At 42.7% G+C, this 60,948-nt stretch overlaps 3 protein-coding genes across 13 annotated transcripts; 2 read left to right on the forward strand and 1 right to left on the reverse strand.

Moving 5' to 3' along the window:
- The first annotated feature begins 3,961 nt into the window (after positions 1-3,961).
- CDCA4 (cell division cycle associated 4) lies at positions 3,962-12,310 on the forward strand. The gene is given in 5 exon segments (XM_074583794.1): positions 3,962-4,113; positions 7,935-8,015; positions 9,884-10,043; positions 10,046-10,161; positions 10,313-12,310. Coding segments are annotated over 4 exon segments (1,071 nt in total). The 5' UTR covers positions 3,962-4,113; positions 7,935-7,976; the 3' UTR covers positions 11,069-12,310.
- Positions 12,311-19,837: 7,527 nt separating this feature from the next.
- LOC141742178 (SERTA domain-containing protein 2-like) lies at positions 19,838-34,814 on the forward strand. Of its 11 annotated transcripts, none has more exons than XR_012586618.1 (4): positions 19,838-20,080; positions 23,130-25,246; positions 25,479-25,583; positions 26,677-34,814. XR_012586618.1 is itself a non-coding variant. In XM_074583798.1 (4 exons), exon 4 carries the CDS (start codon positions 31,143-31,145, stop codon positions 31,992-31,994), a length of 852 nt encoding a protein of 283 aa, XP_074439899.1. In that variant the 5' UTR covers positions 19,838-20,080; positions 23,130-25,246; positions 25,479-25,583; positions 26,926-31,142; the 3' UTR covers positions 31,995-34,814. The 11 variants fall into 11 exon arrangements, 10 of the variants coding, with proteins under 10 accessions (XP_074439899.1, XP_074439902.1, XP_074439900.1 ...); XM_074583798.1 differs by having other exon boundaries at positions 26,926-34,814; XM_074583801.1 differs by having other exon boundaries at positions 31,139-34,814.
- A 5,369-nt stretch (positions 34,815-40,183) lies between these two features.
- On the reverse strand, positions 40,184-51,158 carry CLBA1 (clathrin binding box of aftiphilin containing 1). The gene is made up of 6 exons (XM_074586938.1): positions 50,890-51,158; positions 48,958-49,635; positions 45,398-45,546; positions 43,776-43,905; positions 42,401-42,514; positions 40,184-40,936 (listed from the first exon to the last, which is right to left on the reverse strand). The coding sequence occupies exons 2-6, from the start codon at positions 49,414-49,416 to the stop codon at positions 40,769-40,771; spliced, it is 1,020 nt and encodes a 339-aa protein (XP_074443039.1). The 5' UTR covers positions 49,417-49,635; positions 50,890-51,158; the 3' UTR covers positions 40,184-40,768.
- Positions 51,159-60,948: the final 9,790 nt, after the last annotated feature.

Raw genomic sequence — 60,948 nt, forward strand, 5'->3', positions numbered from 1 at the left:
CCTCATGGCTTCCAGTTCAGGGCTGAGTCATGTCTGGTTGGCTCCAAGCACTGGCAGCACAAGCACACGTTTTCCTGCCTCAGACTGCACAACCCTACTCTGAACTATTCGCCCAGCTACATAAACCCTGGGGCCCTCGGCCCAGAGACAGAAAACACTGCAGCCACACACGAGCGCAGAGTGGAAAACTCGGTATTGATATTGAGACAGGGCTCCATCCTATCTCGCTGAAACTATTTGTTTCAAAGCTTAAGCAACCTCCTGACTTAATTTTCCTGCCTTCTTTATCTGAGGGCTTGCAAGCCACTGGTTGTGAAACACTGCGCTAAGCCTCGTACAAACACCGAGTAAGAGGCAGTGCCTGTCAGAGCCCAAGAAACACTCCCTTGGAGAGACCTCTCCACAGGCCAGAAATAATACCAGTGCAGTGATCCCATGGAAAGTGAAGAACTTAATTCTGCATGGATTTCTGTTTCTTATTCACCTACATAAAGATTATCTGCATTAGCCCTTTAAAACTATTTAAAGTCACTATTATTACAATAATTTGTAACATGGAAATGTCATCGACTGAGATCCTTTGTGCAGCTAGAAATTGCACAAATAAACTGGAAATTCTGACGCTTTTTTTTTTTTTTTTTTGTCTTTTAGAAGCGCAGTTTCAGCCCTGCTCCCAACCATTGAGTTCCTATTAATTTCTGCGGTTTTATAAACACCGTCCAACTCTAAACCAGCCTTCCCGTCACCACTGATGTGTGAAAGTCTGGCCAGCTCAGCAGGGGCTGAGCAGCTCTGAGAAAGGAGCAGCAAAGCTCCTGAGGCATCAAGCACAGCCCAGCACGGGCTTGCTCCAGAAGGGAAGGAAGGGGGCTGGGAGGGAGGGAGTAGTAGCTGATTTCCAACAAGCATGGCACGCAGGTCACACCACCCGGTACCAGCCACCACCGGAGGAAGAGGCAGCCTAGGGCTCCTGGGAGAGCAGGCAGGCTGCGGGATCAGGAGAGCTGGAGCTGGCTGCCAGCACAGTTCCTGCTGCCGCTCAGTCATGGGGGAGGTGGCACGCACGTGCACATGCAGCTCTTGCAGATTGCAGCTGGGCTCGTCCTTCATCCGTGCCGAGCACAAGCTAACCACTGCCCAGCCAAAGGAAGGGGCTCAGGGCAGCAGCTCCACTTGAGCTGGCGCTCCTGCTCCCGGGCAGGGGCTCCAGCTCAAATGAGACCCAACATCTGCACCTTGGACCCGCTCGGAGAGGTCAAGGCAACGCCTGCTCCTGTTAAACCAACACTGTACCTCCAGTTTTCAGACAAAAAGGGCATCCCATTCACCCCTCTTTGGCGATCACACTTGTATAAATGTCGCCAGTGCTTTTAAATCCCCTCAGGACTGCCACTCACTCTGAAGATTTTGCTGGGTGCCAGTGATGACCCGTCTTCCTAGGGGAGATCTGCTGCACTGGTTTGCATCATTTTCTTCCCTGTCATCCGCGTTAGTCATTTCATCAGCACGCAGGTTGCTCTGCAGTGTCTCACAAAGTGCAATGCCCCTCAATTTTCTAGAAGCTTTGAGTACATATTCTGAATCACCTTTCGATTTAAAAGTCTCCTGCCATTTCTGACTTGTAATTCCCCCCCCCCTTTTTTTTATGCAGTTATTGTCTTCATTTCAGTTTCCCCTACCAGGTTGCTTTGCAGACATCTCTTTCCAGTTCTGCTCCATGCTTTGTCTCTAGAACTTCAACTTTGGCATCAGTTTGCTTTTGCTTGCAGATTATTTTAGCTGTGAAAGTTTCATGGGCTGAGATAGCTTTCTCAATATATAAATACATGTTTAGGAAATTACCAGGGTTTTACCTTTTCTTTTTAACGCTGATGTTAAAATTTCGTTTACTGAAACCAGTAGTAGGATGAAAAACTTCACCGTGTAGCTAAGTTTTGATCATTCTCTTTATCACATCATGGTTACAATTAAATTAAATTCTTTATAACGCTATGTTAGTCCTAGCAGAGAATGTTTGCTTTCTAGTAAGTAATTTGGTCTGAATTGTTTTGCATAGGTCTGTCCAGATTTTTCCATTTTGACTTTTCAAGTTTTGTTTCTCACATATGTGAGATATGAGAGTTGTTTTCTCCTGAGAATAATCAAATCTTGTCATACCTCGATGAGACATAGTTTCTCAGCTTTTCAGAGAAGATGGAGTGCTGAGACCCTTTCACAATTTTTCTTTCAGTGGCTTAATCGGAAATATAAATGGTGTCATCTTTAAGCCATCAGACATCCTCTTGTTTCACTGGAAAATTTATTGCAGAAAAAAACCCCACACAAATAAAAATGTCAAGAGCTTCTCATCGTATCTAAAAGGGGAAAAAAAAAAAAAGGATAAGGAGAGCAGACTTACGTACCTTACTATATAGATGATGCTACCACTAGAAAGAGCGATACCAATTAACTCCTCTAGCACTGATCCCCCAGGGACCAACACCCACACTGCCTCGAAAGGAAAGTCCAGAAAGGCTCAGAGGTTCTTGGGGGATTTGTTGTAGGATTGCCTATTTGAATTCTTTGCAGCGAAACTAGAATAAGCCAATGTCAAGCTGAATAGAGCATAAGAACATCTATCTTTGTGGTATTTTCTTTCAAAGTTTTCACTCGTATTTCTGCACCATGATGTCATAAGCACAGTGCAAGAAACTGTAAAAAAAAAAAAAAACAAGGGGAAATGCTGCACTTTGTAACCTGTCTTGTCCCCCAAGCTGATCTGCTTTGCTATGGAAATGCTATTTCCTCCTGCTTTCTCGTATCAAGCTACAGCTCGCTGTTGTTTACGGCCCTTCCCATCGAACCTCACCCCAAGCCCAGCTGATGTCCCCTCCTCCCCCACCGCCTAGCCTACCCTTTCTCCATTTTCTTTCTCTCCTCGCTCCCCGCCCCACCGGGGGCAGCAGATCCTCCCCCTGCCCGAGCCGCGGGCTGGCGGCAGCAGCTGCTGTGCCTCTGCGGCTCTCTACCGCCAGCCGCAGCCAGGACAAGGCCGGCTCCCCCCCGCCTCCTCCCTTTCTGGCGGCTTTGCAGACAGCCGGCACGTAGCTGCAAGACCGGCAAAGCGACCGAGAAACGCTCGGTCGGCCTAAGTACTTGCAGATGTGCAGCAGCATCGAGCTGGAAGTCACGGCAGCGCTCCAAGCTTTCGGGTTTTGTTTTGTTTTTTTCCCCGCTTGGGGGGCGGTTGAAGCTTTTGGGACGGTGGCTTCCCGAGAGGTGCGAAGCTTCACCCCTTCCCTCCCCATCGCCCCAACGGAGCAGCTTCCCCCGTCGTCGGGCTGCGAGACGCGGAGCCGGGAGGCCGGGCCCAAACAGGAAATGCCACAAGCCTTGCTAATGGAGTCATGAGGCCTGGCACCCGCGCCGGGCGGCAGCACCGGGGGGGAGGGGGGAAGTGGCTGCGAGGGCGGGCCGGCCGGCAGCGGTTGGCGCCGGGGACTCCCCGGCCCTGAGGGAAGCGGCGCCCGACGGCAGCGAGCGGCCTGGCCCAGTGGGGGAGGCGGCGCGGCCTATCCCCCTTGCGGCTCCCTGGGCGCCCCGCGGGCTGCAGCGAGGCCAGGTCTGAACCTGTTCCCGCCGGAGCCCGTGGCCGGGAGCCCAGACACGCCGCCGGCCCTTGGCTGCCGTTTGAAATCGGGGCGGCCCCGCCTCGCCCCCCGCCTCCGCCTCCCGCCAGCCTCTCACGGCCGAGGGGAAGGGCTCGGCCGCCATGGCAACCCCGCAGCCTCCCGCAGGCGGTGCCGGGGGTCGGGCGAGGCCGAGCGCCATGGCAACCGCCCACCAATCGCGGCGGCGAGCGGCGCCTGTATGGTTTGGCGACAGCCAATAGGAGACCGCCGTTCCCTTGTAGGCGTGGCTGCCGGGAAGGCCCGCCCCCCAGCGGGAAGACGGGGGCGGGGAGGAGGAAGCGGGTTCCTTTGTGGGCTTTGACAATAAGATGGCGGGCGGGGGAAGGCGGGGCCAACCGTAAGGATGGGCCCCGCCCCCTCCCTCAGGCGCGGAGCGGTCGGTGAGGCGGGAGCGGAGCCTCCTGCGCTGGCAGGCGGCGGCCGGAGCGTCGGCATCGAGGTGGTGAGTAGGGTAGGCTGGGCTAGGCTGGGCTGGGTCGGGTCGGGCGCGGCGGGTGGGTCCCGGGCCGGGCCGCCTGTCCCCCGGGGTTCCGCGCGGGGAGGGCGCGGGCGGGCAGCCGGTGCCGGCAGACCCCGCGGGAGGAGGGAGCTGATTCAAAATGGCGGCGGGTCGTTTGCCGGGAGCGCGGGACGGTGAGTAACCGCCGCCCGCGGCCGTTGGCGGGGGCGCGCGCGGCCCTGCGGCGGTGAGGGGGGCCGGGGCGGGCGGGCGGGCGCCCGGTTTCCCGTCGCCGCTGGTCGCTCCGCTCGGTCCCTTCCCCCGCCGCGCTGCCTCATCGCCCGCGCCTCCACCCCCGGGCGGCCGCCGCGTGCCGTGGCGCCGCTCCCCTCCCACTGCCGGCGTGCTGTGGCTGGGGACCTCCCCCGGCTCCCCGAGCGCACGCATCGCGGCTCAACCCCGCCTCGGCCCCCGCCGCGCTCCCTCCCCAGGCTGCCTGCGCAGGGGCTCGCTCCCCGCCCCGGCCGCGCCCGCCGGTCACGCCTCTCCCCGACGGCTCCCCCCGCCACCTAGCCCCCCCGGCCTCCGGGCTCAGTTGTCGGCGTTTCCTCAAGCCTTCTGCTCCTCGCACCGCTTGCCGTCGCCCGTGCCCTGGGCGTGCGGCTGCCCCTGCTTCCTAGCCTGCTCGTCCTCGGGAGGTAGTGCCCCATTCCGGAGCCCTAGTGTCCTGGAGAGGAGGTGACTGCCAGCCCCCTGCGCCCGGGGGGTGGACCAAACCCCGGTGCTTTATAGGTCCCTTTGTCCCGGTCCCAATAGGGATGGTTCTGGCCCTGCCAGCCCTTTGCTGTCTCCACAGCCCACCTTATAACTCAACACAACCATACGCGTGCCTGAAGAGAAGTACCTGGCTTCCCATCTTCTTTTTAGCATTACACATAGCTTTGATTTCTTCCCACAGCTATTGTAAAGGACAATTTTTGAGGAGGGGAGAGAGTTAGAGTGGTAGAGGGGAGATACAGTACCTTCTTACCTTTTCATGTTAACTGTCATCACTATACTTGTGGCTGTACAAAAAGAAAAAGCACCCTGCTTAAGTGAACCTCCAGAACTGGCCTAGGTAGTTCTTGTCTGCTTTCTTCTGAAGATGAACAGTGCTAAAATCTCCTGTCTTCTCTGTTAGCTTGGCTCTTAGCAAACAGCTTTTTCCCTTAAGTGCTTAAGTATATTTTTGGCAGCATATTAATACATGAATCAGAAATTACTGTAAATCTGGAATGCGTAAGTTGATGCTCTAGTAAGAATTGGATCAAATTTCAAGCACCTTATTTGTAAAGCAGACTGGGAATTTGTCGATCCCCAAAGCAAAACTTATTAATGAATTGCATAATACTGCGCTCTGTGTGCTATTATTAAAAAAGAAAAAAAAAAAACAACAAACCACAAAACCTCCTTTTTCATACTGTATTATACTACAGATAGCCATTGTCTCCTTGACAGCTTTTTTTTGTACAGCTATTTCAAACAGTGGTTAAGTATAACATACTAAGTTTGGACTGCTGACACTCAGCAGTGGAAGAAGGGAGATGATACAGCTAGTCTAGATATTGCCTCTTGAACAGAGGCAGTGGCTGCTTTAAATTATCAGGGAATTTTGAACATCTTGCTTCTAAAGTAGGAGCAATCTTACTGTCATGTACCAAGAGGTTTTACACAATGGCTAATGCCTTTTTGAGTATGTTAATATGTAAATCAATAGAGAAACATACTTACATATTAATTAATTAGGCTTTAGTATTCTCTTGAGATGAATGCTTGTTGAAGATAGTGCAGGGAAGTCTGGGGAAGGTTGTTTATTTGCAAGGTTTTAATTGCATCTGATAATGGCTATGAAGTTAATATTTTTTTTATTGGGAACTTAGGTTCTGAGGCACGCTTGTATGCCAGTTAATAGAATCTGAAGAAATAACTCCTATGATGGGCATTTTATGTAAATTTATTTTAACTGAGGTACGCATGGTTTATTTATTGCTCTAGGGAAGAACCTGGAATCACATGCAGCACATCTCATGCATTGTTATATTGCATGGGAAAACTGTTTCCTTCTTTAGTATGTTAATAGATTACAAACTGGACTGGTCTGCCAACATCCCCTATGTCTTTTAGTTTAGTAGATGAGATAGTGGTTCTTTTACCAAGAACTCGTGCATTCCCATCAACGCTGTATCAGTCTGCTGTTTTGGGAGGCAGACAGACAAAGCCTCTAAAATTGTCAGATACCCAAAATAGCACCAGAAAATATTTTCATTTATTGTTCTTGTGACTGCATCATCTTTATCTGTAGTTGTTGTGAGGTTTTCTGTGGGTTTTTGTTTGACTGGGGTTTTTTAAACAAAGTTTGTGCCTTTGTCACCTACGCTAAACTAATAGCGTTATCTAGTAGGAATTTGGGGATTCAAATAGTTACCATATACAGGCTCTCAAAGAGATTACCCTTCATTTATAGAATGTTTTGAAAGTATACCCAGGGAGCAAAAACTTCTGAACTTTTATAGTGTAGTAAGGTGTTTGACAGAAATAAAAAATACTTTATTGACTTGATATTATGGTGTCTCACTGGAGTTGTAGTTCATAGGCCTCATGACCCTGTCTCGTATGTTGCTGTGAGCGCAGTCCGTAAAGAGAAAGAGAATGGGACTATGAGTTGGTTAAAATACAGTTTCTATGACATAACAGCATTTTAGTCTGAATATTTTGGGATCGTGTCAAAAGATTTTTGGCTTGAGAGTGTTTAAGGTGGGGTTTTTTGTTGTGATATTTTAACAAGTATGCATTTTCTTGAGAAAAACATGTTTTCTGCGCCCCCTGGCCTCCCGAAGTCCTTTGTCAGCCATCTCCTTCACCCCCAATTTTGAGATCAAGCACTCTTCAAAAATTTTTTTATTACCAGCCACAATAGAAAACAAAAATAGATGTCCACATGCATCCTCTTTACTTGTTTCTTTTTTAGGTATGTACTTCAGTTGCAGACACTGAGCTGTCTTGTACTGCACAGACATGTCTAGAAAAGTATCTGAATTGTTCTCATATTTTATCATATAAGTTTTTGTAGCCTGTTGAAAGGGACCATTCTTTTAAGTTTCAGTAATCAAAGGAATTGTTGCATGTGTTTGGTAGTTGTATTTGGTATATCAAATCTTATTTTGTCTTAAATGTGTTTTACAAACTCAGCTTTTATAATTAAAACAATTTAATTACAGTCATTACTTTCATTATTGTCATCTTGCAAAGCAAATCTTAGTCATAAAGTTTCTGTGCTGGTAAAGGAAAATTCTCCCTGGTTTTGCTATGTTTCAGTTTTGTATACGCTTGCACTTTTTCTCTAGATGCTAGAGATACATGGTTTTGTACAACAAAGGTGAAAACTATAGTTTTGTGATAAAAGCAATGAAGACTTGCTTTCTATATGTTTTTGTGCATGTTTAAATTTTTCAGATGATCACTAAAGATCTTGTTTGCTCTTTAAATGGCAAAGGCGTAGGGATAAGGGAGAGGCTGGTCCAAAGGTCAGGGTAATAGCCTAGGACTTGGACTTAAACTGGCAGTTTCCTTCTCCTGCCAGATTTTGTGTGTATTGTCAGGCAAATCACCTTTGTGCTCTAGCTGTAAATTTGGTTTTATAGTGCCATTCAACTTTGTAGGAGTGTTGTGAGAATAGAGATACTGAAGCAACTGAAAAGAGAGGTGTATAAGTTTCTGAAATGGGAAACTATTTTGTTCTGCATCTCCTGTACTTGGCTGACATCTTGCTTCCCGATACTTGGTAGGTGGTGCTCTAACTCTTACTGTATGGACTCTTGCTCAGTAGCATGGGAGAAGAGGAAGGACTACATCAAACACAATTACTGGTATGTAATTTTTTGTTTCTTAAATGAAACTGTAACCTAGTATTTTGTGCAGTGTCAGGAACAGGAGGACAAAGAATGGGTTTTATGATGTAAGATACTAATTGGAAGTAAGTGTTATAGAAAAAAATCCAGTGAAAGCTGTTGAAGGTTTACCTTTAAGAATCTATAAACCTTTTTTTCTTCTGCACACCCAGAAGTGTGTGATGTATTGAGGTTTTCAAGTTTGCTGCTGTGTTCTGTTCTTTTGTTGGTGTGCCTTAGAATAATAGATGTATGAAACCAGGGTAATATTCAATTGAAGTTTTAATTATTCTTCACAAGAATATAAGCTGAAGTAAAAGAAGCTTCAAACTCTGCACAGAGTGTTTAACATTTGATGACATAATCATACCTGGTTGATTAGTAGTCCCAAAAGATCCTCTAGAGGTCAAGTTTCACATGGGGGGGGCGTGTGTTTAGAAATTACTGTACATACAACTTTGCAGGAAAAATTAAATCATATACCCTCCAATAGGAAGTTGCAGGAATATCTAAGAATCTAGAAAAGGCACTATAAAGCAAAAACTCGGGTTGCATTTAATGGGAATAATGCAAATATTTTAGGTTATAGGAGAAAATTTTTAAAGAAACTTCCAAAGCATTTAATATATTGGTAATCCATAGGTAGCTTTTAAGAAGTCTATGAAAAATGACCATAAAAACAAGTTCATATATTCTATATTGTAGTCTCTGCATATTATCATTTCTAGAGAGTTTTGTACCTTCAGTGGAAAGAATTCTTCATGAGTCGGCATATCAAAAAAAAAAGTTATTTCATGGATATATACAGCAGTGTAAGAAGTGTTCTACAGAGTCAGAGCAAATGTTTATCTAGATATTGTGCTGTCCCCGGGTTTTCAGAGTAGATAAGTACGTAGTGTATTTTGAGAACAATGTTGTTTCACTTTGGTGGATTTTTAGTAACTCTGAAAAAGCTGAGAGAGCGCTCTCTGAAAATATGTGGAACATACCATAGCAACCAGAAAAGCAAGGCAGAGGTTACGGCTTACCAAGGGAAATGGAAAACAATACAGGAAGACACTGCAATAGTATTTTGCTTTTATCAGCTTTTATTTGAATTATTTTTTTTGTTTGGGTTACTACACTAAAAAAAAATCCCCAGATATTGGGCAAATGTGAATTCTAAGGACAGAAGACTTAGAAGGGACAAAATGAAGGTGTATAAATGTAAAGATCAGGTACTAGCTTTCATCAGCAGCCTGAATTTTATAAGACTAAAAGAAGTGACCTCTACTGCCTTAGGAAAAAAAAAAAACTTACTTTGTATTTCAAGAGATCAGCTGCGATATTTGCATAGGGCACTGTTGTCAAAATTAGTGCAATTCAGAAGATGATCTGGAAGCTAGTGCTTGAAAGTCATACCTTGGAAAATTCAGCAAATGATTTCTAGATGTGAAAAATGAGAAGACTGGATGCACCCCACTTATTTTTAGCTGGTGAACCTAAGCTAGGAATGTGGGAATTTTGCTTTCTTACAGTCAACTGGGAAAGAAGTACAGAAGCCCATACAGAGGATGACTGTGCCAATCCTTATTGGACTTGCACAATTCACATTGGAATTACACAGTACATTGACTCACCTGAGTAAGGGAACCGGAAGGACTGCTTTAGGCACCTCAATTGAATGTCTCAAGTTATATGGAACAAATCTAGATCTTACTCTCTCTGTAGCCAAAATAAGCTAACTTTTTCAAGTATGCTGCCCATGGTATTTTTTTCATGTTACTCTGTTAGGAATGTTGATGTTTTGGAGGGGTCAAATCTTTTAAAGATGGTGTGCCAGGTTGTATTTTTATTTCCAAAATCAGAGGTTAAGCATGCCAGTAGAAACTCGGGAGGAGCGAGGAGAAACTGCCTCTCCAGTAGGTGAAATACAGCCGTTGAGATGTTTGCTTCTGTGCGAAGCAGCAGCTCCTGACTTCCATCAAGTGTGGAACTTAATGGGAGCCAGGAGCTGGGAGCTCCTGCCTCTCTCCGATGCCATGACTTGTGGACCTGCTCACCCCTGGTTCCCGAGTGCCGTCTTTGGGACCCAGTCCATATGTTCCTGTCCCCTGTTGTACCACACTGGCCATTCTCTAACCTGGTATGACAATTCTGATGTTTCTATCTTAAAAAAATTTGCTGTTTAAATTTGAGATTAAAGTTATTCTGTTTTGTTTTTTAGTCTTTTTTTCACCTCCCTCTTGAGCGGTTCATGTTGTACAAGAATTTTTTGTTTTATTTTTTTTTAACAGGACACAATGTTTGTGCGAGGATTAAAGAGAAAATGTTTTGATGGCGAAGAAGATATTGAAGGAACTCTGGCTGGTATTAAGGCTATTCCTTCATATAATCTTCAGCGGCAGTCACTTTTAGATATGTCCTTGGTTAAACTTCAGCTGTGTCATATGCTGGTTGAACCTAACCTTTGTCGTTCGGTACTTATAGCCAATACGGTACGGCAGATCCAAGAGGAAATGACTCAGGATGGGACTTGGCAGATGATAAATACACAGAGTACAGGGCAGGCATCCCTGGATCGTCTTGTTTCAACAGACATCCTCTGTCGTTCATCTAGGGAACAAGCTGAGGGAAAGCATGTCCCAGGCTATAGTACTTTCAATAAAGACTTTGAGGGTGACCAGGCACAAGATAGTTCAGAGACTATGTCAACAGCCTCTTCAGTGCAAGCTCCCAGAAACCTGCAGAGCAATGTGTGGGAAATGGAAAATCCACAAGAAAATAAAGGAAACTTTCAAAAATCATTAGATCAAATATTTGAGACACTGGAGAACAAAAGTCCTAATTCTGTTGAAGATCTGTTTTCAGAAGTTGACAATTCTTACTATGATCTTGATACTATGCTAACAGGAATGATGAGCAACACAAAAATGGGACACTGTGATGGACTTGAAACATTTTCTTCTCCAACAACTGCAACTTCTAACTCTAATTGTAAATCTGATCTTAATGAGCTTGATCATATTGTGGAAATCCTTGTTGAATCCTGAAACTCCTTGTGTAGGAGATAAAGATCTGTTAATTGGGAAAAAAGACTCAAGAAAGCTGTTTCCACAGTTCGTTCTATCTGATCTGCACGTGTATTTTACAAATATCTATATATTATATAGATATATATCTTAAAAAAGCACTTCATATTGCAAAATAGTGTTAACTCTTAAAGTTAACCTGCAACTTGTAGTGTAATAATCCAATTTATTGTCCATTGAACTGTTAAGTATATACGGTAAATGTCTTTAAGTTTGGGATCCGAGGCTCTTGGGTTCCTTTTACCAATTTGTTTTAGCCTTTGATGGAGGATATCGTTAGTGAGAGGGAGTCTCTCATCTTTTTCTTTTACTTCTCCCAGTAAAAATGGTAATAAACAGAGAGAAGCTGGATAACTAGTTTTCTATTTTCCTCCGGTTTCCACATTGTTACACCACATAACTCCTACCATATCTGCTGCTTCTGTTCTAAGTCGCTACGTGGCTCTTAAAGAGCAGTATGCAAGTTCCTATTATTCCTAGCTAGCTTATTCTGGTTTTTTGCTACAATTTTTACTTCAAAAATAGTTTTAAAGTGTTTATTGATGTTTAGATTTTTCCAGGTATTTTCCTAAAATATATTTTTACTACAGATGTTATGTCAGCTGCTAACTTAGTACCTTTTGATCATATCTGCAGTTGATGTATTTTTTGAAAGATTTTCAAAAAGGGATGTTTTTTTACCGTGAGCTACCCAATGTAGTTCAGTAAAGTGTATGTAAATGTAAATATATGATTTTATACTTTACATTAAAATGTAAGAGCTGTTTTCATGATTCTGTTTTATAGAGTAGTACTTTACTAAATTGAGAATTGTACAATTACTCTTTTCATACCCCATGTACTTGAGTATCATTAGAGGAAGAGCTTTGATCCAACTAGATACAATTACATTTAATTCATTTCAGACCATATTTTTTGTTAACTACAAACCTAAATTACGTAGGTTTTTATTTATGTGTATTTATATGTAAATGTCATCAAGTGAATTGTTTATCACTGAAGTCTACCATCAAATATTTGTTTATACGGGAAAACTATCTTGCACTAATTGCTACAAAAAGTGTTATTAGCGGCCTTAAATCTCAACTGGTATGTCATGATGTCTTGTCATAATTAATATGCTCCACTCTTACCAAGGGTTTCCTCTTGGCTTTTTGTAATAACAAAAGATAATACAACATGGGATGGTGTTCTTTTCTTCAAGTACTCACATTCGTTTTAGAGTGTATATAATTAGGCTTATTCCTATGAGACAACTTCTGGGGAAAGGGATAGATCAAGCGCAGTGTATGATGTTGCTATAAAATGACAAATGTTTACTTTCACAAGCTGGTACTGGGGAAGACACCTGAACTAGCATGGAGGTAGAAAAGGGGGGAAAGATTGATTGGTTTCTTGTTAGTGTTGGTTGTGTCAGGGGAAGACACTCACCAGTAACTCATTAGTTTTCTGTAGACCCGAACCAACCAAGTTGCTGAACATGAAGAGAGTACATTTCTGTGTGTGACAGACTCTGCCCTCCCACAAGTGACCTTACCTACTGCGTGCTACCCTTTTCAGATTCTCAAACCCCTAAAAAGGGGGAGGGTGGGGGCAGGGGGGTGTTAAGGACATTCCAGTGTCACCTCCACAAAAGGAGACCACTGAGTTAGGATTTCAACAAGTGCTTTAGAAGCAGCTGGTCTGGGGGAAAATGACATCACTTTGCTAAATTTTTCAAACCTGATAGTTGAAGGCATTGACTCAGTCATATGAAACCATGCAGTTGGTGTGAGTATTCAGTGTATTAAACTTGGACATGAGATAAACCATAGTTACTGTAGTAATTAAACATTGCTTCCTCAATTAAAGTTTGATTAATAACTTTGTATTAAATTATGAGATAGCATATAGGTACTTGCAAGTTCAGTCCATATAATACGGCTGGACCAAAGAAACAAGGCAATACTACAGGTCTTCATAGGTCACTCACAACTGAGAGGTGTTGCAGTAGTACATTCTGCTTCAGGAGGATATAAGTATTGATGTGAGCTGTCATATCTCACAGTGACATGTCTATTTTATTTTGCCGTGTCTGTTGGGAGTATCAGAGATGCCTTCCAAATTACAAATCTGCAGAAAACTTTTCTTGATGCTTTTCTGTGTGTGAATAGATCCACTGAATTGGACACCAGATGCCTTAGGGTAAAGCAGAAAGGCAGGCAGTTACCAAGTTTTATAAAGGGAACATTAGCGTTGAGTTGAGTAACTGAATATCTTCTGTCCCTCTGGGAGAGTTCCCCAAAACCGCTATGAACTCTGGTTCAAAACCCACAGGTTTGAACGCCTATGGGTATTCCCCTCTGGTTCCCTCCCCATCCTCCATTTTCATTAAATGAGCGGTTGCATGTTAAGATATTTAAAAAGATGCTCTTCCCTGCCTCCTTAGTGCGCATAAGTCTCCACGTTACAGGTAGGAATTAGTATAATTTGTTCATAACTCATAAACTGTATATGTGAAATGCATGCGTGTGTGTGTGTATATATATATCTGTACCTTACATTACGAAGCATCTAGCTGGGTGCATTCCTTTACTGAGGAACCTATGCCTAGTTATAGCAATTTGTAGAGGCTACTTGGCTTAACGGGAAAGGTATTAGGTACGTATGCATTTATGTAGTGAAGCATTTAAACAGAAATATATATCCTGTTTTATTATGTTCTTAAAATTACGCTGATGTGCTTTTACATGCCTAGTATCTTGGCTCAAGTCTTCAGCAGGTAGAAGAATTTGTATTGCTGAAACTTGCAGAGTCACCGTGCAGAACTGATGTGTGCCTAGAACTGGTCTGACTTTGCAAGGACCAGCCAGCGTAAAAGCAGCTTGTCTCCCTACTGCTTTATTGGTGTGTCTCAGGCTAATTCAGCTGCTCATTCTGAGTGGCTTCACTTCTCCTGCTTTTAAAAAAAAGAAAAGCTGGAAAAAAAGGCAGCTTTGTTTTCTAACTTGTATCATTGTTTCTTTGCTACTCCGAAGAGGTCTTAGTTAAATTTGCATCACTTAAAGGTTAACACAGTATGTTTCCCCTCTATGTATTCCTCTACGATACTGAGAGACATCAGAAATTATAGGGTGCCTGCAATACAGTCAATTTTAAATTACTTATTTTGTGAACAGTTACTACAAATGGCAAGAGATGATACTTGCTGGTGGTGATTTTCTTAATCACTACATATAAATGGGAAATAATTTAACCTGTGTTAAATTAGAAAAGGCTTCTGTAAGATTTTGTTACCACTTCTTTTATGCGCTCTTAGGGAAAAGAGGCACGAAACTTGCACGGCAGTCAATGCCGTGTCTGAAACAAGGCTGACATAACTTAGCTGTAGACTTGCACAAAACAAAGTACTTTCAAGCAAACCAGCTAACATCAAATCTGCTTCCTTCTCAGGTAACCTTGACTATCTGTCCTCTTCTGCATCTGTGTCTGTGGTTTTATTTCTCCTTCTCCCTTGCAAGAAAATCCAGAGCACACGGAGCTTCTGGAGCTCAGCGTTCAGCAAAGGCAGCAGTGTGAGGAGCCACGCTGAGTTAACCGTGGCTTGTGTGCATGAAAGTTTATCGCTTTCCTGCTTGTTTGGTGTTTGTTGGGTTTTTTAATCCCCGCTTCTTCCACAGCTCTGCGTTTTGTGTTAGCTGGCTCTGTGAATGTAGCCATGTTTGCCTAAAGGACAAATCTGGTAAACGAAGAGGGAATTGGTTTTTTTGGATGAAAAGCACCTTTCCAGACTGCCTCAGAGGCGCGGCAGTGAGAGGTTTCAGCCTCCAGCAGGTTAGGGATTCACATGCGAGTCTTCACACTCACCAGGAATTACCTGTTTTCAAAGCTGTTCTTAGACTGTTTTTGAAGTCTCAGGTGTGTCTGGACTGCTTTAGTAGGCATTTTAGAAAGCATTATTGTAAATTGACTGATAGTATAGCTTTATGTTGTAATTATCAGACCATTATGGATGTCTTGTGCCTCAGAATATTGATTTCAGTCTGACTTCTTCACAGTTCTGCAACTTATTCCATATTCCCATATAACTAAACAAACTGTCAAAAGCTAGGATGAAAAGAATACCCATTTATTTGCTGACATCTAGGATAAGACAAATAAAAATGCTTTCAAAACTGACTTCTGTTCAAAGTGAAAAGTGTGTTTATGTCTCAGGCCTAGGCTGTATCGTCCCTTATGCAAAAAAACCCATGACTGATGATGACAAATTTTGATTGCTCATCAGCTCTTAAATGAGTGTGATTTCACACTGTGTGACTAATACTAAAAGTACAAAATCACCAAGTTGCAAAGAAATGAAATATGCATCTTAGGAAAATACGTATTTTTGTCAGTTTGGCTTGTTCAACTATAAGCTTTCACAAGGTTTGTCTAAACCCCTTTTGGTGTCTTGCAAAGTTGACAGTTGAGATAAATTTTCCTATTTTTTCAAGGAAGTTCCACAAAGAGATGAAATCCTGCTGAATAATTCAAGTTGTCAGGAAAGAGGTTTACTTCAGATGTCTGTAGTGACTTCTTTTTTTTTTTTAAAGCCAGTGAAAATTACTAAAATTTCATTAAGTGACGTGATTTTCACAAGTTTGTATGGTAGCTTTTTTAAAAAAGTAATTACTTCTTTGCTTAACCAAGATTCCCCCAAAATGAGTGTTTTATGACCTAAAGAATTATTGTGGTAAATGTTGATGCACAACCAACATGTCAACAGGAAAATATAAAGCTAGAGGCAACTTTCCATTGCAGGGTAAACATTCAGTAATTTCAACTGTCATCTTTTTAGGGAAGAATAATTGAAGTTACAGGTGATTACATGACTTCTTGCAAAAACAGAATTAAAAGAAATTGTATCCACATGTCTGCTGTATTTGGAAGTCCCCTCGGAGCATGTGGGAAGTGGCAAGTAAGTATTGCAGTAGTAAAATGTTACAACAAAGGAGCAGTGTATCATATTTTTCATGTGCCAGTTCCAGACAAGATCTGGAGATCAAGATCAAGAAAATGTAATGTAACTTCAGCCTCGCGTTATGCAAGCTTCCAAAACAAGACTTCTTAAGGAAGAGCAGGTTATGTTGTTAAAAAAAAAAAACAAAACCAAAACCAAAACAAAAAAACAACCCCAAAACCAAAAAACACCACCAAAAGAGTTTAATACACAAAAGAGCTTAGGAGAAAAACAGTACTTATAACAAATTCACTTTCCTGTGTTTGAGATCATTGCTGAGAGAAATGCTAGATATGGAAAGTACTGGGTGTTAGGATTTTTTTTTTGGTCCAGTGAGCTCAACAAAGTGTAAGATAAAATTGTTGAGTGGCTATTTGTTTTAATTGACACCCACTAATGTGGTTTGCCTTTGTGTCTGGTTGGTTTGAAAGGTATGAGGAGAAAGCACTTTTTCTTGTAAATTGTGATTCTTTTGGCAAATTAGAATGGCTTATTTAGTACTCTGCCAAGTATTCAATACTGTTGGGGTTTTTTAAAAAATTACCATCTTGAGTCATGGCTTTTTTTTAAAAAAAAACTTGAGTAATTGTAGGATTAGTTAGTAGTTCACAGAGGCTTTACCGCCAAAAAGAGGTGGTAAAAGTAACCAAGGCTTGATGCAGTGGGCACTACCCCTTCTCCCTTTCCTGTGGAAATACAGCATACATGATCATTCTGTCTTCCAGCTTCAGAATAGCTAATTAATTTCAAACAAATCTGGCCGATCTCACAGTCACTACATTTTTAGATTTTTTTTTTCTCTAAAGTGTGCAGGTGAAAGAGAAGAGAACGCAGAAGAAAACGGCATTCTGTACCGATATCCACTAATCCTGATAAGGGAGAGACATATATACATTTCCAGCCGTAAGACCAGCTTCAATTAGAGCTTGTACCTTAGACACAGAGGCAATTAATCACAGGCACAAATCCATAGGAAAGCAGTCTTCATTAGTTCCTGTGTTCCTGGAACTGCTTTTTTGAATAGATGCCTAGTATGAAGGTAAGTAGAAGCAGCAGACCTCCAGTAATCCTTTCAGATGAGTCATATAGAGACCCTGGTTGGGGCTGGGTTTTTTTCTGGTTCATGTGAAATTTGCTGCAAAAGCAAAAGTGCTGTTCATGAGAATGGTATCCTGGCCTGCTGCAGTGAGTGCAGTCATACTGAAAGACCATGTTTAAATCATAAAAAAAAATCACATTAAGTCCTCTGTTTGCCTCGAGGTTAGTTTAAGGCAAAATGGGAGAGCACTAAAGACTCCTAGAACATGACCTCATTTGAGAAAGTAAGGGCCTTTTAAAGAAAGTTTTGTCAAGAAAGACCTTATATGTGAGCTCAGACCTCTGAGTTCTTAAGCCTGTGAGACAAGCACGGCTCCTCTAGCTTCAGATGCGAGTGGCACGGGACGTAAACATCACTAAGCTGAACTAGGTTCCAGTTCTCTTATTATGAATCCCACTGTTGCCACTCGACACAAGCACAAATATGACAAAAACCTCTGCAAATAATTGCTGTATTTTGTGTAATTTCGATTACTTCTCCAGGTGTTAGGCTGGAAATCTAATATGTGTATTTAAACAACTCCATGTTATTTTTTTTTCATAGATCTTGTCAGAGCATGTATGAAGCAGGACTGACCTTTCTAGAAACAAAACAAAAATTGGTTACAAAACAGCTGACCGCATTCGGTTAGGAACTTGTGAAAGCAGGGTGACGGGTGTTGGTGTCTTTGGGTGATCTGCGGAATGGGAGGAGAACAGCTGGGTGGCTCGGGTATGGCATTAACTCGCTGTAGCTCTAGAGGGGCATGAATTGTCCACTGTACCAGTGCGATGGGGTTGCCTGGAAAACATGTAGTTTTGGCCAGCTGTGGTCAAATTTAGAAAACCTAATTTTTGCTCAAGTTATTAAAACACTGTGGTGGAGCTCCTCATTAAATTACCCCTTTATATGCCGCATTTAGACACGATCCTTCCAGATCCGTCCCTTCTACGCCAGCTACCTTTGTACACCCATCCTTGGAGATAATCCCCAGCATATGGCAGGGGTCGGTCCTGGTGCGATACTCCTGGTTGTCCCTGGTTGACTTGAGCAGATGGAAGAATCCTCAACATCTTAAGAGTTACTTTTCCACTTAAGCCACAGCGCATGGTGGTCAGGGAAAGGGTATGGGGGGGATACTTGGTCCACTCCTCCCCCTTAATGCAGCCACCAGTCCCCGGCTTACACGTGGTGCAGCAGATGGACCGTGGGGGTAGGGGTGTCACCCCTCAGCCATTCGGGGAGGTCTCCTCCTCCCCAAGACAGCCCCAGCAGCCTGTCAAAAAGGATTCATTAATGCTTCTTGTGGCTGCACCAGCTCCCCTTCTGTGCTCCCTGACCCCCAGCAGCCAGGTCAGAGCACAGCTGTGGCCCAGAAATGGGTGGCAACAGGCCACAGAAGAGTGGTGGCCCGGAGACACGGTCCCCTCACCTCCAGCGGTGGGTCCTGCTGGGGTCCCCAAGGGCTTTCTGTGCCGCTCTGCCCTTCGCCCCTTCCTTTGGGTCGCTCCTACCCCTGCACAGCCGCCACCAGGAGACACAGGGGTTAAAATCTGCTGCGCCTGGGGGGTTTCGTAAAACCATCAGTTTTCTTTAGCTGAGTAATTGCAAAAAGCAGCTGATCTTCCATCAAAGTTGTGGTTTATCTCTGCCAGACAACTGCAAATGTTTCTGTAGTATTTATTAGACCAACATACCACCTGTGTGTGAGTTTGGTCTGCGCTGGCGTTCAATCTAGGAAGAACCTGCCCGTGCAAACGTGCTGGATTTTTGTTTGGTTTTACTGTCCTAGGGATTAATTAATCTAAGCCCACCTCCGAGAGCCGAGCAGGTTTTTGGGGTTCGTCAGGTAACCCACTGTAGGCCTCAACAAAGGCTCAAAAATCAATCTTTACAAACACTTGACTCTCAGATTTTGAAACCTGGTTTGCACAAACGCTTGTGCCAATATAACTGCATTACGCAAATGCCTGTGGAAAGCAAATATAAGAGGTTTGAGCGTGGCGAAAACCACCTCATCTTTAAAGTAAAAAAAAAAAAAAAAATTAAAAAAATCCAGTGAACATTTATGGAAGAGTTGTGCAATGTTTGATGTAGCTTTACCGCCGGCTGAGAGACGTGAGCGCCGTGTTTCCCAACGGCCCTGCAGGCCGGAGTTGCAGGAACGCTGCTGCACGGAGACCCCCGCGAAACCCTCGTACTTAAAATCCGTTAAATTCGGTCAAAGACTGCGACTTTAAACCCCCCCAAAAAAGGGGTGGGGGTGCAGCGCTTGGCTCGGGGCCGGCCGCTGTGTGTCCCCCCTCCGCCGGTGGTTTCACAGGCCCCCTGCCCGCCCGCAGAGGCCGCAACGGCCACCGCGGGCCGGGCCTGCCCTGCCCTGCCCCCCCCGGCGGCAGCGCGTGCGGCCGCCCCGTGCTGCCCACCCGCTCCGCCCCCGCTTTCCGCCGCCGCCGCCTCCCGAAGCGCCGCGCTGGGAGACTGGGGACTCGGCGGCGCCCGTCTTCCGATTGGGCCAAACCGTCGGGGTGGCCCCGCCCACTTCAGCCCTCACGGCTTTCTCATTGGACGGTGCCGCGGGGAAAGTCGGAGCCCAACCGCCTACCCCTCCGCCTCGCCGGCCAGTGGGAAAATGGTTGCTGGGCAGGTTGAAAGGGTCGTTGGCCAATGGGAAGGCGGCCAGCTGGCGGGCGCTGTGCACGCAGCTCCCCCCCACCCCGTCCCCGTCCGCCGCTGTGGGTGCCGCGGGCGGAGGGAAGGGCGGAGCGGAGGCTGCCGGGGCCCGGCGGGGGTGGTGCTCGCCTCCGCCTCCTCCTCCTCCCGGTCGGAGTCCCAGCCCCGCTGAAGGGAGCCTGGCCGGCTGGCTAGGGAGGGCACAGCGGGCTGCGAAGGAACGGGGGGGTTCCTCCGCTCACAGGTGAGGCGCCGGGCAGGGTCGGGCGGCGGCTCCTAAAGGAGGTGCCGTGAGGGGGGCAGGGGGCGGGAGGGCAACCCCCACCCTTGGCGGACGTGGTGCTGGCGAGCCTGAGGGTTCAGGGAGACGGCCCGGCGCCGGGGGAGGGCAGTGGCGGCCGCGGAGGGAGGGTTGGGCAGGGCGGGCGGCCGAGGCGGCAGCAGCCGGAGCCCCCCCTGAGGGCGCAGGGGGTTCTGCCCGGGCGGGAGGGACGGACCCGGAGGGCGGGGGCTCGGCGGGGCCGGGGCGGCGGAGACAGGTGGGGAGGGATGGCGGGAGCGGGGAGTGTGGGCACGCCGGGCCGGGAGGAGTTACGGCTGGGCGCCGGGGCGGGGGGGGGGAAGCGCGGCCGGTGCTGGGAAGGCCGGCAATCAGGGCGCCGGGAGCGGGGACTGCGGTGGAAGTTGTTAGCGCAGTTATAATTAGCTCGGCCGGGGTCTCTGGTAAGCTGGGGAGGAGGAAGGGGGAGGAGTGTAACTTTTCGCAGCTCGGGAAGCCCAAGGTTGTCTCTGGTTACTGCTGCGGGGGGGGGAGGGGAGGGGGGGGGAGCGGGCGGGCGGGCGGCCGCCTGCAGGAAGCACCGACCAGTCCCCTTCCACAAAGGCCAAATGGTGGCAGGATCCCTCGGGCTCTGCCGGGACCTGTGTGCCGGCGGGAGCGGCCGCGGGGAGGGTGGCAGGGAGGCGGCTCTCCCCGAATCCCAGCTTTTTCATTCTTGGCACCCGTGATCGCTGCCGCTCGGCAGCTGCGTCTCGTGTATGTGTGCCGCCGTTACGTTTTTATTTTTATTTTTTTCTAATAGTAGGTTTTGTTTGTCTCAATAAACGTTCATCTGAACTACAAGTAGGTGGATAAGGAGCATAAGCTTGGTCTCTGTTACGCATATCGTAAATTCATCTCACTAATAGATGCAGTTAATAATTTCTGCCCTAGATAGGCCTGGAATTTTTCAAACTATGTTGGAACAGTTCATTTCCAAAAACATAGGTAGGAGCCCTGGGCAGTAATTTTCTGTTTTGTTTTTGATTCAGCTAAGATTCTTTAGTTGAGGCAGTTAACTGCAATATGGAAAATACCGTTAACATTTAAATTATTGCTGTAATCTCAATTTTCTAAACTGACCTGTAAACAGGTACTAGGAAACTGCGAGGGAAGACAGTGAAAGAAAATGAAAGAAAAAAATAATCTGCTGCACATATAATTCGTAGTGATTTACAGCTACCGTGTGTCTTCTATTTTTTTATTTTAACAGATTGTAAAAACTAAATCTAGTAACCTTACCTCTGTACTTCTTCGTGACACTCCTCCCAGTGTGAAGTTATATAGGGAAGAAATCATAACCTCAACAGTTAATTTTATAGGAGTCCTTTGAAGTATATAATAAAGGGATTAAATTTGATAACTCCTTGGACTTCAGCTCCTTCTAGCAAAAGGTTGGACTTCTAAAATATAATTAAGAGTATTAATTTTTTATCAAATGCTTTTAGATATTTTTTTTTTTACCGAAGGTCTGAAGTCTAAAACTTTTCAACATTTTAGTGCACTTGTTAGCTTTTTTAGCATTCTTTAATGCTGAAAAGACTTAACATCCTAAAACATTTGTTCTTTTATATTCATTGTGTAGAAAACGCAATGAATGTACACCTCCCCCTGTGACCTAACAAGTGCACTTTAATAAACTTCAATAGTGACCTTCTGAAGTCCTGCTGTTTCAAAGCAAATAGGTTATGAATCTTCATTTGTCTATTTTTTTTTTGTATTTACAAATAGTATGGATCTCCTTATTATAGGAAAGAAGTCAGCTTCTAGAAGGAGGAGGGAGATATTAATGTGGTTATTGCTGTGGGTTAGATTTGGCATTCTTAGGTCACAGGCATTTTATTGCTGTTTTACTGCATCTTTACAGTTCCAAGATTCTGTAAACGCAGGAGCCCTTTGCTAGCATCAGGCTATGAGTTGCTATGTTGAGGTGAACTGTATTCGTTTACTTGTCCATCTGTCTAAATGTAAGACTGCCTTTCACTATTATTTTAAGATTTGTAAAATAACCTATGAACTCATGATCATGAGGGACTGAATTTGTCTGGATAAGTACTGATCCTTGCTCTTGTGGTAAATCTGTGAAGTAATTGGTATGCTGTAGTTGGGGGGCAGGTGTCTGTGTGTGTACGTATGTATATTGTACACACGCAAACAAGTTAAATACAGTCCAGAGACTAGGCTGTTAGCCTGTATAAGGGCTTTAATGCTTGGAATTATAGAACTTTGATTCTTCAGGTGGAGTTGAGACCTCAAGAGTATGGATCATGCATTCCCTCCGCATCTTCTAGCCTAGTCCATAGTTTACTGTCACTTCAGCCTTTTCACGTTTCCCAGAGTTTCCAGTGCCTTGATCTAATCTCATGATTTAATGCACGTGGTCTCTAGCAAAACTGCAGATGTTACTTTATCAGGGTTTTCATGAAAATGATGCCACACTGAATATGATATGCAATCATAGGACATCTGGCCAGCTGTCTCCTCATATCAGTTTTGTCTATGCTGAAAACAAGGAAAGTTAGGGAATTTAATAAAAATGTAACTCCCTTTACAGCCTGTAAATGTTAGGGGATAATTCTGAAATGTAATTCTTCACAGTTCATGGTATTGTCTCTCCTGATACGTGAGTTCTGGGATGATTACAACTGTAAATTGGTGTTCAGTAACCTGAAGAAGTATCAATGCAAGTTCTTATCCTAAAACCTAACACTTAGAGGATCAGTGTTCTATTCTATAGTATTCATTTACGAAAGATTACTTCCATGTTTTCTGTGTTCCCTGGTGAAACTGTTAGGTTCTCTTATTTCAGTGTATTAATGAACTTTAGTTTTTCTTATTCAGTTTAACTATTTTAGTAGGATTTAGCACAGATCGTTTAAAAAATTGTATTGAATTGTGTGCTTAATACTTCTGGTTTAAAAAAAAAATCATATAGTAATGAAATACTCTGTTTTGTTTTGTTATTCCCCTTAAGTCACATCATCCTACGTCGGTGGATGGCTTGGCCTCTTGAATAGTTCAAGACTCTTGGATGACCACACTTTATGCAAAATCTGGAATCTTCCTGCCTGGACTCCTTTCTGTTTTCTGAGGGTAACTACTTGTATGTTTTTATGAAATCAACATGTCTTACTTGCATAGCGCATGTTCTGATAGATGTAGATGTTGTTTTTCTGGGTTAGAATGGTAAACTGAAAAATAATTTTTAGAAACAGGGTATATAATACTGAGTCCTTTAAGCTCATTGAATAGTATAAGCTTTTTGGTTTGAATATTCTGAATTTGCATTACTCTTTTTTTTTTTTTTTTTTTCCCCTTATAGCAAGGGAGTACTATAATGTAACAAAGAATTTAATATTGCCATAAGATCACATTTCTTGGAAATTTGTTAACTAAGGCCTCACTCTTATAGTGAGGTCCGCTGTTAAGTGGCTGAAAAAGAATGTTACAGTCTTGTCTTGTGAGGAGAAGGCGATTTGGATAGCGATGAAAAGTTGTGTGCTAGTGCGTTAAAGAAAATTTAAACTAACTCATGATTTGGTTATTGAAAATCATTTACCTAAATATCCTGTACAGAGAGCTAGAGTAAATGCATGGTCCTCTATCAAGAAAAGAGAGCTTTTTTTTTTCTTGGTTGCTTTTACTGTTAATGGTTTTTCTGTTAAAGTATGGACATGACAATTTGATATAGTTAAGAAGCTATAACTTTTATTATTAATAGATCTTTATTTAGATCACTGTAACTCTAAAATAGATGTCAGTGTTATGTAGTTGAATAGATCCAGTATCTCTGTATTTGAAGTAAATATATACTGTGAGGAAAACAGATTGAGCTGTTCAGTTGATTAGAACAAGCTGTGAAGAGGTATGTCATCATATTTGCAGTTCTAATGATCGTTTGTCTCTTCAGTGAGATACTTTGGTGGAAACCCAGTGGTTTTTTGGATTCCTTTATGTTCTCGTTTAATTACTGTTTAGTTTTACTATGGGAGTTTCTAGATTTAGTAACTCTTGATCATGTGTTAGCTTTTGCTAACTACTATTGGTCCTTAGTTTAAATGATTCTGGGCCCTTCTTCTGTTAAAAAAAAAAAAAAAAATCCACCCCAAATTCCTGACAAATAATCTGCTAAACGCTACACCTCTGAGCTTTATTTGTAAATGTGGAACTAAATACACAAGTGTAGAGGGCTAGAGGAAGGAGAAGAGTGACAGTGGTTTAGTTTGTTTTCTTTTAAGGATGGAAGTTTTTCTCTACCTAACACTGGTACTCCCTCAGCAGCTTTCTGTATTAGCCTCTAGTGACAGATATCAGCTGCTGAGAATACGGTTCATTTACTGTTGTAAACAGCCCAGATCCACTTGTTTCAGCTTGTGGAAGGTACTACGCATCCTAACAGAGGAGTTTCTTCTCTAGAGTGAAATGTTGTGCTCTGAAACTTAGCTGTGGTAGTTTGTAAAGCAAAGATCTTAGTAGTGCTTTATGAAATAAAATGGGAGTAAGGAACTTCGAAAGATGTCCTTTAAGTACAGGACTTTTCCAGATCCCGTTAGGCATAAAATAAACAGGTTGGGGGGGGTCAAACTAACTTCTAAATCAAGGTAAAATTTACTCCTGGGTGCTTTGTAAACATCCTTGCAGCTCCTAAAATATTAGTGTGTGATACATATTTATTCTCTGCTTCCACAAATAGTGATATGACAGTGGGAAGGTTATGAATTTCAGGCTAATTCTGTGCTAGACTCAGTCGTCCTCTCATTCCTTTCCTCTACTTAATGAGTACTGTTCAGCCTACTCTTATTTTCAAAATGCAGGAAAAGGTGTTAGGTACATCCATAGGTGTGGGGTTTTTTCCCGTGTGGTTTGGTTTGGAGGTGTGTGTGTCTGGTTTAGGGTATGGGTTTTTTTCTTTAAGCCCGAACAGTAGCGTATCTTGATTCTGTGTTCCAGTTGCTTTAGTAGTAACAGACTTAGGTGTATAAAAGGTCAGAATTTGATGACTAAAAAGTTGACATTAATTCTCTCTTCTTTGCGCAGCGATCTTCTGGTTATTCCCAACTCCCGTAAAGAAGTTGTTACATAGGAGTTTAGGTATGGGTGTAAGCTGGTAGGACTGCACTCCTCCCTGTATGCACACTTTTAGCCACTTGTGCCTTCTCCAGCAGTTACTCATCTTGGCTAAACTGGGGCAGGGCTGGGGGGGGTGGGGAGGCAATGGACTCAAGTACTTTTTTGTGTATATTAAAGTGTCTTCAGGTCCAAATTACTGTTTACTTTGGTGTTTTTTAAGGTGTTTAATCCTGCTTCCCTCACTTCCTCTTAGTTTTTGCTAACAGCCGAGATGTGATGTTAATGGAGTCTCCAACACTTGCTGAGGACACCAGATCAGAGACACTGTTCTGTGTAGTCTGACAGCTTACTGTGTTACGTAAGTCATGTTTAAGTGATCAGTGTTAAGTCCAGATGGGAGGAAAGGATTTATACTGCGTCTGTTAACTGTACCTTCAGCCTTACCTTTTTCTTGTGCAGTTTCTCATACATGGAATACTGGTCGAGAGCCAGTCCACTACTTAATTAAAACTATTAATGAAATTGTGTTGCCTAAGCTAAAATGTATGTTGGGTGGTGGAAAGGTTATCATTAAAAATAGTGTGCAGCATACATCGAGTAATTCTGGGAAATAACTATAGGGATGTTTGTCTTCCTTCGCGCTTCCTGCAGATAGATGTGTGCTTGTGAAACGTATGTCCATGGAAGAGAGGGGAGAGCTGAAAATCAGGTTATCAGTCAGCTTCAGTCAGTTACTAACGCAGGTTTACAATCCAAAGAGACTTCTGGTTTTGCTGCTACATGCTTTCTACAGTTAACGAGCCAAAGGAAACTTTGAAAGGGAATTACCCAAATTACAATAGCAAGGAGTCTCTAATTTTGATTGTAATACTTAAGTTACATTACTGAAAGCTAGATGGGCAGCTTTCACTCATGCGGTGCTTACACCAATTCAAATCTGATATTTCTGTCCTATAAGAAAAAATAATTTATCACTTTGAGACGGTCTTAGGCTGAAAAATGCAACACTGTGGCTGTAAGAAAAGGATCAGGCAAGTCTGAATTTAATAATATCCTAAAAAGAAAAGCCAGAAGGGACCACTATCAATGAGCTGATTTTAACCTGCATAGTGCAGCCCCAGTACTTTATTGATGATCTTGCTATTTAAACATATTCTTTAATGATAAATGAATAACTCTTGTGCAGTTGACCATAGTGCTCATTTTGTGCATGAAAAGTTTCTGTTCAGACAATACTGACTGTGGCAGATGTGTTTTATATACTCATGTTTTTTGATTCTGTTCCCTACTGAAAATTAAAGCTCTCTATGTTTCTGAGTTCTAAACATCGTTTAACTTGCTCTTAAAACCTTTTTTGGAAGGTGAGGAAGAGGAAATTAAGACATAGTTTGCCCAGATAGAAGTAATTGAGGGTTTTCACGTGCTGCATTCTTCTTTGTGACTGTTTCCAGCTGTACTTCCTAACCATGTGTCAGTGGCAGCTGCACTGCACTATCAGACCCTGTGACAGATGGAGCTGTGTTTTTCCTCTGAAATGGTGGCACGAGTGCTGTATTGTCCACAACATACCGCAGTGTGAATTTTTCTTGGTAGCCTGGAATGTTTCTTCTGAGTAGCTGCAGGCTCTGACCAGGCCTGTTTGGTATTCTGCATGGATTTGCCAGCCAGGGACGTGCCACTTCGCTCTGGTTTTTTTTCAGACTCCGGTACGGTGTAGGATTACAGTGCATGGATGCTTCTTCCCATCTTAGAAGGGAGGAGTTTCTATGAAATGTCCTCCATGGAACTGGAAGGAACTGAGGAACATGCTGTCGGCGCCAGAATTTCTACGTACAGACTCCTTTGTAGTTCAGTGCCCTGGATGAAGAGTTTGGCACTCCTAAACATTGAGTTCGCTTTGTTTCCTTTTCTCTATATCTGCAAAATACTTTTAATTAAAAAAGCATTCTGCCATAAATGGCCTGTGTCTCAGTTTGCATTACTATAATGAGAGAAGATGAGAAAATGCCAGAAAAAAATTATTGAGTTCTGGTGTTCCACATTGTTCTTGTTTGTTTGGTGACAAAAGATTTTAAAATAGAGCATCTGAACTCAAAAAAAGTTGGTTGTTGAACTTTTTCATAAAGTTCAACAACCAACTTTTTCATAAAGTTCAAGAGAAGGATGACTTGCAGCTTGCCTCTTTTATTATTGAACAGCTATGCATAGGCCTCGCATTTGAAGTTGGCATAAACTTTAATTTTTGTTCAGTTTATTTACTTACAAATTGCAGAGTTATCAGATTGGCATGTTCCAAAATCCTGTTACTTGGTCCAATTTTTTGAGAACTGAGTAGATTCCTGGAATTAGGCTGGAGTAGGGAAAGTGCTGTTTCTTGACGTTCTTTGTGTTAGTACGCCTGACCTGTGCTTCTTTGAACTGACAACTGTGCAGCAGTCACTCAGTAACACAGGATTGTCTGGGCATGGTAGCGTGGATTTTTTGTAGACTTCTGTTTGTTTTCCTTAGTACCGAAAACTTAAGTGTGGGGAGCACTGCATGATTAAACAATGTGATCAATATCTTACATTGCAAAGAAATGTTATCAAAAGAGAGTGTTTGACTGGTTTCTGAATTTTGGGTTTGGGATGTATGTGTTAATACGCAATGCTACAAAAGGACAAATTACTTAAGAAGTAGTTTGTGAGAGATACGACCCTGTCAGAAATTCTTATGCTAGAAAGTAAAGCAAAAGGCCTGATAAAATGTAGATTAGCTGTAACAAAGGGGCTTTGTATCTTTTGTAGGTCAGCAGCTGAGTGTGTTTGACAAGAACTGAAATTTAATGTCTCCTGTAGCAACCATGACACTAGTCATTTTTAAATCCACTGTACCAATGGTACTTGGGTTTTCATTAGTCTTTTCCAAATTTTTTGTGTAACCTCTGAAGTCTTACGGATCCTTGCAATTAAGCAAAAAACATACTAAACAGGCAGAACTTCTAAAACCTAAGATAGGAGTGTGTTTGTATACTTCAAAAAAAATATCTTTGACATCTAGAAAACGGGGAGTCTGTTAAGTGGAAACATTTGAAGTTGGAGCAAATAATCTTTCTTGCTCTTCATTTTTATAGTTCAGAGTGCTGTCATGCCCAAGCTTTGTTACATATTTCTAGAATGCTCTGGGACAAATTTTATGAAGGAAATTGGAGGAATCAAAAGGAGAGTGTGTGCATATACAAACATGAAATATTTAGTCTAGTCAGACTACTGTGTGAATTTAAAAGTTAAATATTTCATTTTAGGCTGTTCCTGTGGTAGTACCTATATCCTTACATATGATAGTTTGGTTTCTCTTTAAGCTTGCTTAAAGAATTTAAATACTGCCCCATTTTTGATATGCTAGAAATTCATATTATTTATATAATACAAATAGATAAGTCTAATATTTCCTGTGTGTCTAACAAATGTAAATATATATTTTAAAAGCATTAAATGTCAAAACTAAGCATTCTGAATGTATAAAGTATGAGAATTACTGTTCCCTGTATGGTCTTAATTTTCTTCCCCTGTGAGTGTGAATTTTGGTCTGCTTTAATTAGTTAGCGGAGGGAAAGAAAAACAAACTGGTGTGCAGTGTATGGGAGGGATGGTGCTTAGCAGACAAATAGCCATTTTGATGTATGCTTTTATTCTTTATAGTAATAGTATGGGGTAATGCCTTAAGCAGTACACAACATTTAAACCCTACTTAAAATGGACAGTTAATTTGATTGTGAGTTTTCTATGATTTGCAGACACTAATTGTCTTCATGATCTGTTAGGAGATGGTATATTTATACTTATGCCTGACATACACACACTCACTGCCCTCAAAAATACGTATTATATTTGATGCCTGAACTTTGTATCCAGACTTCTGCTGATTTTGTTTGCAGTGGAGTGCTCAGTAGTGTCTGGTTCTGTTTGCTCTAAATGGGGTGCTGGAATGGGGGAGTGATACGTGCTAAGTGTGGGAAGATCAACTAGGTAAACAGGCACCCAACATCCAGACACCTTATGTTTTTTAGAGATTCGCTGGTGCTGTGGCAGTTTAGGAGAAAACTTTGGAGTAAAACAGACTTCCAAAGTTTAAAAATTGCAATTGCAGCACTGGTAAAATTACAAGTAGTTAAAGGGGTTTTTTATTGTGGTTTTTTTTTAATAGTGAACACGTTAGTAAACTGAGCTATAGGCCAAACTGCTACCTGTTATGTAAAAATGCATTCTTATGACAAATTTTATTTCATCCAGGTATATCCCTAAAAGAAAAAGTGGGTATGATCGTAAACTTAAACTCCTTTACCAACTGTCTGTGTTTTCCTGTGTGTCTTGCTGAGAAGTATGCACTGCTGACTTACTTTCTGTTCCTCCAGAGGAGCTGAGTTCTCCAACAGCCTTGTCTAGGCAGATGGATGTAGCCATGGAGCCCTGCAGTGCTTCCTGCAAATCTGGAGAAATCCCAAAAGTAAAAGAGGCTTTATCATGCTGCCATCTCCTTGTCCCCAAAAGTCTAGCAACAGGCCAGCAGCTGGCAGCTGCTGCAATCAGCTGAGCTGTTGCTGGCAGTATCCCGTGCTCACATGAAAAGGAAGTTGGGAGGCCCTCTGCAGCATGCAGGGTCTGGATCACTGTGTATGAAGGATCTGCCCTTAATCTGCCACTGGGTGTCTAATTTATGACTGCTTAATTTTTTTTTAATTGTTTGGGGGTGAGGTGTCTGTATTCCATGGACACATCAAGATGTGTGTAATCAAGATTTTACCAGTGCTTCCTGTGCATGGTATACTCCTTTTCTGTGTTTATACAAGTGATTGCATAGTGCTTGTTGTCCCTAATAAAACACTTTGTATTTTGAGTGGTAATTGCAAAGTATCCAAGCATGTATTTGTTTGGATCACATGTATTTTAGGTGTGCATGCATATGGGGTTTTTTTGTACCACAGTGTTCTAGACCTAGCATAATTCAATGCAACAGCAAATAAAACGGACTGAAAGCGACTAAATTCTATTTCTTTTAGTTATTTACCAAAATTGTTCACTTTTAAAACACCACTTAATAGCTTCTTGCTGGAATGTCCTTAGTGTTAAGTCAGTAACAGGTTGTGAGCCAGCAGCCGTGAGCACCGATCATCATTCTGTGAGCTCGCTGGCCCAGACAAATTTGGTCCCACCTTTTAGCTAAAGTACTAAGCCATGGAATGGATATAAGGATTGCATGGGAGGCCCTGTTGTTGGTCTAGCTGGGTGGTTCAGCTGTTGCAAAACAACTTTCAGTCAGCAAAGACAAGGGAGAGAAATATTCTATAGAGAGCTCTCGGAGACACTGAGCAAGACATGAAGAATACCTTAAATGAGATAAAGAGTCTTGAATCTAGCTTTAAAATCTTACCTGCTGTACCTAGTAATGAAAGTTAAAATGATAATGTTGAAATATTCTGTATAGCTATTATAATCCTTAGTATAAGCATCTATTTTATTTGATGTGGGCATTCAGATATGTCTTTTTAATGAATTTTTGTTATGTTACATAATTTAAATGGGTAAGAGGCTAAAAAGCTCGCCTGTTAAAGTTTTTTTTAAATTATATTCTCAGAGTTGAAAGTAAACCTTAAAACAAAACTCATAGCTTTTTTAAAAAAATAGTTACTATATTTTTTTGTGCTTTTGGTTTAAAAAAGGTGAATCGTTGTAAAACAATAGAGCTGGAAAGTGCATCTTATCAGTGAAAGCAGTATCGTGAGTAGGATTTTATTCTGTCTTTCAGTGTTCTATGGCATTAGAGTCTAAGTTACCCAATGCATTGTATGCTACAGACTTCTCAAAAGTGTCTGTTGAGATCTTGCAGGAGAAGTGATACCTTGCCCAAGGTTAATTCATAATTTCTGTCTTTCAGGTTCATGTTGGGGAGAGGTCTAAAACGCAAGCTGAGTGACTATGAGGAGAACATGGCTGGTCTCTCGAGTGCCTTTGATTCCAGTCGAAGTCTGCCGTATCCGCTTAAGAGGCAGTTAGTGCTTAATATGTGCCTCACCAAGTTACAGACGTACAAAATGCTGGTGGAACCGAACTTGCACCGCTCTGTCCTCATAGCCAACACAGTACGGCAAATTCAAGAGGAAATGAGACAAGAGAGTAATCAGCAGCCAATTAATGTCTGCCCTGGCATTACTCCTAGTTCTCACAGCTACACAGGGATGGAGTCATCTGGGATTTCTCCTCAGTTGCCTTCAGGTATTAGTCAGCAAGAGTCTAACTGTTGCGACTTGCGGTCTGTAGAAGACCCAATTGAAAATAGCCTGCTGATAGTTTCAGATGATGATATGTCATCTGCCATTTCATCTATTCTGAAGGATTTAGACTTTGTAGAAGATATAAGCCCGCCTGCTTGTCTGGTTCCTACTGGAGATGACCAGCCAAAGTTTCCAGAAAATACTGGTCTAAAACTAGAAGATGATAGACAGGATTTGAAGGGAGCTGAATGTGTGTTTGGTTCCTTTGAGATTTCAAATTCAACTAGTTACTTGAAGGATTTGGCAATAGATGACATTTTTGAAGATATTGACACTTCAATGTATGATTCAGACTTTTGCTGCCCTCCACTAATGCCGCCTAGATCACCATCTCTTGTTAACGAAGAACCATTGAAAACCTTTCCATCTTGTAATTCTTCTTCAGCAAGCAACATTCAGATATGTAGAACAGATCTGAGTGAGTTGGACCACATCATGGAAATTCTCGTTGGATCCTGATACTCGTTTTACCCAAAGATACTTTTTACTGCCACTTTCATTTGGTTTCAGGATAAAAGCCACTGGAAAAGTTGTAAAGAATTCTTCAAAACACAAACTAAAAATAATCTGTCCATAGTGGGATTTTCTAAATAATTCCAAAACTTATAAACCAAAAAAGTGGCAGATTTTTTTTTAAAAAAAGAAATATTTATTTATCAGAACTGTGCAATCATCTTTTTCCTTCCAGGGTGTATGTGGAACAATAGGCACATACCCTTATCTCACCCCTCATGCCTCTTTCAATAAACTTTTTTATGTGCAATTTTTAATTTGTCAGAAAAATTTACATGCAAAACAAATTTCATATGAGATGATCTTTTACAAAGCCTCCACTTTATTTTTAATATCAAGAGTCTATGCCAAGTTGGCATACGTCAAGTTGCGTAGTTGGATTGCATGGATTGCAGACGCATTACTAGAGATGGGTATATTTTAAAAATGAGACACGCTTTGCTTGCTTTTGGTCAGAAGAGCAGATCAAGACGCTTGTCAACAAAGTCTCTTGCATTTTCTAAAGCATTCAGAACTATTTATTTTTGTAAATTTTATAGTCTTTCTACATTTTACTACGTTATTTCATCATAGTTCAAATATAATGGACTTCTAGTTGGATGTGTTTAGCACTACCTCTGAGCTGAAATGCTTTAACTCTTTCCAGTGCTTCGTCTAAGACTGCAGGTCTTTTTGTTTCTATTTTTTTCTGGGGGAAAGTAACGTCTAACTCATTAAGCTGATCCTTTGACAGTGACCTAGCTGATTTGTGAAATCAAGGGTATTCAATGTTTAAAAACTTTTAAGTATTTACAAATGTAATTTATATGTAGATTGTGCAATTTAACATTTTTCTGTCAGTATTACGTGCTTAGATTTTGAATAATCTTGGCGTTCTTTAAATTAAAACTTACTATGTACAGGTAGCTTTTTAATCTGTTTTGGAAAACACTGTCCTTCAACCCTGCTTTCACTACAAAGTTTAAGATGATTTTTATGTGCAATATTATTTAAAAAGATACACATTTGTATACCTGGCATTGTGGAAAGAAACGCTTCAAACTTAAAAAACTTTTAGCACCTTTGGAGGATACTCAAGAGCATCAACATTTCTGTATCCTTTAAGAGACAAAGTTGAGAACACTTCTTACGACACCAGTGCTTACTGCTTTGAATACTCCTGGAACACTCACTGGTGTGCGGTGAGTCAGTGCTGATGATCAAGTACCATCCTGCAGCTGGGTGGGAGCTCAGGGGTCTGAGGGCTCCGGGGCTGGATCTGCGTGGGCTTTGGAAGCATCGTGATGGTGGCGGTGGCTGCTGCTGCAGGTTGTACTGGGGAAGGAGGAGTGCGTGTGTACGGCGGGGGTGTATATAAGTATATATAAGTGCACTCATTAACGGAAGATGAGATTTGCCGTGAGAATTATTTTTCCGTAAGACAGTTGGGATACGGTGTTTCAGCTTGAACTGAGGTCTGTATTGATGCTTGCTGTCGTCTTCTGAACTACACACTTGCACATTAGTTTTTGGTTGGTGGCTTTTTTTTTTTTAATTTTTTAATTATAAAACTTTTACTTTGTTCTTGAAAGCTGCAGCACCTGTCTTGTAAGAAAATTTGCAGTTGTAAAAGCTTTGCTTTGGTTTGTTGTTTTCTGGGAGGTTTATTTTTTGTTGTTGTTGTTCTGCTGAGACTTTTCGTGAATGGGACATCGTCAGAGGAAAAAAAAATTGCGTGTGCATTGCATCTCACAGAAATTGAAATTCTGGCCCTATTGAAGGGTCCAGGGTGTCATCTACTATTTCTAGTCTTAAGCAATGCTATGGCACACCTACCTTGTGCAAAGATCTCCAGTTTTTACTGTGACTGTTGTGGTTAACAGTTAGCTGCCGATACAATTTGGTATCCCAAACCCATGGAGAACCCGTTCAGGTCACATCCTCACAGCCATCTGGGTTGTTTAGCAACCGAAGGGTATAAATGTATTTATATGCATATAATGTATTTGATTCTAATATAAAACTTCTGATCTAAAGTATTTTGAATTGCTGGATAAAGGGATTTGTTTGAAGAGTGTATAAATAGTTCTTGAAGAGGTACAGCTTCAGAATGTACACAGATTGTGCATTGTGTATAGACTACTCTGGCTTTTCCTCAGCCTCTACTTTTGTATTAGAGATATGACTGAATAAATCCTTCAACTATTAAGGGCCTTCTGCACTGTGATGAAGCAGAGTTGTGGTTAAAAACGTCTTGAAATTCAGTGATGAGGAATAAAATAAAAAGACTGCATCTAATTTCTTTTTGCATTTGATAATATGGAATGTTACTATGCAGTAAAGATATTTTGGTATGAAAATTGTATCATGTAGCAAATAGTGAACACTTAATAAATCCACTTCCTTACCTTGCAGCCCCTACAGAAACATAAGAGAAGACAACTTGCTTTTTGGCATTTACATGCTAAAGCTTTTTGTATACTTCAGAAATAGATCAAATTGTTGGTAGATGTTTTATCAACAGTTCAAAATGCAATTTTCGTTCAGGTGCTTGCTACAAAGCTCTGTTTCTAGTTGGTTGCTTGCATCACAGTGCCAAGACCATAAGCTGGTATGTAATGCAGTTCAGTTATGTATGGAACTATGTGCAAAGGGAAGTTTAATTTTTAAATATGCACAAACTAATTTTAAAATCCTTCCATGTAAAATGAAGTTAGAGGCTAGTTGTGGTGGACCTATTTATTGTATGTTTGGAAATAAAAGCCACAGTTTTGCAGTTTAACCATTTATATTTTGAAGCCTTCAGTATGCGACCGTTTCTAAAACAAAAAAAAACAACGTGGTACCTTGCCATCCTTCACTTCATCTCTTACTCACCAAGACGTAATGTTCTCCCTAGATGATTGCTTTTTTTCCTTCTTTTCTCCCCGGAAATACTAAATACCTTACACAGCTTTGCATCCCCTTTGTGTGTCCTGTCCTCAGGAACGAGGGATGGCCGGCAGAGCGTTGCTTCTTGCCGGTGGGGTGGGGGCATTCCTGTTGGGAGTCGGTGACATATGTTTGTTAGCGCTGAGCTGTCCTCTGTTTTTTGTCTCCGCTGCCCCATGCAGTCTTCCTGGCCCCTGCAGTTCTCAGTGTTGCTTCAGGGGTTGCCATGCTTGAAAGCAAGCATCAGATACAAGTGTCCTTGATGCACATAATGTTGATGCTTCAGACTTGTATAGTTGTCAGTCTGGGACAAAAATACTGCTGCTCTGTGCTGGTGGATGGTGGTTTGCTTGTCTGTGCTAATACAAATCACACCAGCGACTTGAAGTTTAAAGGTTTCCATCCTCTCCTTATGTGGACCTCTAAAATGAGATCCCGACTCTCCTGCAATGAACCGCGTGTTATTGATAACTGTGTTGGCTGCTGCCTACAGACCAGGAATTCTTCCTGCCTGTTGTCCTGGAGCCTACTGACCGTAGTGTGAAAAGGATAGGTCTGGAAGTAACTTCTTCACAAAAAAATCTATTTTTGGCTGCGAGGTGGTTGCCATTGTGCCATTAGCCCTGTGACTCCGCGTTACCGGAGCAGGACACTGCTGGAACTGCAGTACAGACCTGCTCTTCTACTGATGGGTCTTGATGTTCCGCAATAGCGAATGCTGCCTTATGAAGGTTTAACTGCAGCTTAGTCTTTAAAGAAAATATTTTTAAAGTATTGCTTTCGGCTCATCTTGAGGCTCTTTAAAGGTGATGTAGTGTTTCATACACTTTATTTTAGCCACATTGAAAGATCTGAACTTAAAAGTACGCTGAGCAGCACAGCTCAGTGCAATGCTGGTTTAAAGCACGGCGAGCTGGGGAGGTGCAGGTACTGCCCCGCGTGCTCTCTCGAGCTCAGTATTCTGTATACTGGAAATGAGGCTTAAAAAGACTAACTTTTCAGTTTCAAGCAAGAGTAAAACACACAAAATAACCTATCCATTAATTCAGTGAGGAAGATGAGTTACAATTAGTTGCAAAACTAATTTTAAGCTATGAAAACCCCGTATTAGAAGTGAAGAGTTACGCTATGAAGATGCAGAGGTGTGTCTATAAAAGTATGTACTGTTAAAGCAGATGTTCAGGGAAGCTGGAGGATTTTTGGCGTTTAAAAGTATTTGCCCAGGGTTCACAGGCGTCTTGTCTTGATTGAAAAAGAAAAAAAAAAAAATGTTGCAACTTCATTCCTTACATTTTTCCCTCATTAGGCTGGCTGCGCGCTGGCACCCGGGCTCTGCTGTGGGATGACGGTTCCCGAGGTTCTTGTCCCTATTTCAGCAGGAGGAGCGGAGAACTTCTGCTAAATGTGACAGAGCGAGCCTGTCGCCTCCGCTGGCAGGCTGGGGTGGGTTTGTTTTCTTTGAATCTTCCAGAGTGGATCTGGCAAGTAAAACTCCGACCTGCGGTGAAGTTTGGGGTTTAACAATTAATCTGAATGCAGCTCATTTTTAGCCAAATTCCCTCTGCCATCTTAACTAGAGTAGGAGTACTCCAGGAAGTCCTCCCATTAAAAAAAGGGGGGGGGACTACTAAAACTGATCTTTGCGATTAAAAAGATCAGAGTGCTTTTAAATTCTGTAATCACCCTGGCACTTTGAAAAGAACTTTCAAGCTTTCAGAAGATTTTGTTTTGGTTTTTACTCCAAGTCTTCTGCATATGTCTAACCATGGTGGGCTTATGGTATACTTAGAAACCAGCCCAGGGCCTGGAATGCTTTTTTTCATTGTTGTTTAGTTGTTCAGAGTGGTTTTTTGTTAATCAGATTCTACATGTTATCTGGACTTTTTAAAGTAAGTCTACAAATCCTAGGAATATGCTGTTTCTAAATCAAAACTTCACAAAACTTCGCCTTCCTGCTCTGTTCAATTTTAAGGATTGTTGAAATAAGTTCCCTAAAATTTTACTCATGTTGTAGCTCTGAGCAGAATGTGCATTGAAGTGTTTTCAGTCTTTCACAGTGTAGTTGTTCTTTTTTTGCAGCGTTCACTATTTGCAGTGTTCCTTCTACAGAGGAAACGTTGCAGTAATTACATTTCTGGATTGAACTTTTAAAAAGTCTGTTCTGTGGGTCTGTTTTCTCCTCTAATCTGGGTGGAAGAAAAAGGCATTTTTGCCTAGCTCTGCTGTCTAAAACTCTTCTTACCTTGCTTTAGTTTTCACTTTTTCAAAATCCTAAGCAAATGTCAGAAGTCTGTTTGCTTTCCACAAACACAGAGCACAGTAACGTGTTTAGTTCATCAAAACTCAGCGTTTCACAGCCGAGAGCTCACAACTAAGGTTAGAAATGGTGAAATCCGTAGCTTAAAACATACCCCGTTATAGAAAGTTTTATTTCTTCCGTGCCCTGTTTTCGCAGAACAACCACCTGCTCCATCCCCCTGCTGCCGTGGGGAGGGGGGCCTGCGTGGTGGTTGTTGGCAGGCTTGGCTGGGGGCCGGGGAAGGCAGAAACCAGGAAATGACTAAAGGAAATGAATAGCCAGTATTTGTGCAAAACACACCAGAGGGGTTTCCGGCACCCCTCGTTTCCCAAGACGACAACAGAGGATGAGGCTACTTTTCTAAAATGCAATATGCCTGAAAACGCTCTGATAAAATTTAGTTTGTCTCCCTGAGTGTGCTCTCTTCTCAGTTAAATTAAACGGAGTGCAATTTTCTCTTTGCGAATACCCCCAAATATGCAGATTGTGTTCAGATTCTGATGAGGGCTGGTGGGCTGCCAGGACTCCACAACCTTGAAGGTGAATTGAATTACTTACTTTGTAATTTCAGATCTGCTATGTCTTGTCCTTTGACGAGACGAACTAGTTCGTCTCAGACTGATGACGGGAGTCAAAGGTCTCTCCGCTGTCCTGTGCAGCCCGTGTTTACAGGCAGTAAGGGCTCAGGTGGCCCATAGCCTCTGTCCAAAAAAAGAAAGACCTGAAATGTGGAGCCCATCACCTTTGGAACCCCAGTAGTCTTTTCTTCCCCACTGAACCACAGAGGGCTGAAACCCTTTTTCCGCCCCCCCAAGATGTGCCTTGGACAGGGCTGTAAAACCTGCTACTGTGAGGGAAAGATGATTTATTCGCCCTTCTCCTGGGGTAACAGGATAAAATATTCTTTGATACGTTCATCTGATGTTAGCGAAAGCAAAGGCAAACTTGAAAGCCCAGAAGAAAAGAGGGCAGCCGGGGTCTGGTACATCAGCTGCTGCTATACACGCTACATCTTGCCCCCCCAAGCACCTCTGCAGGGCCCTGCTTGTCTGAAAGCATAAAACCAGGATTCTAATCTTTTAATTTATTTCAATAATGTTTATTACCAACCTCAACTACCCCTTCATCATTTATTGGCAATTTACTATTTTGTGAGTTTAGGCCTACAACCTATGTAATACATACATACTTCACAGAATGGTAGGGGTTGGAAGGGACCTCTGGAGATCATCTAGTCCAAACCCCCTGCCAGAGCAGGGTCACCCACAGCAGGTTGCACAGGAACGTGTCCAGGCGGGTTTTGAGTGTCTCCAGAGATGGAGACTCCGCCACCTCTCTGGGCAGCCTGTGCCAGGGCTCTGCCACCCTCAAAGGAAAGAAGTTCCTCCTCATGTTTAGGTGGAACTTCCTATGCTCAAGTTTGTGCCCATTACCTCTTGTCCTGCTGCTGGGCACCACTGAAAAGAGCCTGGCCCCATCCTCCTGACACCCACCCTTTAAGTATTTGTAAGTGTTGATAAGATTCCCCCTCAGACTTCTTTTTTCCAGACTGAAAGGACCAGCTTTTTAGGATGTCGGGTAATGGTAGGACCAGAGGGAATGGATTAAACCTAGAGATGGGTCGATTCAGATTGGATGTTAGGAAGAAGTTCTTCACCATGAGGGTGGTGAGACACTGGAACAGGTTGCCCAGAGAGGTGGTGGAAGCCCCATCCCTGGAAGTTTTTGAGGCCAGACTGGATGGGTCTCTGAGCAACCTGATCTAGTAGGAGGTGTCCCTGCCCATGGCAGGGGGGTTGGAACTAGATGATCTTTAAGGTCCCTTCCAACCCTAACAATTCTATGATTCTAAGTCCCTCGGCCTTTCTTCATAAGAGAGGTGTTCCAGTCCCCTAATCTTGGTAGCCCTTTGCTGCACCCTCTCCAGCAGTTCCCTGTCCCTCTTGAACCGGGGAGCCCAGAACTGGACACAGTACTCCACATGAGGCCTCACCAGGGCAGAGTAGAGGGGGAGGATGACCTCCCTCGACCTGCTGGCCACACTCTTCTTGATGCACCCCAGGATGCCATTGGCCTTTTGGGCTACGAGGGCACATTGCTGGCTCATGGTCATCCTGTTGTTGATATTTAAGTGGTCTGAAAGACTTAGAAGGGAAATTGAAAACTAATTCAAATCCAGTGTTAAGTGAAAAAGTTAACCCTGCTCCCTGGGGATGACGGAGGTTTCAGTCTGGCGCTGCAGAACTTCCTCTAGGGCCAGGGAAGCTGCTGAGCCACTTCCAAAGAGCACCTTCCCAAATGGCCTGGTCCCATTTACCGAGTAACCATACACAGCTCGTCCTACGCTAATAGCACTGAGGTATCATAAACATTAGTAAAGTTATAAGTTATTACAGCAATTGTAATTTCACTGCTGAACAGTTTACTAGCTTAAGGGTTGGAGTCTGCCAGTGCTTTGTAGTATTCTTAATTCTACAAACAGAATAGGTACATCATTAAATAGTTATCTGACTTAGTTTGGGAATATCTAAGTTTGTTCCCTGCTTTTAACATGTAAGGTGTCAGTTGCAGTGCTCAGCAACTCTTTAAAATTAAAAGCCATATAAAATTCTCTTATTCTGAATGGCCAAAGCAGTAGATGGATTAGTCACTTGCGTAAAAGTTATTACCAATGAATAAATAAAGCTGTTGCAGTTGGCAAGGAAGCACCATGGATTACACGAATGATAGTGAAGTACATCCCCTCTGGCACTCCCACATGCAGGAAGATGGGCAACATAGTTGATAGTTACTATAAAATTTTAAAAGGGCAGCAATTTACGGTATTGTGCAATGCAAGTCCTGAACTACACCGCTGCTGCGAAGCTTTAACAGGCATGGTTACGCGTAGTGTGTTTGGTGGATGAATGAATCCAAGAAGTCCTGTTACAGTCAGCTTCAGCGAGGCGATTTATTTCAGTTAGAAACCAATGCCAGAACAAAACCTTTCACTGACTGCCCATAGTACCACAGACAGAAGTTAAAACTGTTATTTTCCTAAAGCCCAGTGAAAGCCACCAGACGTAGAAGGCTCCTCTCATTCTGTTCAGCAGTAGCAAAGTAACAGATCTCAGCTGATCCAAACTGGACCAAAGACGAGGGCAGGTGGTGACAAGGCAGCTTTTACAACACACCGGAGGTGTGTTTAAGATTTTGGCAGGGAAACAAGGTTTTTGATCAAAGAGGCATTAAGGCCTGAGAGGTCCGTAGTTGATAGTCCAACAGAATATCTTTACAGTGTGACTGCAGCTGGATTTACCGTAAGAGACATGACTCTGCATGACTTTACACCTTTGACTTCACAACTAAATAGACTAGATATCTTCCAATAACGTGGCCTTAGGTACTTCATATATAGCAATATGTCACTTTCCTAAAGAACGTATGTAGTCTATAGTACCAACCCAGTAACAAAATGAAGGTCAACTGCATTCAGTTCAAAAACAGAAAAAGATCAAAAAGTGCATTTGGTTCAACAAACATCACTACTGAAAAATTTCATTTTCAGGTTGTGCGTAGTGAAAATGTGCTTCTTCCTTGGGATTGTTATGTATTGCATGTGTCCATTTGACGATGTGGTTTTTAAAAAGAGGTTACAGGTGAAAAGATGACTATGTCTGGAATCCGGCGATACAGAAAGCTGAATGAAAAAGAAAAACTAAGTTATTTTTTTTTTCCCATTCTACAGTACATTAATCGCTTGGTGTATTTCAATCAAATTTTTACACAGATTCCATAAAAATAAAAATAAAATAGAAAGAAAAAAATGACATAACTACGAAGATAAAAGGAAAACATCCATCGCTATATGATTTAACTTGCTTACAAATTAGACATGGCAATATACATTTCCTAATGAGCTTTACTTTCAGACCCCAAGCTGCAGGGCTTGTTCTTTCCCTTCAGAGGCTACTCCAGAAAAATACTGTCCCTTTACCTTAACTTTATATCAAGATTCTCTTTACTTTTACTCCTTCTTCATCTACCTTGAAACACTTCTCCTTTGCCTAAACCCTGCCTCTGTATTTTACACCTTTCCAAGGATGTGTCAGCTCCTGTGATCCCACCCTCATGTACTCGTCAAAGAAAGCAGAACTGCATTATGAAGGAATAAATCTCTTTTGGTTTTCTTTCGGAATTCTCCTGACTAACATCTTCTCTGTACAAGGTTCCCAGAACAGTACACATCTTCATTGTCCAATGCAGTACATAGAATAAAACATAGCAATGAAAGTGTGCCTCAAACTATGCATCTCCACAGCAACAACAGTTGCTCAAGTTTATTCTCTGCTGAGGAAGGGACCTTGCGTTAAGAATATTCACCCAAAATACTTTGTTAAAAACAGAACGTGACTGATTTTTTTTAAAGCAATGGCAATGACAGAATTTCCTTCCAACTTGCATTGCTTTAGCAAGAAAGAAACGGAGCTTATTAAGGCCTGTTTGACCAAAGACATAAATGCACAAACAACAAAGTATTTAAATTTCATTTCTCTGTATGTTTTGTAACACAGTTTAAAAATAGTGATGTTCCCAAATCCTTGTAATTATAACATCAATTCTGCCTTCCTCCTTAAGTAGCTTCTGTTTTCTCCTCGAGTGAACAAACCAAATCTGAATCATTCTGAATATCTGAAATGCAAGTTTGAATGTAATTTATTCTCCACCAGCCTTGCTCCTAATGTCTCCCTTAACATATATTTTGGGAGTGAGTTACAATCGTCATTCTCAGTGATCAATGTGTTGATCCTTTTACAAACATGCTAATTTTCCTTTGTCATCAGAGCATCCCGACTAGATCTCATATATCGCTGCTCTCTCTCAACCAGTAACTTGGCATAAAATCCAGCTTATGGAATGAATAACCTCGTATTTCAGTGTGCCCCCTATTATGTTGCTTTGCATTTGGTATGTTATATTGTACCTTTTCTTAAGCTTTCAGATAGGTTTCAAAGAGCAGAAAACAACTCCACATCCAAACAAATCTCTCAGGACCAAACAATTACATTAGGACATATGCTAGAAGAGCTGGCTACGGCACAGAGGAATGTGTGAAATACACCGTGTGATTCGCTGAAGCACTTACTTTCAGAGCAATTCTTACCTTGGTCTGGATCAGAGCTTTGCAGTCATTAATACTGAATCCGTCAAGTCTGAAGTCCTCGTTATCTTTAACATTTGATTCCTCAAAAATGTCATCCTGGCTCTCCGAGAAGTCCTAATAAATCATAATTTACATTTTCTTTACCAATTTCTATCTGACCTCCAAGCATACAACCTAAAGAGAAATTTCCCTCAAATAACAACAAATACTAAATTTTACTTTCTGAAGCTGCATTTTGATATATCATGTGCCCCCCTTGCATTGAAACAATTTTATGCCAAAACAAGTTCTATGCACATGAATCTAATTGTGACTTAAATTAATAAAAAAGCTATTTCCAATTAAAATTAGCCTTAAGTTACACTAGAAAATAGCCGAGAAAAACATCTCCATCAGTATTCTTAAAAGCAATACAATTTTCCAGTAACAGAAAAGAAGTAATGACATAAGTTTAAGCTGTCTGGGCATTGATTTAATGCTGGTGTATCTATGGGCAAGAAAGGAACAGACACAGGGAGCTTAACTATGTTGGAGAAATGTCTCCCATTCTCTCCTTTTAAGTAACAGTTCTATAAAAGTGACTTTCAAGCGTAGAATAGGTCCTATACCTTCAGCACTGTTGTTCTGTTCATATGTAACTTATATGAAATTGAATGCAGTACCCCCCCATGCTTCAAAAATCATATTATCAATTGAAAGTTACTTCTGAAAACCACATGTGACTAATTCATCCCAACTAAATAACCAGGTTGAATACTGAACTGCCCCTGATACCTTTATCTTCTCAAAACAAGAGATTAAACAGAGACATTTCTTTTTGAGATCTTTCAATGCTGTTGGTTTGGTCTTGATTCAATTTAAAACATACTACTCTACCTCAAGCCTTGCAAAAACACATAGAATAATCTTAGGAAAAGGGAAGCGGAACACACTTTCAGTTCGTATATAGTAAAAACATCCAGTAATTACTTTAACAGCCTCTCTGATTCAAATCTGATTTTCACCTACTGGAAAGATATTAGAGACTAACAATTTACTCATACTCTGAGCAAAAAAGAAAACACTCTTACCCCACACACATCTGAAAGCTGATTCTACATCTATACTAACACTGAATGTATCACCTAATGCAACAGGGAGCTACATAATGGAGGCTTCAATGTAAAGACGATCAAAATTTGATCCTGCACAGTTTCATAGTTACTTACACATAATGATGAGAAAACACTAGACTATCATTTTAAAAGGCTCTCTGTAAAAAAACTTGTGACTCACCCAGATCTAGTTCCTCATGCATCTGCATGTAAGCTTACAGAAAATCAGACTCATAACCAAGTGTTTATGCTGGCATACCAGCAAACCGTTGTTCAATTACCTTTTGATTTGCATCTATTCCAAGAACACTCATGAGGTTTTCTTGGCAATGAGATTTACTCCAGGGATGTCTTAAGCTGGGGGCATTATCAAAGTCTCTAAGTGTTCTCCATATGTTTCCAGAATCAATGCTAGGAAAGAAAACACAATTCGAGGTTATAGGGTGTACAAAGATTCCAGTGAAATGTATATAACTTAGTCATTTTCACTACACACAGTCATGTACTAGCCTACCTTGATCCAAAAAGAAACATGTTAAAACTCTTTCTACATTAGTTCAAACTATCAACCCAATGTACTAATAAGCTTGCATGACAATTAATGGAAACAGCAAGTCAATGTAACTGTATGTTTGGGTTTCTCAGATAAGAAGTGCATGAGAAGCACGTTTCAGAGCATGTCACGTGCCAACAATTTGCATTATTCAATTGCTTCTGAGAAATGTGGGTAGAGTTCAGCCCTATTAATTCTGCACTTGGCATTTTCTGTCTCTCAAACCTTTCTCCTTCCTATCAGTCATGCCTCTCCACTGCAGCAGCCTGCTGCTCAGGTGGGTGACCTGCATCTGCTCTGGGCACCTAGGTACTACAAAACAAGCACACACTGCTGAAACTGTGAGAATTAAGAGCTCCCTCTACACACTGCTTTGGGTTCTTACATTGCATTCATCCTATATAAATCCAGTTGCTTTTTGCTTAGTACAGGATGCAATTATCATTGATCTTAGTTATTCACCTGAGGAGGTCAGGGCTTTTTTTGTCTGTAGTTGATACTCTGCTATAATATTGCAGTCCCTTTTACATATATATCGTATTTCTCCACAATTTTGAGGCTGATTAAAATATAATGCATATACAAGGAACTTGCCAAAAGGATGCCCACATTAAATGTTTTAACTAAATTTCTTGTGATTCTTATGACATTTCCAAAGTATAGTCTGACCCAGCGTTCTAGATACAAAGCTCAGACGCATGGAAAACTACAATACTGTTTAGTAACTACAATACTGCTCAGAAGCTGCTGATCCTTCAAAAACATGTAACAAATCTAAAAGCATTCCAGCTGTCTTAAGAGAAAGCTAAGTTAATGATATTAATTGCTATTAGCATAACCCCAGGAAAGAAGCTAGATGTAGCAGATTCTGAAGCACATCTGGTCAAACATGAGAAGAAGTTACCACCTGGGAAACTTGGGAAGGGAGGAAAAAAAAAAAAGCGAGTGGGTTTTCAGTAGCAGCAGCAGCAATGCTTCTGTCTCAGATGATGAAGAAATAAGTTAGATGTGTTGTAAAGAAAGGACAAGCGAACAGGAAGAACAGGCTGCCTGTTGGGTGTTCTGGCATTCCAGAGGCTTAGTCATAAGAAGGCACACCAAGCAGGAAAAACCCTAAGCAGGAATTTGTAATTTTGATACATTCCCTTCCTTGTTTTCCAATGGCTAAAACACAATCCATTCCCTTTAACAACACAATACAAAATTGGTAAGATTATATGCTGAAAGAGCATAGTGATTAAAAAGATTTTTAAGTTCACCTCCAAGTACCACTGATTTTTAAATTATGAAATAAACAGTGTAATCGCTGAGGAGTATTTTTTTTTTTAACCGTTGATCTAAACTCATTACCAAAGTTCATTCTTCATAAGTTCAGGAATTGCAACATCTTCATTATCTGTATCAAGTACTTGATCTAAGCTTCTTATGCTCTCTCTGGACTGTGATACAGAGACTTCTGGAAAGCCCAACTTAAATATATCCTCATAGCTGTGGTTTGCCTAGAAAAAAACAAAGTTTTATCACATACGTTATAGAGGCCATCCCCACAGTTCATGAAGGACCTAGTCCAAAGACTACAATATTTCTAGAGATTGTATTATTGACTGTTTTTAAAATTTGTATCAATATTAATGGCACAAAGGGACTGATCTCTTGGTTCGCTGTTTTGAATATTTACCTAGAATTAGAGAAGAAGAAAGAGTCCAAGAGCTTCTGCTGAACCTTTGTCTCTAACTTCCCAGCTACTGCATTACAGACTGGGTTTACCTATTGGCACTCAAGCCTCCTCCTTCTGTTCAGGCAATTCAGTCCAGGTTAAAACTTATATATACATCAGTTCGAAAGATTGTTTTTCTAACTTAATATTTGAACACAAACGCACCTAATTCAGCTAAATATAACATAACTACTAAATGCTATAGTTACCAATAAATACTTCCACTGTTTAAGTCTGCATAAAAGCTAGGGTCAGTATGTCTCTATTTCCTTGCATTTGCACCAAACTTTTTCCAGCCTATGTTAAAAATCAGAGCCAGATTTACACACTTCCTCCTCCTCCAGCAGTGATGAAGAGGATGCTTGGAGGACAGAACATAGCCACGAGTGATCCAAACTCATGCAAACGGGCCTACTGGAAGTAACAGGGTTATCTGAAAACTAAGAAATACATATACAAGGAAAAATGTGCATAATTTACATCCTATCCTAAAAGGATGTTATTATGCCATCTGGTCCAGAAGCTTTATCGTTTTATTCTTTCAAAGAAGGAATTACTGCAATTTTCTAAATCAAAGCAATTAATTGACTTCAACACCCTGCAGAGGGACTGCAATCCAGCAGCAGCAATGTTGTGTGAAAACCAGAGAATGAAACCAGTCAGTTTGTTTTCTTTGCCTAGCAATCAACAATTTAATCTGAAAAACATAGGTATGGATACTTCATATTTTGACAGGTTCATTTATTTGTAATTCAAGCAGCTCAAATAAATTGAGATACCTCCACAGTTTCACTATACTGAACTCAGATGAATGCAGTGAATATTGAGAGAGTACAGATTTAATCTAATGGGTGAGTGGGCAAAATCTACAGAGCTTGTGGAAGGCTTCTGTACTTCTGAGCATCCTTCTAGAAATAGAATTTGTGCCCCATGCTGCTCCTTCCTTGCTAAAATGCCTATCCCGAAGGGCGACTGCTGGGACATTCACAGACTTCTGGGTAAAATCCTTTGAATCTTGCCCAAAGTGGCATAATACTTTAAATTGTTTTGTAAATTATTTCAGTAGTCTTCCCTTACAACAGGGATACTATATGGAAGAGAAAGGTGTTTGAAAGGCACAGTTCTGTGAAAGCAGACATGCTAAACCATACATGGAGAGTCACGGTCAAAAAAAAAAAACCCTCCAAGTAGGTACCAAACCCTAAACGGGACGGGAGCTAAGGAAAAGCCAGGCAGCTGCTCTTGGCTTTGGGGTGAGGGTGAAATTACAGCCACAGAAGTGTGAATCGGGGGAAGCACAGGTAACTTCTTGTCAGAGCCTGTGATGTTACTCTGACATGCATACACATCACTGGCTTACGGCTTAGCCAAGCCAGATGAAAAACCCAACATACAGGAAAAATGCAAGGTATTATTTGTATTATCTTTAATACTGTCTACTTCCAAAACAAAATTTTGGTGTATTTCTATTTACCTTGTGGCTTTGTATTGATTATAAAAATATGAATGCATAAATTTCACATCGGTGCTTTCTGAACAAATCATCTACATCCTATTATATCAGAATACTCTAGGGCTTAAGCAAGTGCACTAGTCCCTCTCACAATGGCCAGTACTTAAAGAACACATGAAAAAATCCTTAAAGGAATTCAATCATGTAGGCAAAGTACCCAGCTGCTGCAAGGATTCTGCTCCAGACTGACATTGCTTAAGCAACTGAAGCATTAGATACCGAAGGTCAGACCTCTGACCTGAGGTCCCTTCCAACCTACCTGGCCTTTTTTTCTATTGACCACACAGAAGACAGAGGTTACGGTCTCAAACAAACAACACAAGAAGGACAAGCTAAATGTATATTCTACACCTAAAGAAACTTCAAACAGCTCTATAGCTGTTTCTCAACCCTGAGACGAGAACAGACAACTTGAAACTCCAGGCAGGGTTAACTTATTTAGCTTGTAGTGGACATTTTCTTTTGCCTTTAATAAATGCAAAAATAAAGTAAAGGCTTCAGTAAGATTAAGATCTACTGCTTTTGGAAAGAAACCAAACAATCTGCTATATTCTATTTCAGCTCCAGTCATTACATACTCTCTTTTTTCCACATAAGACTTCTGGTCCCCAATTCCCAGCATTACAAACAACTTAAATTCTGTTCATGTGTATCAATAACCAGGTATCTTGTGATCTCCACTCTATCAGTGCTGAACAGCTGACCCACGTACATCTTTGTGCTTTCCCTAGCAATACCTCTGCAACAGGTAAAGTCCCCAGGCAAGGGGAAGAAAGCCTGTCTCCAGAGAACCCTCAGTTCCCTATGCATACTAAAACTCATCTAACAGACTACAAGCTGTAAGCTATTACTGCTACTGATTAACTCCATGGAAGCTTTAGTTGATTACTCTCTTTTTTCAAATGTTTTAATCTAGCATAAAAGTAGTAAGAATGAGGGCATTTTGTTTTGTATTTGTACATTCTTATTTTCCTTTTGTTAGTTTGCTTTGGTGATGCATGTTTGGTAAACACTGAAACACATCAATTGCAAGGTATAATCCTTAAACTGAAACTTTTTTGGTGCTGAAAAGGAAACATTATATAACTCAGTATTTATTCAAATTATTAGTTCCAACATATTATGAGAGAAAGCAACATCCTATGCTAGAAAATGAATTATATTAAATTACTTCTATTCTTTTTTTTCTGTCACTAACTTCCACCCACAATCAGTCTAAAATTACAGGAATTGGATTATTCAGGCAGTATATATTAAATAACAAAAGTTATTGTTTTTCAGTAAGCTTGCAGGCAGCTCACAGGATTTTTTTCCACCCTGTTTTTGTCACCCACCTTCCTGATTTTTTGTTTCCTATGCTCATTCCCGTCTAGCTTTTAAATCGTGTGCGCTTCAGGGCAAGGTTCATCATTTCTATGTATGTGCTTACTTATTCCTAGTGTCTAGAAGCAAAGTAGCGCATTACATTCTTTAAAGCTCTCCAGCAGGATAACTGAAGCATTTGTCAAACACTGTAAGGGAGTTGCTTTTGTACCACTTGAGTTAGCTGCAAAGTAGCTTGACGGTTTCTCTCCCTGTACAGCATTATCCTCTATAGAGAAGACATTCAGATACAAATCTTGAGATGTAGAAAGCGGTAATACAAACATTTCTGCTCTTTGGTTTACTATTAACACATACCTCATTTAGAGAGCTAGAAGCCTCCCGTATCCCACTGTGTAGAGATGGCTCACAAAAGAAGTGACCAGCAGAAGCACTGCAATGTCCACTGTTTAAGTCCGTATCACCTCTAGAAGTTTTTGTTGACTTCACCAAAACTTCAAGATTATGACCAAATCTCTCTGATTTGTCTAAGGGCTCCCTGAAGCCTTCAAAATCACCCCAGGAACTGCTGGGTTCTGAGGTACTATAGCTGCTCTCAGAAAACTCCTCACAACTTCCCCCTTTGCTATTCGCTACAGGGATGCTTTGCTGCATTAGTTCAAGATTAATAATTTCTTCGTTATTTGTTGTTTCATTCAAGTTACACTCACTTTCATTGAGAGACATACCACCAACTTCAACGGCTAGGTCTTTTAGAGACATCTGGTGTGATGTGTCTGTATTAGTAAGACTTTCTACTAGTGACAGGTTCTGCATCTTTAAGAACAATTCATTTGTTGAAATCTGTACAGCAAAAAAGGCTACTGAGGTTCAGTTGTATTAGAAATCTGAATATTTCCAAAACAGAATCATATTCTTCATTTCACCCCAAAGAATAATAACACTGCTAAATCAAAACAGGATGTCCTTCAGCCTCTCCTCCAGTAATCAGCATGTGCATGTTATTTAGTCTCCCTTTCTGTGTAGGATATTAGCCTGCAAAGAAAGAATTATAAATAAATACTTCTGTGATACGGGCCGTGTAGGAATAAAGAAAGCTGATAAGGTAGGAGAAAGAATGCTCATGTTAAAATAAACACATTCCAGTATTATACAACTGAAAACTGCAGTAGGCAAAATTATTTAAAATTTACACTTAACTATCTGCCCACACCACAAGAAAGCCATTACCTTAGTGAACAATATTCAGAAAACATTTAACAGAAGTTGTTCAATACAGAGTACTGAGTGAGTACACAGGAGACAAACCGAACTCATTATAAACAATATCCAACACTTCCTAACTATTTTCTATAACTATTTATTTCCTCCATCTCGTGTATACTCAAACACTGCTCTTTTTGTTTGCATGGGCTTTCCCTGTCCGAAAGATTACCGAAGAGGTGAACGTGACTTGCAGCAACACAGGAACGGGCCGTTTAATCCTGTGAAAAATATAGTGCTTCCAACTATTTAAGCAATTAAAGCAGATTTAGTAAGTTTAGTTTGGCACCTGTAAATTATACAGGCAATGCTGCATTTATCATTTTAGACCCGCCACATCTCCTCAAGCATTATTCGGACTGACAAGCTGGTTTTGGGGGGGGGGGAAGGCTGTGGGAGCTACACTAAAACCTCCTCTGAAAGACTGGCCGCTATTAGGCATTTTCTGTGCTTATCAGACTGAACAAATCTTGGGTTTTTTCCCCCCCCAAGTTCACTTCGAAGGTGGCACAGACCGCGGGAACGGCTGGACCCTCGCCTGCCCCGCAGCGCCGGGCTCGGAGGGTCTGCCCGCCGCCGGGGCCTCCCCTGGGCCGCCCCTCTCCCCCGGCCGGAGCGGGGCAGGGGAAGCCCCGGCGGGCGGCGGCCCAGAGCCCATCCCCGACCCGCCGCCGCTTCGGGGCTCCGAAGAGTCTCCTCCAACCGTGCCGCCCACCACCCGGCCCGGCCCGGCCACCCCGAGCCCCCGCCGGTGACCGGGCACCGGCACCTGCCCGCCGCGGGGAGCCGCGCTGCCAGGGAGGAGGAGGCAGGCGTGGGAGGCGGGGTGGGGGGGGAGTGGGGGGGAAGGAACGGCGAGCCTCCTCCCTCGCTCCACAGCCCCCGGGGGAGCAGAGGGCCGCGGCCGTACCTCAGCTCCCCCCGCTACGGTGGGCCGGGGGGGGCAGAGTGGGGCCTGGGCGGCGCTGGCCGTTACGGCCGTTGGGGCAGCTCGGGGCCGGGCCACCCGTGAGGAAACAGCCTTACCGCCCATCCAGGAGCCCAGCGAGTGCGCTGGGCCGAGCCGAGCCGAGCCGAGCCGGCAGGTCGCCAGGGGCGGGTCCGAGGCGTGCCGGGGCGGGGGGCCGTTACCGGCAGGGGGCGGGGCCGAGGTGTGCCGGTGGGGGGCGGTTACCGGCCGCTCCCGGGGGCTCGCTGTGAGGGACGGGGCGGCCTCGGGGCACGCCTGAGCCCCTCAGCCAGGGCGGGCGGGAGAGGGCGACCGGCGGGACCGATCCCCCGCCGGCCTCCGCCCCGCCCCGGGCAGCGGCAAGGGGCAGAGGAGCCCCAGCCCCGCCTGGCCGTCGCCCCGACGGAGTCAGGTACTTCCCGCGGTTCTCCAGCCTTGCCGCTGGGCCTCGGTCACGGCCGTTGTCTTCACCTGCGTCTCCCTTGGGTTTAAAACCGCCCTGCCGGCTTCCAGCCAGAAATGCAAGTCCTGCCCTCCAGGAGGAGATCGATTTTAAAATCGTGATGTGAAAAAGTATTTTCTTGCCCCCAGCTTCTTTCTGTGATCTGGCAGGCTAAGGACATACGGTTTGATGGTGGTGGTGGTTCGTGTTTGCTTTTAGTTTGAGATTAGCTAAAATCCTCACACAATTACAGAATTCCAGGATACAGCCTTAAAAAAAAAAGTAACAGTCAATGCACTCAGTAATATAATCTCATGATAAAATGGTTGGAATAGGCCAGTCTTTCAGGATCTCCTCTTCCTCTCTCCCCTCTTTTGCCCCACGAGGTATTTGGTTGTCCCCCCCATCAGCTGAGGCTGGGACTTGATCCACTGGACCAAGCCAGGTGCTGTGGGTCTGGTCGCTGTGGGCAGGTCGCCCCACAGCCTGGGGTGGCCATCTCTTCTCGCCCACCTCCTGCGGAGCTGTGGTGTGGGCTGGAGGTGGCATGGCCGAGGCTGGCTGCTCCCACAGCTGGGTGGCAGAGGGAAGAGCCCAAAGAAAACTCCTCGGCCTCCCTGTCCTCGGGGCTGGGTTTAACATCTGGGCAGTCCCAAGCAACAGGGGACAGTTGTAAAAGCAACAAAAGAGGTTTTCTGGAGCAAGGCCCAAAGTAAAAAGCATTTTCTAGGCATTACAGTATGTATGTTTTCCAGCCCAGGCACAGATACGTGCACTCCCTTCCCACACATCTGACTCTCATTCCAGGCTGTAGTGCTTTATCTGAGGACGAGAGGCTGAATTTGGGAGCGATGCCCAGATGCAGAGCCAAAGAAACTTTATTGGCATGTCTCTGTAAGGTTTTTCTAACGTTTTCCTTCTGCTTTGGAGCAGTTTCTTACCTTCCCGTGGCCATCCTGCGACAGCCTGCAGCTTTGAGGATATCCAACCAGCTCAGCGAGACTGTGATTCAGCCCCAAAGTGTCTAATACTTGTTAGGATAGCACCATCATCCTACGCTGCAGTAAGTTCATGCTGCAGGGACCTCTGGGGTTCAACCTCTCTTCAGTTCTGAAGGGAACTCAGCTTTTTTCAGCTACCGAGGTTGTTCTGCTCAGCTTTACATTTTCACCTTTGTCTTCTCAAATGAAAAGGCTACAGACTACGCAAAGGCTGAGTCGCTCCTCTCTGTTCCATGCTTTGCATCCAGAGGGGAAGGGGTGCATGCGTTTCGCAAACCTGCCTCTGCTTTGCCAAGTTCAAGCCATCTTTGCAGTTGTGTAGAGCAGTGGGAGAGCTGGTGAGCATCAGAAGTTGCCCCAGACCTTAGAAACCTCAGTGTAAGAACAGAAGAAACTGTAGTGCCTTCTTCCCAGAGTAACATCAGTAACTTCATTAAGGACTTGCTGCATAATGGTGGTGTTTATTTCTCTCTCCAGCGCACCTTATAAACCACCTTGGGAAAAACAGTTGCTAACCCTGAGTCCCTGCAGAGGAAGCAACGGGCTGCACCCTCTGCTGGATGTAGCTACTACTGCCTCCACTCCCAGGCAAATGGAGGTGAAAACCTACAGAATCACCCCAAGAAAAATCTGCACTGGTGAGTTTTGGACAGGTTTTCAAATCAGGAGGAGTCAGCATGAGGTACGGCCACCCTGCAAAGTGGATTTCACCTGCCCTCCTCTGAATTCTCTGAGTGCGAGAGCTGCTAATGAGATCCCTAATTCACATTTTAAATTATACCCTGTCCTAGGCTGACTAGTTGAAGTTAAAAGCATTAGCACAACTGAGTTAAGAGCTTTCCCCTCTGAAGGATATTGGGGACAAAAATAATGTCATCTGTTTGGAGGATAAGTAAGTCTTTTGATTTTGTCTGACATATAACAGGCCTTGAGATATACCCCGTAATTGCTGCATTAAATCAGTAATTTCTTTTTGAACTATCACTTTCATTTTTTTTAAATAAACTAGTCTTTATTTAGAGGGCAAATATGCCAAAAGAGTAAAACATGGACTATAGGCTTATATTTAGACACTTAAATATGTTCATCTACTAAAGCAGAACGTCCCTACTCAAAAACTCACCAATACATACAGCTGAATTCACTGAACTCTTGTCTGCAGCCACTATTGCTGCTCCTGCCACCACTCCTGCAAAATTATTTGTTTGGTACACATATTCTGGAATTATTCTTTTTTTCATTTTGTCCTTTGGAAAAATACCAATTTGCAATGAAAAAACTCAATAGTATTACTGAAAGTGTTTACTTTCACAGCAAATCAGCACCACAGTACTGTAATATGAATTTTTATTAGTTTGTGAAGGTCCTGAATTATTGACTTTGGTGGTTCTTCTGTAAATGACTAGGGTGATACGGGTGCCTTTTCATTCATTTTCTCTCTTGGAAAAAAACATAAAAAAGCAGTATCTTTGTATACAGAATTTTCAGTGTTTTTTTTTTAAAGGAAGCATTAAATGAGATCAATTTGCTATTTAAATGACTGAAATAGTTTCTTTAAATCATATTAAATATTTGGATAGCTTTTCAAAAACAATAAGTTACATCTAGCTAAACTGGCTTAGAATGTCATTTAGAAAGTAAGAGTAAACATGTTTTCAGAAGATAAATAATTTTGATTGACTCAAAGTGACTTTTCATTAAATGAGCTGTCTTTTCAGCAGATGAGTAATAATTTTTTTCTTACCATAAGCATCCCAATTTCAAAAGCATAGAATATCAGCAATATTTTAATTTCAATAGGAATAGTGCTCAGATTTTGAAAACAATTGCGGATATCAGATCTAAATACTGATTTAATTGACTAGCTATGGCTTAAATTTGAAAATGTGTTTGATTATTCTATTAAGCTCCCTCCTGGAGGCACAGTGGGTTTTCCCATACCTTCCCTGCTTTGCTTTGCTCTTTGCTATGGTGTGCATAGTTTAAAATGTCAGTTAAATCCTTAATCTTTTTCCTGAGTTAGAAATGAGAACAGCAGCATTTCTGGGCAAACTTTACTTCTATGCAGTGCACGACGGGCGCGGATTTCTCGGACCCCCTGCAAAATATGGGTGTGTGCTGAAACAGTGGGATGGGAGTCACTGGCGTTCATGAGTCACCTGCAGCAGTTAGCAGTGCCTGGGCTAAAAGATGAACCAGAATCCTTCCAACAGCAGATGGCAGCTCTCCCTCGTCTCTCTTGCATGCACGAAATACTCTTTTCCCTCTTGAGGAGGGGAAGTAATTCATCCCCTCTAGACACTACATTAAAAAGTTATTGCTGACCACAGAAAAGCCATTTCATAGGACCCCTACATTGATGGGCTGCCAGTGTAGAAAGACCTACCCATAAAAAAGGCAACATCCTTTGCCAGGAGGTGTAAGATATACTTTACTTCCCTCTCTTCTTCTTTCAGGTGTGGAAGATAAGGGAGTTGTAATCCACCTCTCAAAAAGGCTAGATGTGCAAGAGACTACATGCCCCGGGTTCAGTGGCTGCCTTTAATGCTTTTGTCTAGCCCAGACTTCTATGGCTAGTCTGGTTCTCAGAGTGATTTTGAAGCGCACAAACTAGGTGTCTTCTGGGAAAAGGCAGTGAAATGCCCTTTCACTCTGGTACTTCATGGAAACATCGTCTTCCAAATCCATGTGTGGGCTGTACTACTTTAAGATTCTCCAGCATGTTACCATGGCACACGGTAGCACATGTGCCACAAGAAGACTCTTAAACCATTCACAGCTCTTACAACATTTTGAAGTGGTTCTTGTGCTACACGTAAAGGGCCAAGTCCCATAGACACCTTCCTATTTGCCAGCACCCGCCAGCCATCAACTCTTTGCCACCACTCCATCATCCACTGACATTTCTAGTTTGAAATCCTTTCCTGTCTTCAGCTGCTTTGCCTTCTGTTGTCAATCCCACTTGCTGAACCCCTCATTTCTTTTATCAGATCTTTTTCTTACCATCCATTTGCCAACTGTTTTCTCATCTGCCTTTAGCCTCCTGAAAACTCAGAGTTGTGACTTGGGCCCCTTATGGAAGTGGTGGTGCTTGTTATTCCATGAGAGGGACATAAAAGGGACATGAGAGGGACAACGGTTTCCTGGGTAGCAGAATAATTTGCTGTCAGAAGCAGGAGGTTGCTAATGTCATGACTGCTCTTGGTACGAGAGCACTGGCAAGCAGTAATAGTCCACAGATTTCAGGAGAATACTGGTGATCCTCTTGAAGTGCTAGTATATTTCATCAAGAGCATGGGCGACATGCACCTACTATGTGAGCACAACACAGCAGCAGCTGCTCATGTGGACCCTGTCACCATGGTGGAGAACCTGGAGAAATGGCAGTGCTTTGACATGGCTCCAGGGTTCCTGTTCTTGGATCTCACAGAAGATCCCTTCGAGGTCATACTGTAAGATACCTTTTTTGCCTCCTCCCCACCACAGGTGGCGTCAGCACCCCCCCATGCATACTCCTGTTTCCAATACAGTAAGTGTACTGCTTTTCTATACATGTTGCTTGGCGGGGGGCGGGGCGGAACAAAGCTTCTGACGGAATTACAGCTTTGGGCTCAGATCTGCAGGGAAGAGATAAATATCACCATTCTACCCAGGAGAACTGGCACACCTCTAAAAGTGATTCCACGGGGACTACGAGCTGCGGGAGAAATCATTCACCCAGCAGCTACATGAAACGATCAACAACAATTGGAAACTGCCTGCCGGGTCCTGCCCCAGTATGGATGGCTTTGCCTCAAAGCCACGCAACAAACATTGTAATGTATGTGTGAAACAAGTGGTAGAACGGCTCCTTCGTTCATTCAGCAGGGCTGACAGCTATTCCAGATGCCCGACTGGATACTCTGAAACAAAGGCTCTGGAGACGTGTCATGGTCCCACAACAGTGTCTCCCTCCAGAGTCACCAAGTTGCTGCAAACGCATCCTGCAGGCAGGCCTGAGGCAGGAGCCAGAGGAGGAGAGAGTTCAGCACCTTCCAGTGATGGGTGTGTGAGTCCAGTCCTCAGAGAGGCACTCGCCTTGCACCATATTATTTGCTACTGTAGGCCTAGCCAATGGCCATCTAAAGGTCTTGCTTCTCAGGATCCACCCAGCCAAGGAAAGGATCCTCAAGGCAGACAACTACCCACCTCTTGAGCTCTGAAACCTCCAACTCCTGCTTCTCTTACAGCTCTTTTCTTCTACCTAAAGTGCCTCTCCTTGCCCTGAGTATAGTAAAAAAAAACCTAGGACCATATCTTCTCCTTACAGTCCCCCTTCTGAACACAGATGAAAGTGGTCCCTGTACCTACTAGAGCTTGTAGAAGGATGCCACATAGTCCACATCTTCAAAAGGTGGTTGTTTAAATGTATGGCAGTAGTGTGTGGTGCCACAGTTGAATTGTATTTGGTGCTTCACAGTCACCTACCTCTACCTACCTCATTCAGTTTTCCCATTAAGCTACTGTTCCGTGCTGCTTTTCTGCTGATCATTCAAAATCATCATATACATATAGTGAGTATAAGTTCAACAGTCTCTGCTGCCCACATGAGTTTTTCAGATACATAGACATTAATTTACTGAAAGCATGCCTTCTAATTTTTGCCAGTCCCCTGCATGCACTGTAAACTGAGTCGCGATTGCTGGAGTTTGCAGCTCAGTAATCCTCTGTTTTAATGCCTGATTAGGTCCCAAATCCATTATTGTTAGTGAGATGTGGGTGTGGGGAGGGCAGGAGGATTTCATCCTCTCGGCTGAGAGTTAAGCTGCTAGAGGTACACCCGGCTGGTGCTGTACCAGTGTATTAATGAGCTTGCCTGGAAGTTTCAGCGGTGCTGTTCAGCGAGGTTGTTGAAAGGTCAGACACTGCATTAGAAGCGTTGTGCTTCAATTCTAAGTCATAGCACTTGAGACTCAGCAAACCTCTACGAAAAAAAAATGAAAGAAAGCATTCGCATAAGAATATATTTAAACCTCGAGTCCCCACTTCAAGCAGCATTTGAAAGAACACTGAATCATAATAATTAGCATCTTTGAAGCTCCTTAATTACAAGGATCTCGCTTCTTCATTCTCTAACTGAGCTTCACAAGGACTCCAAGGTAGGTGGAGTAGTGGTCACCACTGCGCTTTGCACAGGGGGAAACATCACCACTCCGCCTTGCACAGTGGGAAACGGAATTAAAGATAGTTTCAGTTATCTGCCCACAAAAGAAAACACCAAGTCCCTGGTGGATGTCTGCACGTCCCAAACCCTGCGAAATGAAATGAATTACCAGTAAAGATGTCATTTTATTGCTTAAAGTGTAGCACTGCAGTATGAATGAAAAATACATGCCATCCTTGCGAGAAAATAGAACCATGGGATTAAATGGCAAAAAGGGAGAATTTGCGTGAGTTTTGCATATGTGTGTAAGGCAGTCATCTGCCTTTCCTGCCGCACGGTGCCACCACTGTGGTAAAGCAGCGTGACTGTGGTACAGGCAACAGGCAAGGGCTTGGCTGTCAAATAAAATAGGTGGCAATTTCTGAAGCTGAAGTAAACTGCCAGCTGAAGTTTCAAACCCTTGCTGTGTCTGCTCTCACCCCTGGGAGGTGGGAACACGCTATCTCGGACCTCTCACTCAGCTTTAAGGTAGGACACGTGTGTCTCACAGCTGGGTGAGCAGAGAACATGTGTCCGAGGCGTTAGGGCAGCGCGGGGACAGCTGGCAGCTGGCGAGGCTTCAGTAGCCGGATGGAGCTGGGCTGCGGGCGAGCCCTGGGCGGCAGGGCAGGCTGGCAGCTGGAGGGGCTTCTCTCCCACCTCCCCTGCGAACATCCCGCGTGTGCTCTTGGCTTGTCTCTCCCTTCCCATCGCAGCAAAAATACAGTGCGTACCACGCTCCGTCCAATGTTTTAGAAGCGTGCACACAGCATATGGACTGCATTTAAGCCTTATTCAACCACCGCCTTGAGCCGTATTTCCAGATGCTCTTTGCAGTTTGCAGTTAACAAGGCGTCAGGCTTTAACCTTATTTTGTCTGTATTGCAAATGGTAAATGAAATGCAGCACTCCAGCTCCTTGTGTGTAACACCAGAAACATAAGGCTGGACAATTTATAGAAAAGATCAAAAGAGGGCAGGCGAGAGTACACAACCAATTCCTCCTGTGCTAACGATGCTATCACAGCTAAAGCTGGAAGAGGGCAGCATGTGTTTCATTTAATGGTTTATATTGCTCCATTGCTGAAGTCACATTTCTGAGAGCAAAACTAATCAGCCGTAAAAGCAGGGAACCTCTGCTGTGACAACTGGGTCTGCCTGGAAATTCAAAGTTTGGCTCTAGATCCAAACTCTCCCCAAATGCCCAAGGACTTCCATTTTAAGATTTAGATTGTATTAATTTCTTTTTGTGGTTTTAAAAAAAACCAAACCAAAACAACAACAACAACAACAAAAAACAACAGAAAAGGCTTAGCACGCATCTATTAGCAGCTGGCCTAGGCTTCTTATGCTATTGTAAATGAGGTTTGCTGGACTCTGCAGAATATTATCATAAGGTTGCAATTAGCAATGAGAATTATGCCACACACATTTTACATTAAAGGAAACGGTTGCAGTAAAAGGCTGTTCATTTCAGGCAACATCAAAGGATGCAGTTCGTGTAAATTAATAATACAGCAAAATATAAACTTGAGATGTACAGACACACCAATAGTTTATTTTTAAAAAAGCTCTTGTTGAGAAGTTTGGTCACACTTTATATTAGTTTTCCATTTTTGAATATTTTATAGAAGGGCACTACTTTATTATCAGCTTGAATACAGACATGATTTATATGGGTATGAACGTGTCAGGGAAAAACACGAGTTATATGGATATGAACATGTCAAGGAAAGGCATTTTGTTAACTTAAACTCCCTTTAAAAGCAAATTTACTGAGCTATTAAATTTTATAAAATATTTAACCATGTACTAGCCTGTCTTTCTATTCACCAGTTGCTCTTTACTTATAAGCTATGGATACTTATTGTTTATGAGTAGAACCTTGCAGAATTAAGGTGACTTGAAAACTTCAGGTTTTTTAGTTTATAGCTAACACCTGGATGTTGTTCTCCCTACAGTCAGTGAGATTGGTTCAGTAGCTGTAGCTGGAAAAAAGATTGGTGCCTCTCTTTTGAAATAACGACACCGAGGTTTCTATATTTAAATCAATTTATATGGAAAGGCTGGTTGGCAAAAATATTCTGAACACAGAGAGGTCTGAACTGTATATAATGGGGTAAGTTTAGTATTTTAGATCTGTGCCTTGTTTAAATTTTAATATATTAATTTTGCATTTCTATACACCATCTTTCAACATAGAAATGCTGGGCTAAATTTAGTTCCAGTTAATGCACGCTCCACTAAGTAAGTAAGGGTCATTGGACAACATCTTCATGAAGGGCTGTAACAGCACAAAGCACCTTCTTGCAGAGAATCCAAATGAAGACTCAGAGGTCAATGATATCAGATGGCAAATGCAAGCAGTGAGCACATCTACATCTGCACCGCACATCACAACAGCATTTGCTGCAAGGGGTTCTTCTGAGCCACAGTCAGGTTCAAGCTGCTGTTTCCCAGGCAGAAGCCTTGTGGAGGACAGCAATGTAAACCCCCAGCTGAGCCTGCTGGCACTTCTGTCTCTGGAAGTGTTCAAGGCCAGGCTGGATGAGGCTTTGAGCAACCTGGTCTGGTGGGAGGTGTCCCCACCCATGGCAGGGGGGTTGGAGCTAGATGATCTTTAAGGTCCCTTCCAACTCTAACCATTCTATGATTCTACGATTCTATGGTGGGTGTGTGTTACGGTATCGTGTTTTCCAGACTCCCGCAATGGGGCAAATTATGCCCAGGAAATCTCATTGCAGGACTGCTGAATATTTGAAAGGCTGTTAGTGAAGTGGGAAGAGAAGCGCAGCAAAGCAGAGCCTGTAATAAAAAGCACCTGAGGTGGTTCCACAGGTTGAAAGTGATCTTCAGACAAAGTGCTGGAAGAGGAATGTCAGCTTAGCCTGAGAGCCATTGCAGTGGGAGCTCTTGGGCTGCACTGCAGCTTTGCTGTGAACTCTTTGTCCCATGGCCATGGAATTGGGTGGCAAGGCTGACTGCTGCTCCCCTTGCAGCAGGGATGAGGAACAGGACCTCCTGACACCAAGACTCCACACCCAAATGGTTGGTTGGGCTCCTGCTGTCCACCCTGTAAGTATCAGGATATTTGCTGGTGAAGAAGACATTCATGACATGCTATTCTTGGTAGCGGTCAGGTGTGATCAGAATTGTGACCCTCTTGTGAGGGTTTGCGTGAGCCACATGCCAAAATTTGCTGGTTTTATGTCACAGGCATCTGAAGAGCTGGGGGAACTCCAGCTGACAAACTGAGCAAGGCCTGGGTTGGTACTGGGCAGCCTGGCTAGTTCAATTGGAGCGTGCATATTGGATTTGGCCCCCAAGCTGGGGATTTGGCTAACCCAGCAGAACATGAACTATAGGTCTGGAGAGGATCTGTGCTTCATCTGCTTGGAAGCAGCATGCACGTGGCTGCTGGTTGATTGCCCCTTGTGCAGAGAGCTGCAGTCTGCTGCCCAGGTTTCACCTAGCTCTGTGCCGTGACACCACGTGCCTCAGCCACGTGTTGG

The sequence above is a fragment of the Larus michahellis genome, chromosome 4, assembly GCF_964199755.1.
Source record: "Larus michahellis chromosome 4, bLarMic1.1, whole genome shotgun sequence".
Taxonomy (NCBI): Eukaryota; Metazoa; Chordata; class Aves; order Charadriiformes; family Laridae; genus Larus; species Larus michahellis.

Bases quoted from the DNA above. Each gene is read 5' to 3' on its own strand.
- LOC141742178 (XM_074583796.1), top strand. From the start codon at position 23,200: ATGCAAAATCTGGAATCTTCCTGCCTGGACTCCTTTCTGTTTTCTGAG. The intron at 23,259-31,138 runs GTATGTTTTTAT...TCTGTCTTTCAG, and splicing joins TTTTCTGAGGGTAACTACTT to GTTCATGTTGGGGAGAGGTC.
- CLBA1 (XM_074586938.1), bottom strand. From the start codon at position 49,416: ATGCAGAACCTGTCACTAGTAGAAAGTCTTACTAATACAGACACATCA. The intron at 43,906-45,397 runs GTAATGAGTTTA...TTTCTTTCCTAG, and splicing joins CTTATGAAGAATGAACTTTG to CATTGATTCTGGAAACATAT. The intron at 42,515-43,775 runs GTAATTGAACAA...ATGATTTATTAG, and splicing joins GAATAGATGCAAATCAAAAG to GACTTCTCGGAGAGCCAGGA.